This window comes from Rhamphochromis sp. 'chilingali' (assembly GCF_963969265.1).
Source record: "Rhamphochromis sp. 'chilingali' genome assembly, chromosome: 1".
Lineage (NCBI taxonomy): Eukaryota > Metazoa > Chordata > Actinopteri > Cichliformes > Cichlidae > Rhamphochromis > Rhamphochromis sp. 'chilingali'.
In genome coordinates, this window is record NC_137929.1 from 46,582,160 (window position 1) to 46,643,107 (window position 60,948).

The window sequence follows — 60,948 nt, forward strand, 5'->3', positions numbered from 1 at the left end:
CAACAGCATAGAAAAGTACTCCAGCAACCACCGACTGGTAAAACATCCTGAGTATGAGAGAAGAAGAGGCAGCTGTGCAGCAAAGACACAGAGTAACTCCAGCTTTGTGTCTTTTTCATTGTATTTGAAGTCCGGGACAAACTGTGTTCCGTTTCACCTCAATACGAAACGCGTAATATTTTCTCTGAATACGAGACGATTCTGTTTTTTACAGGACGGTTGACAACTCTAATAATTAACCTTATGAACAAAATAAAGTTCAACATCAGTAACATAGCACCCACCCAGCTGTATAGAAACTCCGTCATGCTAGCTAGCACGCAGTACGAAAAAGTCAGCATAACGAAAATAAACTCCACCTAAACTTGGTTCATATCTGACCCAGATAGACTGCAGGTTATAACTTCTTACCTGAAGTTCAGTTCACCTGACACTCTCGGACCAGCGGCCGCTTCGGGTCTCTCCTCTTGCCTCCCTTTTCCTTCATCCACCTGCTGGCTTCCACCACTTGCTAATGTTATTGAATCTGTGGAAGCTCCGCGATAGCCACCACACGAAGTAACGAATAATGAGCCTATCTAAATCCCAGTAACGAGTAATGCGTTCCTGGTTTTGGCATAATAACTAGTTACCGTGCTTGTTACCACAATAATAACGTAGTTACTGTAACGTGTTACTTAATAACGCGTTAGTCCCAACACTGATGAACATATGAACATTACCTCTGAAGTTACAGCGGTTTTACTAGAGACACAGTGTTTTGCATTTTGCATACTTTTAAAAAGTTTACATTTGTTCAGAAGCCTATTGAACAGCAGAAATTAGGCTTTCTTTTCGGAAGCAAGTAAAAGGAAAAAAACAGCGTCCGACAGCGCTGTAAACAACGGTAGACTTGTGCGTAACAAGCAAGCGAATAATGCAGAAAACAGATTTTTAGACTGAAACTGTTCTTGGAGTATACGGAGAGAGCAAGAGAGAGAGAGAGAGAGCTGTGAATGAAGTGTGATTTTATCGTGGTGGAAGCAAAACAGCAATAGTCAGAGGGAATCCATGACGATGTTTATGTGAAGCGTAGTTTGGATCTTCTTTTGCTGCTGGTTCAGTCAATATCGTTTGGAGAGAGATAAAACTAACAGCTTTAGAATCAGCGCAAAAAGGACGTAAACACAAAGCTCGGACCCGCCGAAACATCAGAATCAGCGAGCTGTCGGCTTTCAGCCCCGACCGTGTGCGTGCCATTGGGTGAGACATCTCACTGATTCTGATCCGTCGGCGGATCCGCACTTTGTGTTTACGTCTTTGTGTACTTGCTCTCATTTACTGTCAGTGCGCCCCAGGGCAGCTGTGGCTACAATGTAGCTGCCTTCACCAGTGTGTGAATGTGTGTGTGAATGGGTGAATGACTGAATGTAGTGTGAAGCGCTTTGGGGTCCTTAGGGACTAGAAAAGCGCTATACAAATGCAGGCCATTTACCATTTAACATTTTTACTGTTTTAGCTGTCTGGTGGTTGTTGAAATTTTGTGAGGTTTAAACTGAGATTCTGGCGTTTCCGGCAAAATAAATTTATATTAAAAAATCGATTCAGGATTTTAATGAATCGATATCACGTTATCCAAGCCAGAATCGATTTTAATCGATAAATCGATAATCAAAACACACCCCTAATTTTAGTAACAAAGAGGGCACTTATGATATTATTACTTATGACTTAGTATAATAATTATTTGGCAGAATGCATATTTACGGAGCCCCGCAAGGGACATGGGAGAAAAAAAAATTATGATGAACTTTTCCGACATCTCACAAAACTAACTCGGGATCTCGCAAAACAAACTCGGGATCTCACAAAAGTTGAATTCCAACAGCGGCGGCAGGTACTTATTTGTAATATTACTCTTTCTGGGTCACAAAATAAACTTTTAAGATATTTTGAGGCGTACATGCAGCTGTGTAAACGTCAAATATCTGCTCGGTTTACAAGACATCACATATTTGCAAAAGTGCTCCGACGTTTCCGTAGATGTCTGACACCCACCATCTCGAAGCTAACGGGAGGTCGAGACCTACTACAGCCGGGTGGAACGGTGCTCTCCTGGCACATCGTGCCTCTACCTCCCGGTCGGCTTCGAGCTGGCAGCCTCTGAAGAATGCGGCTAAAACCTTCGCGAGATGTCGCAAAACGCGCAAAACTTTTGCGAGATGTCGCAAAAGCCCATCTTAATTTTTTTTCTCCCGTTTTTGCTCGATGACAGCTCGTACTTTTCCTTTTTCTCCCTCCTCGCGCTCACAGACCCATAACGTGTATGGATGTCCCTTGCGGGTAGGGATGGGTATCGTTTAGGTTTTATCCGATACCAGTACCAAACCAGTACTTTTGAAACGGTGCCGGTGCTTAAACGGTGCTCGAACCGGTGCTTAAAGAATGGAGAACACACTCTTTGTCCAAAAACCTCTCATGTTTAGCTGTTTTTTTGTAAAAAGATAACAACGTTAGCCTTTTCTGCAGCTATAGGCAGTGTTGGGAAGGTTACTTTTAAAATCTATTCCATTACAGAATACAGAATACATGCCCCAAAATGTATTCTGTAACGTATTGCGTTACGTTACTCAATGAGAGTAACGTAACCGAATACTTTGGATTACTTAATATATTATCATGCTGTTTACAACTACATGAATGTACTATTGCTGTGATTTATTACTGTTACTGAAGGTCCGCGGCTCCGAACCGTAGTAAAGGGACCTCTGGCTAATACGTCGGGTTCGTGTCGGGCTCGTAGCTGAAAACTAGCTTTACTTTGTTGTCTGGGTCAACTTTTCTTGCAAGAGACAGAGAGAGGCGTTGAAAGGCTGCTCCAACGGAACTTATTGTTTTGGAGGAAAACACGAACACAGTGTACAGTCGAGTCTTAATAGCTTACTTACAACTAGGGATGGGTATCGTTTAGGTTTTATCCAATACCGGTGCCAAACCGGTACTTTTGAAATGGTGCCGGTGCTTAAACCGGTGCTTAAAGAATGGAGAACACAAAATTGGTCCAAAAACCTCTCATGTTCAACTGTTTTTTTGTAAAAAGATAACAATGTTAGCCTTTTCTGCAGCTATGCGGCATATATGGTATCACTCTTGGCTGGAAGCAGTGCTTAAACAATGGAAAATGAAGTGTTTTGAAAGACTGATGAGAGATCACATCACTTCTTCACTTCCTGCCACCATCGACTCACTTCAGTTTGCTTACCGGACTAATCGTTCCACAGACGATGCCATATCTCACCTGCTCCACACATCCCTGAGTCACCTGGACACTGGCAGAGGGAATTATGTTAGGATGCTGTTCGTGGACTACAGTTCAGCATTCAACACAATAATTCCCTCTAAGCTTTTCACCAAGTTGACGGATCTAGGACTCAGCTCATCACTGTGTCAGTGGATCCTCAACTTCCTCACAGACAGACCCCAATCAGTGAGGGTGGGAAAACAAGTCTCCCCCTCCATCTCACTCAGCACTGGAGTGCCTCAGGGCTGTGTTTTAAACCCCCTGCTGTACTCACTGTACACTTATGACTGTGTAGCCACATCCGACACCACCTCCATTGTCAAGTTTGCTGACGACACTGTTGTTGTGGGCCTTATCTCCGACAACATCGAGACGGCCTACCTGGAGGAGATTAGGAACCTGGAGACCTGGTGCCAGGAGAATAACCTCCTCCTAAACATCAGCAAGACTAAGGAGCTGATCGTGGACTTCACTACAAAGCAGGCGAGGAATTACAAACCCCTCATCATCAGTGGCACGCCAGTGGAGAGAGTGGACAGTTTCCGATACCTGGGTGTCCACATCACTCAGGACCTGTCATGGTCCTGTCACATCAACACCCTGGTTAAGAAAGCCCGTCAGCGTCTCTTCTTCCTCAGAAGACTTAGAGACTTCCATCTGCCACTGAAGGTGCTCAAGAACTTCTACTCCTGCACCATCGAGAGCGTCCTGACGGCAAACATCTGCACCTGGTTTGGGAACAGCACCAAGCAGGACAGACGAGATCTGCAAAGGGTGGTGCGCTCGGCAGAACGCATCATTCAATCAGAGCTCCCTGACCTGCTGTCCATCTACACCAAGCGGTGCAAGTCCAAAGCTAGGAAGATTATGATGGACCTCTCCCATCCCAACAATGGACTCTTCTCACTGTTGAGGTCTGGGAAGCGCTTCTGCTCCCTTAAGGCCAAAACAGAGAGAATGAGGAGGAGCTTCTTCCCCCAGGCTATTCGGGGCCTGAACCAGGTGTAGGACTGGACTCTCCCACACACGTCACTATAAGACTGGACTCTCACACACGTCACCACACATTTCCTATAATCCTATAATTCCTATAATTTATAATCCTTATCTTTATAATCTCTTCTGCTATTTGCACATTCTTTACTGTAAATTCCTAAGTTAATTTGTAAATTTTTGTAGTAAACTGTAAATTGTAAATATTGTAAAACTTTCTTCTGTCATTTAATGGTCGGGCATTGTACAGCTAAAAGCATTTCACCCCCATGTCATACTGTGTATGGTTGTGTGTGTGTGACAAATAAAATTTGAATTTGAATTTGAAAAAACACAAACTTTGTCCAAAAACCTCTCATGTTTAACTGTTTCCCACTTTTTCTTTGGTCATTTTAGCTTTTTTGGCCAGGGTGAAGGGAGTATCTGCCATCAAACAAGAAGACAGCCGCATGTAGCTATGATGATGTTTGCTAGTTCACCTTACATGCATTAATGTAATAATGTGGCCTGCTCAACGTAAATTACACACGAACAACATTAAGCTACTCACGCAGAGAAGAACGGCTGCTGCTGCCATCATCATCCGTCATCATTTCTGCTACACTGGCAGGGCTAGAGGCCAGGACTCTCCTCTTCCTGTTTTTGGGGGATGTTGCTAACTCCGGGTCCGATAACAGGCAACCCACCCGCAGTAGATGTGCTCGGTGTGAGGTCTCACAGCAAGCTATCAAATACGGCGCATTTCTCGGCTTTTAAAAAAAACGCTATGCGTCGCCAGGTGTTTCATCAGATTTGAGGAGTTACCTCCTTTGACAGTATCACAGTTTCAGCTTAAAGCACTTGTTGCAGGCTGCTGAGTTTGCATATTTTGCTGTGAAGTACAGCCAGACTTTTGACCGCTTCGCCTTGGACATTTTTAATCTGTAGCTCTGCTCTAACAGAACGTACGTACCTGGGCCCACCTACTATCCTCGGAAACGTAAAATGATTGGCTAGAATCTAAAGTGTATCACAGCTCAGGAAAAAAAGCACCGAAATAAAGCACCGAAATGTGCGCTGCTTTTGGTCTGGTTACTACTGTATATGTCAGAACCGGTGCCATCACGGCACCGGATACCGGTACCCATCCCTACTTACAACTGGGCTCCTCAGGCACTCTTCTTGGCTGCAGTGGTTATTATTATATTTACATGCTTCCAGCTCCCGTTTTTGCTCGATGACAGCTCGTACTTTTCCTTTTTCTCCCTCCTCGCGCTCACAGACCCATAACGTGTATGGCAGTCCATTCTCCCAGCAGCACGGACTACACTGCCTATGATGCTACATTCTTTAGAGCTATACCGGTAGCATTCTGCCTATTAGCTTAGCACAACAACAACAACAAAAAGGCGCTCTCTCACCCAGGAAACACGCAGAGAGAGCGTCACCCTGTAACCATGGCAACCGTAACGCTGCCACCTGACACAACAGAACATAGCTGTCAAACAAAACCCAAACAGGCCTGACCCGCCACAATATGAAACAGGGAAGTACCGCAGTGTAATCCATTTATTTCAACAAAGTAACTGTATTCTAAATACCACCTTTTTAAACGGTAACTGTAACTGTTAAGGTTCACATAATTGAGGAAGGAGAGTACAAACAACCAGGTCCAGAAGATCTTGGTCAAAGAATTGATTTTAATGAATACACGCGTGGGAAGACCACTCTGTACGCAGACAGGAATTAATCTTCGACTTAATCAAAGCATACACAGATTTTTATAGCATCAGGGTTTGAATTAATGACGCCCCTTCATACGTCACAGACAGAATATATACATACGTCAAATCAAAACCACAATGACTTTTAACACGGTTTAAAAGAACGTTGTCTTCTATCTCGTCTGGAACACGAGCCCCACGTCCTGCCAGACGCTGTTCCTCTTTCCAGAGACAAACATGACCAACTTCTCACCTATAAATGAGTCTAACTAATGTGTGTATGTGTATGTGTTGACCTTACATGCTCTCTCATCTCACCCGTTGCACTTCTGACCTTTTACCAGACCAGAGGCTCATCCTTATGTGTAATAACCTAACTGAAACTATATGTACTATGTTGAATAAATGTTTTAATCAAGAACTTCTACTAAAAGCTTAATAAAAGAATATAAAAGTATAACAGACAATTTGAATAACCTAGTAATTCAAATAGCCTCGTCTAACCTGCTCCTCAGAATAACTTAGACTCTGCTTTCACTTCTGCAAACTCTCTGCAACTTCCTGTCAACTCCTGCAACTTAGTCTTTCTGAAAGACACACACACTGTTTAAACCTCTGAATGCAATATCAATGCTGCAGATTATATTATTAATGCAATGGTAATGATGATGATTATTTAACAATAGCAGTAAAATAATTTCCCTGATCCACATAACGAAATACAGTTACTCATATTTTGTATTTTAAATACGTAACGGCGGTACATGTATTCCGTTACTCCCCAACACTGGCTATAGGGGATATATGGTATCACTCTTGGCTGGAAGCAGTGCTTAAACAATGGAAAAAACACAGACTTTGTCCAAAAACCTCTCATGTTCAGCTGTTTCCCTCTTTTTCTTTGGTAATTTTAGCCTTTTTGGCCAGGGTGAAGGTAGTATCTGCCATCAAACAAGAAGACAGCCGCATGTAACTACGACGGTGTTTGCTAGTTCACCTTACATGCATTAATGTAATAACGCGGTTAGCCTACTCAACATAAGTTACACACGAACAACATTAAGCGACTCACCCAGAGAAGAACGGCTGTGTCTGCCATCATCATCCGTCATCATTTCTGCTACACTGGCAGGGCTAGGGGCCAGGACTCTAATCTTCGGGTTCTTGGGGGGATGTTGCTAACTCCGGGTCAATAACAGGCAACCCACCCGCAGTAGATGTGCTAGGTGTTAGCTCTTGCAGCAAGCTATCAAATACGGTGCATTTCTCGGCTTTAAAAAACCCCCGCTATGCGTTGCCATGTGTTTCATCAGATTCGAGGTGTTACCTCCTTTGCACAGTATCACCTTAAAGCACTTGTTGCAGGCTGCTGAGTTTGCATATTTTGCTGTGGAGTACAGCCAGACTTTTGACCGCTTCGCCTTGGGCATTTTTAATCTGTAGCTCTGCTCTAAAAGAACGTACGTACCTGGGCCCACCTACTATCCTTGGAAAGGTAAAATGATTGGCTAGAATTCAAAGTGTGACATCTCAGGGAAAAAAAAGCACCGAAATAAAGCACCGAAATGTGCGCTGCTTTTCGGTCTTTTCAGTCTGGTTACTGCCGTTTATGTGCCATTATGGCACCGGATACCGCTACCCATCCCTACTTGCGGGGCTTGTCGCTACCCGATCCATACCGGAAACCTGATTGGTACCCCGCATGCGCAAATCTTACGTCACTTCCTCTCTTTGCCAACATTGCGACATTCAATATATTTGAATGATACGGTTAGTGCCCAGTTAGCTCCTAGCATTTCTTAACAGCTCTGCCTCCTTTTCGACTACCGGGACATTAAAACAATGGATAATCTGTATACAAACAAATTCACGCTTTTCTCCTCAGCAGAGAGCTTTCCCCGATTGAACAACAGCGCCGTAAAATAAGAAGAATGGCGCCTAATTACAGAGTTAATAATACAGACTTTGTAATATGTCACGTGAAGATTCATCAGCCAGATGAAGTGTTTACTAACAATTGACAGTGATAGCGGACATCATCATCACTATTCTAATCAATCCTCTCCACACAGACAAGCAGTGTTGGGAAGGTTACTTTTAAAATGTATTCCATTACAGAATACAGAATACATGCCCCAAAATGTATTCTGTAACGTATTCCACTACGTTACTCAATGACAGTAACGTATTCTGAATACTTTGGATTACTTAATATATTATCATGCTTTTTACAACTGCATGAATGTACTATTGCTGTGTGATTTATTACTATTACTGAAGGTCCACGGCTCCGAACCCGTAGTAAAGGGACCTCTGACTAATACGTCGGGTCCGTGTCGGGCTCGTAGCCGAAAAATAGCTTTACTTTGTTGTCTGGGTCAACTTTGCTTGCGAGAGACAGAGAGAGGCGTTGAAAGGCCAACGGAACTTGTTGTTTCGGAGGAAAACACGGGCTGGGCTCGTCAGGCACTCTTCTTGGCTGCAGTGGTTATTATTATATTTACATGCTTCCAGCTCCCGTTTCTGCTCAGTGACAGCTCGTACTTTTCCACTCGCCTTTTTCTCCCTCCTCGCGTTCACAGACACATAACGAGTATGGCAGTCCATTCTCCCAGCAGCACGGACTACACTGCCCATGAGGCCACATTCTTTAGAGCTATACCTGTAGCATTCTGCCTATTAGCTTAGCACAACAACAACAACAAAAAGGCGCTCTCTCACCCAGGAAACACGCAGAGAGAGAGCGTCACCCTGTAACCATGGCAACCGTAACGCTGCCACCTGGAACAACAGAACGTAGCTGTCAAACAAAACCCAAACAGTCCTGACCCGCGACAAAATGAAACAGGAAAGTACCGCAGTGTAATCCATTTATTTCAACAAAGTAACTGTATTCTAAATACCACCTTTTTAAACGGTAACTGTAACGGAATACAGTTACTCATATTTTGTATTTTAAATACGTAACGGCGGTACATGTATTCCGTTACTCCCCAATATATATATATATATATATATATATATTAGGGGTGCAACAATACACAAAATTCACGGTTCGATATTTTTTCGACACAAAAAAATTTTCATGCCTTTTTAATTTGTCATTTATTAAAATTATAAATATATATTTTAACTCAAAAGTAGAGTTTTTAAATTTAACCCTAACCCTTGTGCGCGTTTTTTATTTTGACAGCGAATGCGCACCTGCGGACCACTTATGTGCAGCCCTGGTTATTTAGCTCGTCATATTGCAGCCACAGAAATTATTTTGTCCATGAAACCATAAAGCTGCACTTTCTTTTTGCCTTATAGTCTGATTTGTCATAACTTTTCCGTTTTGTGGTAAGCTTTTCTTTGGCTGTCACTTCTTCACCCTGACCTGTCTTATTTGGCTCAGCAGAACTAAAATATATATCTGTCTGTGAAGGTTCTCAGTCATCCAGGTCATCTTAGTCAAATATAAATCCTGCTGCTTTTACACACGCACTCACATAAGCTCAGCGATTCTCTGCGCGATCAACCTCTCACATGTTTAAGCTGCGGGAGATTTCACTTGTCATGTTTGCATAGTAAGCTAACGATTAATAAGACGATGTCAGAGGAATTGGTGCACAAATTATCATCACTCACAGATCAGTGCTGTCGCTCTCTATCTGCAGTTCGCACGATTGCAAAGTGAAAGCAAAAAAACAAGCGCAAATTCAAACGCGATTTCAATATGTCACATATTGACAGTGGCTCACCGATGCCAATGACATAATTACCCAGCTACATTTCTGAAAGAATGCAAAAGCATTGACATATATTTTTCCTTCTTACAATAGCCCGACGGGCAGGGCTGAGATAGGTTTTGGTAGCCCGACTGAAAAAATCGCTAGCCCCAGGTACATGTATTCCGGCGGTACATGTATTCCGTTACTCCTCAACACTGCAGACAAGCATAAACACACTCGACTATCACTAAATCAAATTTAACACATGTTTGTAATGACGCTAATTCAGTTTACAATAGGGTTCATTCGCTTGGTCAGCAGGTGGCAGTATCCTCGTAAACTGCCATTAAACGAACAGAAGAAGAAGAAAACCCCTGCACATGCGCGATTGAATGTCGCAATGTTGGCAAAGAGAGGAAGTGACGTAAGATTTGCGCATGCGGGGTAACGATCGGGTTACGGATCGGGTAGTGACAGTATGGTCCGACTTTGCACATGCGCTTCCACTCCTGATCCATAACTATCTTTTTATTTTTCATTTTTGTCTACATTATATTGAAATGTTTGATTACTCGAAACATTTTAAGAGATATTTGTTATTCTTAACATCTTAACAGATACTCTGACCCGTAAAAATCGTAAAACGCTTCGATCGGAAGTAGACATCTTTCGCGCATGCGGGGTACTGATCAGGTTTCTGGTACGGATCGGGTAGTGACTTTTTTTTTTTCATTTACATTTTGCACACATTTACAATCTCTCATTGGGAGACAACATTGGTGCAACAACATCTTGAAATGTTGAGTAAGAAAACAAAAGAAATAGGAGAAGACTAACAGAAAAAAACAAAAAAACAATATAAATATGCGTGAAGGCCATTCTTATGACATTTAACAATATCCTTTCCGTGCACACTTTAACATACATGCGGCTTATTTGGTACACCAAACGAAACATATTCATTAAAAGGATAGATACTGGGTCCCATTTTCACATATCAAAGCAGCATCTTTACATGAATCCTTCAGTAATTCTAAAGATGACAAAAAAGACTTTAATTCAATCTTCAATGCACTTAGGGAAGGTCTTTTGTTTTGCCATTTACACTTATGAATGTGGTATTTGCCCATAATTATTACCATATTGTGGAGCATGGCAAGTTCCTCGCCATTATTGTATAAAACCTGTGTTAGAGTCAGTGGGGTCATCCCATCTATTCTTACACTCAACCAGTCTACCAAATCCTGCCGAAGTCAGTCGTTACTGAGCAGGAAAAAAAACAAATGATCAATACTTTCTTCATTTTGCAAACAAAATCCACATGGCTCCACCTCAAACCCAAACCTTTTTTAAGCATTTCAGCTGCTGGGTAATATCCATTAATTATTTTAAATTGCATTTCTTTGACTTTGGGGGGGATAGGCCATTTTAAAAAGTGTGTATGTTATTTTAACGTTACTCCCTTTTAATTTTGTGTTACTGTTAAAATCGTGAAATAATTCATTTTTAAATATATTGTTTATGATTTTATTATTACACTTTTTATTAGTTAAAGGAATCTGATTTAGCTGTAAAGAAGGTAAACTAATTTGTCCCTTAGAGTAATATAAATAGCCTTGTATCAAACTTAACAGAGGTAAGGGGATCGCCTTACAGACCTTGTTATATTCTCTAAGGGAACACTGAATGTTAAACTTTGCATTGAAAACACCCACTGGGAGAAACCGCCCCCTTTCATTAAGTAAATCTGTTATAAAGATTATGTTTTTTTCATACCACTCTTTAATGAACAATGACTTCCTATTAATTGTAATGGTCCTGTTATTCCACAAGGTGGAGCAATGTGGCGTGAAGTTATGGGCAAAAAACATTTTCTAATAAGACAAGACCTGCTTATGATATTCTGACAGTTTCACAGGCAACTTCAATATATCAAAATCACATTTGAGGAGAAAATCCAACCCTCCCACCTTTTTGAAAATATTTTTAGGGATATGGAACCATATGGAGTCAGGTTTCAAGAGGGAGGCTTTTATCCAGTTAATTTTAAATACTCCAACCATTGATTGAAAATCAATTGTCTTTATATCACCTTTGGTGTAATCTTTGAAGAGTTGTGATTTTTTTAATGTAATGTGTTTTATTGCGCCAAATGAATTGATAGATTATGGAGTTAATCTTTTTAATACTTTTTGAGGTAATGTATAATGAGTAAGGTGGATAAACCATCTTTGAGACACCCTCTGATTTGGATAATATATTGCGTCCAAAAATTGTGATATCTCTCATTAACCAATGATTTAGTGTTTTGGACATACCATCAATTTTGTCTTTTAGGTTATTTGACTTCATTTTTCACTGGAATTGTCCTCGTGTTATTTTCCAAACAATCATAAAGTGGCAAAAGTTCACACTTCTTTAGATTCAGACACAAGCCTGAAGCTTTAGAAAAAATTTAAATTACATTCCACGCTTTCTCGGGTATTAATTTATCCTTTAAAAATATTACTGTGTCATCTGCAAACTGACTTATTTTCAGTTCAGTACCAAAAATATTTATTCCTTCGATGCCTGAATGGTTCACAATGAGGTAGGCCATTAATTGAGTGCAAAGAATAAATAATTTTGGAGAAATTGGGCAACCCTGTCGAATTCCACGGAATACGTCTATCCTAGGTGTTATGCCTGGATTGAGCGAAACATAACTGTAAATCTGCTTGTAGAACAGTTTGATCACGTTGCAAAATTTGTTTCCAAATCCAAAAAGTTCTAAAGATCTAAATAGAAAATTATGGTCTATTGAATCAAATGCTTTAAAAAAGTCAATAAATAATAGTAAACTTTCTGAATTGATAAAGGATCGGTAGTCAATCATATCTAATATTAATCTTATGTTATTATGAATCTGCCTTCCTTTAATAAACACTGATTGACACTCATCAGTTAGTTTGGTTAAGATGCTCTTAATCCTATTTGCATATGCTAAGGCTATCATGTACACCTCATCTAGTTGATTTTGTAAAGATTGTAAGCATTCTGACTCTTCTGCAGTCATACAAGGCTTACCACATAATAAATGTATTTGTTCGATTAGATTTTTCTGTTTACATATGGGTAGGGCAGACACTTTCTTTCCCGTTTCTATAGCTAGTTGTTTGACACTATATTTAAACCATTCCCATTTACTGACATTAGTCATCATCATATTGTTAATTTCTAAATGAATTTTTTAAAACTTGTGTACAGAAATCTTCGTTTTGTAATAAACTATTGTTAAATTTTCATAAGTTCTCATATCTTTGTTGTTTACGTAGATATAATGAGAGACTTATCAGACAATAATCAGTAAGTGGGGTTGATTGGCTTTAACATTTAGTAACATATGATGATACTGTTTGGGAGACAAGCCAATAATCTAGTCTTGAACATACGTTCTTATTTGTTGGACTAAACCAACAAGTCCAACAAGTCACATGTATTTCTTCGTATTTGGGTTTGTCATCCTCCAATAATCCATCATATTAGTTGCTGTACAAAAGTCACAAATAATGCTAGCATGTTCTGGTTGTTTCCCTCTCTGTGGTTGCCTGTCAAGCCATGAGTTAGGTTCCAGGTTAAAATCGCCTCCAGTTATTACCTGGGTAGAACCATATGTATTACTCCAATTTGCAATTAATTTACTTAAGTTTAACATCATGTTTCTATTTAGAGACCTGTTATTGTATCCATACATGGTGATAAGAATAATTTTCTGTTCACAGACTTCTACCAACACCATGATAGAATGCCAATGTCCCATTCCATCGCTTTTATGATCAATAACCTTCCCTGCAAATTTGTTAAATAAAATCATCACTCCTGCTGAGTGAGTAGTGCCATGTGAATAAAGAATACTTTCTCCACATTGATGTTTCCAAAACATTTCCTCTTCCTTACTAGAATGTGTTTCTTGTAAAAACAGAATGTTTTCCTTAATTTCTTTGCAGAATAGAAACATGGCCTTACGTTTGACATTGGGTCTTGCGATTTCTTGTTGAAGTTCCATCTCTTCTATATCTTCCTCCTCACATGCTTCTTTCATAGCAGCAAGGTTGTAATTGTGATCGGAAAGGCTACCTGCTAGCTTGGGGTTAGCCATTTTTATCGCTCTATGTTTATCTTTGTGTCCGTCTAAGGGTCTTTCAAAGTAACTTCCAGGGGGTTTCGCTTGCCTTCTACTTCCTTTTGGAGTAACTGTTTGTCGATAAAGTACTTTTCATGACATCAAAATGACGTTTCCTAATCAGACCTGCAGATTGTACAACCGCTTATTCTGCCATTTTGGCCCCCCTCTTCAGATCGGGTAGTGACAGGGCTCCGTACTTATTTCAGGGAGAAACATCAATCATACCTTATTTCCCCCTTTTCCCATGCTTCCTCACAGTCACAACATAAATATTATTTTTATAATGTAAAATTAATCTGTGCAGAATTGGTGATGGGGTGTAAGACACATTTCACATAAACACGTGTATTAAAATTCAGGCTGTGTTATAGTGGTAAAAAAAAAAAAAAGATATAACTGATCATCATCAAGGACATTAATATAGGAATTGTTTTCCTATAGAAAGAGCGCCATCGTGTGAAAAATTAACTATAGTACACTTATCCTGCAGTCACCATAATCCATTATAGAGAAAGATGTAACGAAACTTTTCAAAATCTGTCTCACTGAAACTGAAGTATACATGGTTAATAATATGGTTGTAACAATAAAAATAACACACTCAATAACATATTTAAAACTTGCAGTTGTATTTTTCTAAAACGTAAATAAAAAATTGAAAGTGCTTATCCCTGATAATAATAATAATAATAATAATAATAATAATAATAATAATAATAATAATAATAATAATAATAATAATAATATGCACGGAATGCGTTAGTGGAATTACTACAGTATCTTGAAAGTTGTCGTTTCTGTTCGTACTTTTATTTTGAAGGCAGCCCATCGAAACGGAACACTTTGCGCTGGGTCACGTGGCTAGCGTTTCTTTTCCCTTAGCAAAGCTGTAGGTTGCAAGAAGTTCTTCGAGAGGATATATTTGAGAACATCAGAACAAAGGGATTACATACATATAAAGCACGGTATGTACACCGAGTTGTTGTTTTTAAAAAAACAAACAAAAAACAAAACCCTGTAAGCGATCAGCTTTTCCTTGTACCCGCTGTTTGTCGACCTGTGGTGGTAGTTTGTAAACGGGCCTGGAGGAGTGTTGCTTTAGTGGTGGATTTATGGTCTCGTCTCATATCTCACTGCTGCACAGATTTTGCTCAATCTGCCGGATTTAACTCAGTGGCCACAACACATTTTAAATGCATTCATAAAAGGCAGCATTTACAACAAATACTGACAACATGAGAAAAACAACCACTTGTCCTAAACTTATGATAAGCCCCCACTCCACTCCACAGACCTGGCTTGTATTAAAGTTTTCTCTCTTTTAGTGATGCACGTTAATCCCGCTCTTAAGACTCTTCCCAGACGTGATGGTATTGGTTACAGTGGTGGGATTTCCATCTCTTTTTGGAGAACCGGTGTCCTGGGAATCCATCCTACCTGACAAACCATCTTACCCGCTGTTTCTGCGCACACGAAATTAAGTGGCAAACCGTCCTACCTTTGTGAATATTATCTAGAAAAATTCAGCTCGGCTCACTAAAAAGATCCAGCTTTTTCGGCTCCCAACCAGCTCTTTCAGGTTGTTTTGTTGCTTTAATTAATTTATTATTAACAATAATATAAAATTATGCACAAAAGAATTACTAATGTAAAAAAATGGTTTTATTTATATGTTTATATATAAATATATACGGTGGCCCCTAGAGACAAAGCACGTACAAACTCCAAAACACATTTCTAGCATTAACTGAGCTTCCAAAACAGAGCTACCTAGATCACTTAAATAACACAATTGAAAGCATATGTGTATTGTCTGTGTATTTATACACAATTGTTACTTCCTGTTATTGTTACTTCCTGGCTTGTGTAGCCACTAGGTAACAAAAGCTCAACACTGCACCTAGCATTCTGCTGTCTTTTTTACGTGTTTTGGAGTTTGTACGTGCTTCAGAGTTTGTACGTGCTTTTTGGAGTTTGTACGTGCTTTGGAATTGGTATGTGCTTCGGGGTTTGTACGTGTTTTGGAGTTTGTACACGTTTTGGAGTTCGTACGTGTTTTGGAGTTCGTACGTGCTTTGTCTGTAGGAGCCACCATAAATATACTTTTATTTATTCACTCCACATAAAATGTAATAAATAAATAATATAATACAAAAACCAACTATTCACAGTTCAACTTTTAACTATTTAAATTTTCAGCTTTTTCCTTTTACAAATTTAAAGTGAAACAACACAAAACACTGCAAACCACAACACAATTAAATATAAATTATAATATGGAAAAAAAAAAGAAGATGCACATTCTCTGTCATATGGGCCTGCATGAATAAACTTTCTGAATCCTTTGTCATCTGCAACTGAAAATAGTTGTGGATGATTACTATACCTTTCTAATGTGATGTTGTCCCTGGCTCTCTGTCTCTCCCTCCTGCTCTGTTCCTGTGCTACTGAGAGTGGAACTACCTACACTCGTAAGAGCTGTTTCGTTCGCGACCGAAACATCACTAATTGGTGATCAGTGGCCTGGCATTAGACATTAAGATGGAACTATAGAAAAGATCGCCTGTCATTAACTTGCTCCCATACCATTGATGTGCAGTGAGCAAAAAGCACCTATCCACTGCTGCAGGTGCTTACTTAAAGGCAGTATAAAGACTGCTGCAATGTAGTCAAAGATGTAATCATGTTGTCTGCAGCTGAGCTGTTGGTTAGTTGTGTTGTTCTATATTATCACTTAAAAATCTATATTTTTTAAAACATTTATTTATTTCCTTCTTTTCTCCTATTACTTTATTCTTCTTTACATCTGGTAGGTGTGTGTATCTGTGCAATTCACTTTCTCTTAAATTACTTTTCAGCATAACATAGCTAACACAAGCAATACAACAAAAACAAAAAACAGTCACAGGGAGGGAAATCTGTTGTGTTCACTTTTGGCCTCCAAATATTGTCATTGTCTCTGATTTTGCCATTGATGTCATCATTGATGTCATCATTGATGAGTTTTGCACTAGATAACAATTTGTCCCTAAAATTAGAGAGCCATCGTAGCACGAACGGAGCAAACCGCAAATGTTCAGTAGTTCGTAGCTGCACTTTTACCAACTAGTTTTCTTTGGAGGTTTGCAAAGATTTTTGACCCAACTACTAAAATTGTCATGAATGAAAAGCAATAACGATTCTTTCTCTCACTGTTGCTGTGTTTGATGTAAGAATTGTTGGGACGCTTTTACTGCACTTTTCAGAACATAACCTGTTGCATATGTGAAAACTTAGTTTGTCAAAAGTACTTGCATAATGATCAGGTACAATGTCTGTACAGACAGCGTACAGATTGATTGAATTATTCCACAGTTCAAAATGATTTTACAGTGACACTAAAGTCACTTAAAGTGCAGAGGGCTAATGTAACCAGTTAAATTAAGCACAAGCGGACAACAGAGCATCAGTAATGGTACTCAACTTTAGTTCCTTATCTCCTGCAATTCAAAATGAGCGAAGGAGTCCAATCTTGTCCCCTGAGGAAACAGAAGATCTTCATGAGCTCCTCTATGCCAAAATCCTGCCGCTGAGCATGCTCTTTTGATTTATTGCGATCATGTTTAGGGGGTAGGAGGATGTGTTCATGACAATGGCAGTTTGCACCAGTTGAGGTCCATCTGTGTGCTGTCATTACCAGAAAGTCAACGGCAGATCCAGCTTCCTTCACCAACTTTCCAAGCCATACGTCGTCTCTTTTCTGAATGCTGCCTACTCAGCACACCACCACTGGACTTGGAGGTCATCATAATAAAACTACCAAACCTTCAAAGTTGTGTGCATACGCTTTATTGTGAATTGTGGAACTGAAGCCTCTGGCAAAACAGGCAAAGAGATGAAAACGTATCAGTTTTTTGGGTTGCAATTCAATATTGTGTATGCTCGTATTGGTGTTTCAGTCTTTATTTTATAACATAATGTTTCAGGAGAAAATTCGTGTTACAGATTGACTTTAGTTCGACCTTGTTGGGCACTAATCATGGGTCTTGTTAGAAACATCTAGATGTTGGACGACTAGCGTGTATGTTCCATGTCTATCCACAGATCAGGGACATGAAAAGGATAGAGGAGGATAAGATAAGCTGCTTTGGAAGATCTATTAACCTTATTCTTCTAAGATTAACACCTCCTTTCTATTTTGTTGTTGTTGTCTCCTGTGTCTCTATTGTTAAAATGCCTTGTTTTCTGTGTGTCTCTGTTTTTGATGCTTTTGTTTCCATGATAAGATATGATACTGACAGAATGAATCCGTATGAATGAAGGAATCTTTGGAAAGCAGAGTCTGCAAATTAAGAAGCGGCCTTCCGGATGATGGACCTCATCTTTCCAAGATTCTGAGGCCCAGTACAACTCATTAACCTTTTTTCTTTGTTTTCTTTATTTTGAACTTCCCAGCTTTCCATTGCCATCGAAGCGTTACACCCCTTCTCCTGCACCAGGGCCCCAACAGAGCCCCCTTCTGGGTGGGCTCCCAGGGAGCTTTTTACTGATCGGACAGCAAGCTGCATGCTTGCGGCTGGCTCAGCTGAACGCCCACCTTACTTTGACACAGATAAATAATGCTGTTGCTGTTGGTGGTCGAACCAACACACACGCCCCATTTATACCCACAACACCCCCCTGCCCGACAGCTGCAGCCATCAGTCTACTGAACCTTCTGAAGGTTGCTAACACCATGTCCCATCCCTTATATAACCCCTATGCCTCTGGGAATCAAAGTTCAGCCCAGGGGCGCTATGGACAGTCCAGTATGCAGGCAGAGAGAGACTCTCATAAGACATCTCCTCATCTTGGGCCTGGGTCCAGCTTTAGCTCTTCTGGAGTTTCATCTGCGACTCCTGCAAAATCTGGGGGAATAATGAGCTACAGGCCAGAAGGGAGTAAGACTTCAATGGAAGAGGACATAAAGAGGTCCATAGACATGCATATAAGCAGAGCCAGAGAGGAGGTGAGAAATCAGCCTGTAAAAAAGAACAGTCGTTTTACCAGCACTCAAAGAGATGAGTATGATTCTTCAGGCAAAGATGTGACTTCCTACATGTTGTCCTCAAACTCTCAAAGACCTCCTGATGTTGCAAGTAGCACTAGCTCCATGGACTGGTTGCCAAGATACAAACGGGAAACTGAGGATGATTCGTCTAAATACTGTTCATCATCTGCTTCATTGAGCTATCAAAGCACTGGCGACAGTAGGTTTAATGCCTCGAATGAAAGAGAGCGCAATGTGCAATCAATTCCAGGCTTAGGTGATTATGACTACCCAGTGCCAGACAAACCTGTGGGTTCTGCAGAGTCTACTCGTCCCAAGTACACTTCAGAAACAGCTGTGAACATCCTTATGCAGTTTGGACTTGAAAAAGAGGACCTGGAACATCTGATCTCATATCCCGAAGATCAGATGACTCCTGACAACCTGCCTTTTATCTTACGACAAATCCGCATGGAAAAGGCAAAGAGATCTGCAACAGCAGATCCATCAAAATCCTACTATGATCCTCATTCCACCACAAGTATGAGTGGAAGGGAAAGGTTGAGTACTTCAAGAGGGGAAGGGATGCGTCAGGATGAATTGTCACCTATTGTCCAATCAAGTAAAGTGATTGATTATGGACATACTGGAAAATATACTGGGAGCTTTGGGGATGAAATTGGAAGAAGCAGCAGTGGAGCCAGTAGTGGTGGAAGTGGAGGTACGCTGCTGATGGGCTCCTATGATAGTAGCGGTCACAGTCGAGAACCACTGCAAAAAAGTATGACAGAGGTGAAAAACAGCACCTTGGTTTCTTCCCGTGATCAAGGCAGCTCTTTTACCAGTCATGGCTCAATGCGAAGTAGTGGTCCAGCTCAACAACTGCCAACACAACCAAACCAGCCTTCTCAAGAAATCTTCAAAGGTTTCTCTCTGCCAAAGACAGACACAGACTTAAGACCTCTTAAAGCAGAAGTCACTAAAACCCTTCCGTTGAAAAATCCAGAGCCAGATCGCCAGTCAGCATCAAAAAGCCAACTAACTCCTAATATAGTTCGTAGTGTGCATCCAAGTCGACCTGGCCTTGTACTTATTGGCAGCAGCAGCAGCGACAGTCACATCAAAGAAAAGAGTAAGACTCACGGGCAAGTATCAAATGTTTCTGAGCAGATGAACAAACAGCAAATGCAGCAGAAGCAGGTACAACAGCAACAGGTGAAACAGACAATGCAACAACCACCACCAAAGCAGCAGATGCAGCAACAGTTGAAGCAACAACAGTCAAAGCAGCAGCAGACGCAGCAGCAGCAGACGGAGCAGCAGCAGATGCAGCAGCAGACGCAACAACTGAAGCAGCAGACGCAACAACTGAAGCAGACGCAGCAGCAGCAGACGCAACAGCAGCAACTGGAGCAGCAGCAGACGCAACAACAATTAAAGCAGCAGCAGCAGATACAACAGCAGCAACTGAAGCAGCAGCAGCAGACGGCCCAGGTACCTAACCTGCCAATTGGGTTGCAGCAGATGCAGAATCAGCCAGCTGTGCATATGGGACAAGCTTTGCAGTCTCAAGTTTTTTCGGCTGCAAAGCCAGTTCCACAGCCGTCCCTCATGCCAGGGCTCACGATGCCCGTTCCTCCGGGTCTCTCGCCGCTAATGCAGAACCTCGTGAATTTCATTCATATACCGCAGCCCGCTTCCACCAAGCAGCTTCCAGCAAAGGTAGAAGTGACAGGGAATATCCCAGTGCTGGCCCAGATGCAAGACTACACTGCCACTTCACCTAGGGTCTTTCCTCATACCTGCTCTCTATGTAACAAGGAATGTACTCTGATGAAGGTAAGTGGAAGATTGTTCGATGTTTTTGCTTTCTGTCGGTTTTTTATTTATTTGACATGCAATGTTTTTTGTTTTGTTTTTTATTTGATTTTGGATCGAATTATAGGACTTTGGTTTGGGAAAAACTTCATGTATGCTACTTTAAAGTTTATTTGTTTGTTTTGTTCACTATTCCTGCATGATGGTGACTATAGGAAGACTACCAACTTGGCTTGCAAACATTTGGACAAATTTTTCACATATTTCTGCAATTCAGTATTCTGTACCAGAATTTCTGAAGGATTACAGTGCAGACTAAACTTAACTATATGTCTATCAGATATTGTAATTGAAAAACACTACTAATAAGAGACCTTCAGAATCTTCAGTGGTCTGTACTTGCAATTGATAGATTTAATCTCTTTTAAATTGACATAAACTGATGCGAAGACATTCAAGGCTTTTGCTAACAATGGAACCAAGGCCTCAGATGACGTGATGAGGAGAAACCTGCAAACCTGACGAGCCTGTGCATCAGAAAATGTTGGAAGACGGCTGTTTTTTCATTTGTCTCTGTTCTTGGGCTGCTGTTCCACAGTGCACATTCAGCTTTGCTTTTTCTGGAACTGTTGCTGAATGTAAAAGTTCCCCTTTTTGTCTTTTGTCATTAGAGTTAAGAATAGTGTGTTTTGTCCTTTATTTCACATTAGTAGGCACCTTGTTTTTGTGTAATACTCGCTTCTTCTTTTTTTTTAACTCATACTTTCTTTTTAAGTTAGTGTTTCTGTGTCCCAAAAGGCAACATCATTTACTACCACAAACATAAGCACCCGCTGCGCCCAGTCATGAGCTACACAAGCACCAGATTTGATTTGATTTGTTGTTGAATCTCTCTTTATGGATCGGCCTTCCTTCGCTGCACCAAATTTCACATTTGAGCTCCTCGTCAAAGAAACAGCGCCTTCCTCTTCTGGTCTATTTCAACGTCATCTTCCTGTCGCTACTCCGACTGTGATCGTCATCGGCATTTTGTCCTAATCCAAACTTGGCCTCTCCTGAGACGACCTTCTTGGAGCTTCGGGAAAGTTTGATGCCATAAGAAGAGCCTGAGAGTCCAGAATCCAGAGCCTAATTGACCTTTTGTTTTGGTTGTTTGTAATCAGATGTTTGACTTGTGTTTTCTATATATACTAAATAATTTCACTTTTAAAATTTTATCCCAGGAAAGGTATAATGTGTCACGCTTATTTGTTCCTGGTTTTTGGCCTATGAAGGTTTAAATACAATCCAGGCTCCTGGCTAATGTTATAATGCTTCTGCGTTCAGTGAAGGACTAACTGTTAATATTTTAAGAATTTTTTTTAAGGCCACTGCAAAGTTTAGTGACCTTTTATCAGCAAGTGATGTCAATGACAAACGTTGCTCCTGATAATAATAAACCTTGTCTAAATGTTTGTTTTTTGTTGTGACCACTAGGATTGGGTCTCCCACCAGAATACCAGCCTTCACATCGAGAACTGCAAACTTCTGCGAAAGCGGTCAATCTTTCTTCTCTGTACTTCGTGATTATGAACTGATATCTTTGGGGCAGCACAACCATGGGTGTGCCAAAATGATGCCGGGGTTGTAATGCTAGGATAGCTCCCTAAGAACTGTTCATTTGTATTTTTTTAATTTAAAGCACCTTAATGATTTGCAGCATTTACCATGAGCCATTTTCCCTAACCTAAATTGTTATGAAGCTGAATAAATTCTACCTTGCAACATCTGACAAAAATGTATCTGTGTTTTTCCACAGATACCCAGAATGGAACGGTGAAATTGCATCACTGCCAGGGTAAATATCTTCATTTGAAGTCATCTGGCGAAAGCCTGCAGCATTGGAGGCTTTCATTTTCTTTGATTTAACATGTGCCTTTCTTTTTATATGCAATTGTTAGTGCATCAGGTGCCAAGCCCTCTCCCTCAACTTCTGCTGAGACTTCCCAGAAGAAAACCAGACATGAGAGTCGTTCCCGTTCCTGCAGCCCCCGGAGCCATCGTGACTCGGAGCGTAGCAGGGACAGGCAAAGTAGCCGTTCCCGCTCTCGCAGCCCCCGCACTCATCGTGACTCGGAGCGAAGAAGAAATAGGCCAAGTAGCCGCTCTCGCAGCCCCCGCACTAATTGTGACTCGGAGCGAAGAAGAGATAGTCGAAGTTGCCGTTCCCGCTTCCGCTTCCGCTCCGGCAGCTCACGTCGCCGCCATGAGTCGGAGCGTAGGAGGGACAGACGAATTAGTCATTCCCGTTCTCGATCATGCAGCCCCCGAAGGGAGAGACACAGAAGCCGATCACGATCTCCTTACAGCTCCAGACGTAATCGCAGGTCTGTCCAACATACATTTTGAGAACTAGGATCAATCAAGAAGATTTAGCTCTCCAGTGGAGAGGGCGAAATGTAATTTATTTAATAATGTAAACTTAAACACACTTAATTGGTGGACAGTATTTACCTTTTGTATCCATGGTGGTGTGTGCTTTGAGATGTTTTATTTTTATTTTTGAGTCATTAAGTTCTTTGATTAATACTTTTTTCAGGTCCCGGTCTCATTCTGACTCCTCATGGTATGACTGTCCTTCCTCTTCACGATATCGATCACGCTCAAGGAGCCGTGAGAGGCGATCCTTGCCGAAAAGAAGAGATGAGAAACGTTCACCACCGAGGAGAAGCTGGGAGAGGCGGTCGTTGGCAAAGAGGTCATCTCCTATGCGAAATAAGTCGAGCAGCTCGAAGATCTTGGCAAAGAAACTGCTGGAAACATCAGGTTGGAAAATTGCTTCATGGTATTTGGGGTTTTTTTGGGGGGGGGGGGGTTTGGTATGTACTCATTGGTTTTTCTAAAAGCAAAGTTATGTTCACTTGTCAACCCCCCTCATAACATTAACTATACTAATGCAAATTATAAATAAAGACCAGTACCACCAGAAAATGTCAGTATAGTTTTTTCTACGATTATAAAACTTTCAGAAGCAGTAGATGATTTTTGAGACTTGGGACCAACCAAAGTGTGAATCTCTTTTGTACCTGTGGTCTTTTAGCTCTCCAGTCCTTATCAAAACAGTCTGACCTGGAGACTGTCGTCAAAACTTTGGCTCCTGCCCTGCTGGCTGAGCTAGCCAAGATGAAGTCGTCCCCATCAACATCATCGTCCTCACGTTCTGCATCTCCAGAATCAGTTAAAGGGAGGCCTAGCACAGAGAAGACCAAGGTGACTTCACATGATGCCTTTTTTCATGAATGGACAGTTTTGGACAATTTATGTGGTCAGTGACAGGTGACAGTGACGTGATTGTTGATGCCACAAAAGCAAGATTAAATCCTTCAGCACAAATTTATACAAGCACAAACTTTGAGTCAAATTGTCATGATGAAATCTGCATTTGGTTTGTTCATATTTTTCTTCGCTGTGTTTCCACAGGCTGCTAAATCTTCCCCTCCAACCATGGTGAGGCTACAAGGGATTGTCAGTAGTCTCTCTCACAGTGAAGTGATTTCTGCTGTGGAGAAATTTGGAAAAACCAAGTCAGTTGTTTTGTTTAGGTCAAGATTACAGGTATGTACACTGAAATTTGCTCACTGTTATAGATGGATGAGTTCATTGACCTGCTTGTGAATCTAGAGAAAATGTGTCTCCTGGTTTGCTTCTGCAATCTAAGATAGATATTTATGCACCGTAGCTACAATTCTCTATAAATGTACTGTCCATTCATTAGTTATAGTCATGCATTCATCATGCGGTTTAAAGTCAGTTGGTTATCCTTACTTTTCTTCTGTGGTCTTGCAGCCCTCACATTCATGGCTACTTTGGATTATACTGAGCTTTTATATAGACATCGCAATGTCAGAAAGTTTCTGCTCAAGTCTAATCCTATGAAAGCATACACAATGTATTTTGTTTTTATTTTGCTGCTTTGCATTATGCATTTTTTTAATCTATATATACACATTGCACTAAAAACATCCTTGGAATCGCATTGGTTGCTTGCAAGTTGCCACCGTTGCTTGTAGTTTGCTTGGAAAACTCAAACTTGTCATCAAATACTTGTAAGCTACTGACAAGTGCTCATATATGATTTTTAGTGTGAATGTAGTAATGTAAAAGTTTTGGTAGTAATCCAAATTAATGTGTGTGTGTGTGTGTGTGTGTGTGTGTGTGTGTGTGTGTGTGTGTGTGTGTGTGTGTGTTTGTGCACACCCAGGCAGTTGTGTGTTTCGAGAAACAGGAAGATGCTGAGAAACTGAAGAGCTTAAAGAACTTTGACATAAAAGAAGTAACTGTCAGTGTTGTTAATGAAAAGGTAACTTTGTTTTCCCTTGAGAAATACAAATATTAACATCACTGCTCTTCTGTGGCAAAATGATCAGTAATCTGATTAATCCAAAATTATCTTTGTTTACAGGAAATTGCATCCAAGAAAACCACAAAAACTAAACTGGAAACTACAGCAAAAGTCTCGGTTTCCAAAGCGAAAAACATCTCAGCTGAGCAAAAAGCTAAAACTGTAAAAACTGGTGATAAGGCTGAAGAAGCAGCTTCAAGCCTCGAAAAATCTAAGAGTAAATCTACGAAGAGTCCCGAAAAGCAGCCTAACACCAGTGATTTGAAAGGAAAACGTAAACCCAAAGGGTCTCAAACCGGTGCTAAAGAAGCTGTGGTGGCACCTAAAAATACAGCCAATACTATGAAGGCTGTTGAACCAATTAAAGGTGCTGCAGTTGATGGTGAGCCAAAAGTCTTGACTTCCAAAGCAGAAACGGCCTCAACGACGCAGAAATCTAAATCAGCAGGAACTCTGAAAAAAGAAAAAGTGGATCCTTCTAAATCAACAACGTCAGAGGATAAGCCTGATGTAGAGACAAAACACAAGAAACCTGAAACAAAGATTCATGAATCTGCGATGGGGCCTAAAGGTGAAGCACGAAAATCATCAGCTTCTGAAAGGGAGGACCACACAGAAGTTGAAACTTCTACTGACGGCAAAGATAATCAGACGTCACCAACTATATCAAGTGAGAATCAACTACCAACTAGTGCAGCTGAGACCAAGCCAAATACATCGCCACCAAAACCCACTGATCCACCTCAGAAACCACAAACTGTCATCAAAAGTCCAGAAGATTCACTCAAAGCTTCAGAACAGACCGAACAGAGCTCAGATTCTGCTCTACAAGAAGAAACACAACAGCAGACTGCAGGAAAATCACCTGAGATTTCTGTGGAGGCAAAGCAAAGAGTTGAAAGTGTAGAAACGGTTACAAAGGACAAAGGTAAGTGGACAGAAAACACCTTCAAGTGTGGAGTATCTTTGACAGCAGGATGTTGGACGGAATCAAAAGCTAAAGACTGTGCTTCATGACGAGAACAGTTTTCAGATTTTTATTTAAATCAGCTGGGTAATTTGCATCCTATCTAAACTACCACTATTTAACTTAACTACATTTCCTTTATTCTAAGTCTCTGTGACTGCAAAGAAGATCTCAAAGGATCAGCCGGTCGCTCCTACCCACCCAACATTTGAGGAACTGATAGAAAAGCAACTATGTCCAGAAAAAATCCGTAAGAAATCCCCAAAGATCTGTATGAAAGATTTCCCAGTGTGAAGATATTTTCTATTTTATAATTACTTTCTGTTTTTCTTTTGCTCTGCACTTTACAGGTTGTCTCAAGACAGTCAGGCTTCCCCGTAAACAGGTAACATTAAAAAAACACTTAAATTATACCTGTAAGAAAAACATGCTTTGTCAAAGTGGTTAAGTTTTGATCTGAAATAGTTCAGTTTGTTTTAAAAGTTTATAGTTGGGTTATATCTCATTGTCAGGTGACACTCAAGTAGGTGTAAATGTAGAAAAATGTTAAAAATTCAGTAGGGATGTCGCAATAACAGAGATTTACATACACTAATAGAATTACACAAAGCATGGTTACCAATTTAGTACCAAAACAAAATAATTATCGTGTATCTCCAAAAGTTGATTCTGTTCATCTGGACGTAGCGTTTTGTGGGAGAAACGTTTCGTCACTCATCCAAGTGACTTTTTCAGTCTCAGCTGACTGCAGGTTTCCCCAAATCTTATAAACAGTACATTTGCATAATGACTGAAACCAGCCCACTGAAAGAACAATGGGCTGGGAAGTCAGTCCCTTAATTTTAATTATGCAAATTCTCATGACCATTGATCAACAACCACTGATCAAAACTCACTGATCAAAACCCATTGATCAATGGTCATGAGTACCATTCACAGAGAGTTGGAGAATGGCTGCAATCACAGCATTGTAAGATGGCGAAAAATTATCTTGTATACTAACACATATTAAAAGTCTGTACACCTCACCCCTGGCGTCGTTGCCCACCTCTCAATTTTAAATACACATAGACATTGAGGGCTAACAGGAGGGGCTATGCGCTTACCTGCTGCATCAACACTACAATGAGCGGGTGGAGGGAGGTTTGGAGTCTTCTCTCACCCCCGTTCTCTGCGACCTGCTGGAGCGGGGGGGCTAGGAGGAGGAATTGGCCGTCCGACTGTGGTCTGGAGTGTGGGGCCTCCCTGCTGCTGTGGAGTCGGGGCGGTCTGCCTCTCCCCACCGCAGGGAAAAGGGTAACACCACCTGGGTCTGGGTGCAGTTCCCCCCCACCAGGGGCAAGGGTACCTAGACCCGGTTTGTAGAGTACGCTTGGGGAGTGTGATCGTGTGTACAACGTCTCTTTATGTCTGTCTCCACGTTGGTTGAGTGTGGAGTAAGTGCATATGAGAGCATGAGGGTGGGAATGGATGTTTGTATCTGTGTGTGCCTGTATGTCTGTGTCTATATGTCAGGTCGGGTATCAGACACCACCTCTCTGGGGACATCTCAGGCCCTCCAAGGTTTGGAGGCTTATCTCCACCCACCACCACTTCCCCTGCCGGTGGCGGACTCCCTCAGACATCGGTGCGTTGGTGGTTCTTTGTGTCCGGGGATGGGCGTCCAGGTACACACCGGCTCACTCCTTGGCGGCCGCTTATTGGGGCCTGGAGCCTGGGGCTCGCTTGGGCCACTCCGGAGGTGGAGTGCCCCCGGCCCCTCGGCCTGGGGATCGGTCACTCAGGCACGGCTGGCTGCCGGCTGAGCTCACGGGCGCATCACTGCAACTCCCCCTGGCTTCTGCTCCGCGGCTGCTGAGTGAGCCCTCATCTGGGACTCTCCTCAGCTCTTACTGGGACAGTGGCGCGGCTGCCCCTCTGTTGGTCTTCCTTGGTCTCTTGTGTTCTGGGGGCCTCTGGATGTCTGGAGTTTTGATCTCCTCCATACCTGCTTCATGCCCTGGAGGACGGGGCAGTGGCCCCCCACACCCTCTAGCAGATCATTACATGAAGGAACCTTTAAAAAACAAGCGCGTCCATGCTCACAGGTGTACACACGGGTGATCACACCCACAAACTACACCCTTTTTGGCTCCTACCTCAAAGCACACTGTGTTCTGTTGATCTTATGTGCTGCACAATAATGTTTAATATTTAGTATTTACTGTCATATTCCCATATATCATTGTGATGTTGTTTATTCTATTAGTCTTGTTCTCTTCTGCTTGTTTTCTTTTTTCTTTCTCAACAGGTGATCCAGGTGATCGATAGATGCATTTTTTTTCCTCTCTCAGCTTATTCTGTTGGTTTTTGTTTTTTGCCCTTCTCCCCCGTCCCTCTTCTCAGCTGTTTCTCTTTCCCTCTTTCTTTCTCCCCTTCTTTCCCCCAGTCAAGTCTGTCCCGTATTCAGCAAATGAAAATAAAATAAACAATAAAAGGTGAATCAAATGGACCATTACGGCAAGGCTGGGATGGTCAATTTGGTAAAGTAAATCCGTTGGGCATCTTTCCTCGCCTTTAGACAATAATTCTGATGGCAAAAGAGCCAAACGGGACAGGCAAAAAAAAAAAAAAGTCTGTTATTAAAAAGCTAATTTGGAATGTTCAAATTATATGCACAATCATCCAGGACATGGTGGTTTTGAGTGCTTAAAAAAATAGGGGTTTAAGTAGGGGGCTTGAATACCTCAGCAAGTTGTTTTAAAACTAAAGAACCTTTTAAGAAGCATAAGAGATGAAAGTTCCTCACAAATTAATAGAAGCCCAGCTTTTCTTTTTAAGCAGTCTACTATCAAATCAAATCAAATCACTTTTATAATCACATCACATGTGCAGGCACACTGGCACAGCACATGCGAGTGAAATTCTTGTGTGCGAGCCCCACAAGCAACAGAGATGTGCAAACACAACAACACAAACGAGCAAAATACAAGAATGGCCAACCTGAAACTAATAAATATATGTACAATATATAATAGTGTATGCATTTCTGGATGTGTATACTAAATATTTTACTACAGAAACAGTTTTTCCTTCCTGAGTTTGAAAAGCGCAATAGTGCTGTTTACACATTTCCTTTTGTGAATCAGTTATCACTCTTTAAGGATCCACCTTAAATGAATGAAAAGTACTTTCATAGCTGACTCTTACTGCCTTTTTTTTATCAGTGAGTCAAGGTTGAGCTGTACTGTGTAAAAGAAAAAGAAAAAAAGAAGTCAAACCAAAATCCGCATCAGAAACATTTTGTACTCAGTATTTTATTCTGATGTACCTCATTGTGTTCATAGTTGTAGACAGTGCTCAAAGTGAGGCACAGTTTCTAACTGAATGTTTTGCCTTTTTGAGATTTCTGTCCGGAATTTCTTCAATTGTAAACTAATCTAAAACGCTGACTTTATTCTTTTCTTTTGCACAGATTGTTTCGCTTAATTACAAGGTGCTGTTAATAAGCAACCTGCCTAAGTATCGTGATGGCTGTTATGAAGAGGAGGACATCGCCGATCTGCTCACTCCACACAGATTTGAATATTACGACGATACGATCTACGTTATACCACAGGCGCGCATGGTAAGCACCAGGCCATGAATTTGCATTGGGCTGGATTATTACCTTCATTTTAATGGGATTCTAAATGTCTTTTCTAAGACGACCTAACTAACATTTAGTTATTACGTATTTTGTGAGCGCAGTGTGTCAGTGTTTGTTTTTCCTTCAGGCTTTTGCCCTCATGCCGACAGCAGTGGCAGCCAAAAACATCGTGCTAGCATCAGAAAATGATCGTAAATTTTTTCTCAATGGGTCTAAACTTCGACTGCAGGTTGTGAAGTACAAGAATTTAACGACCCCGGTGAGCACTGTAATACACTTTACTGTTGTGAGATATGTTATTAAAAATAATTGAAAATCTGTTTCTGCTTGTTGATGGAAACAGTATCCTTAAAAGCAAGCTGATGTTTTTAAATGTTCAATCTATTTAAAATGTGGTTGTAAGTAAAAAAAAAAAAAAAAGTAATATTTTGTAGAGGCTATAAGTAATAAAAAATACTCTTTGAACTGAAATCAATTTAACAGAATCCAACATTTATTTGATGTAATGACTTTTAACTATTTGTTTTTCTTTCAGCTTGAGTTTTATATATATCTGATGTATCGGCTGTGTTATGTTAAGAAGGTAACACGCACACATATCTCAGAAACACAGACTACACTAGAATACCTTATAAAGTATAGAGTATAAAGTTATAACTGGCAGCACTCACATCCAAGTCAAAACACCTTGAAAAATATGAGCATATATTAACACATGGCTAGGAAAGGTTTGGATAACTTTTTTCCTGCAATAAGTTAAATCCTCATTCAAAACTGCATTTTGTATTTTAAAAAAAATGTGGTTTTTTTGTGTGTGTGTGTGTTTTTTTTTTAATTTAATTTGAAACATGCAAAAAACTAAGAACCCAGGAAAGGGCCAAAAGTGGTTTTCTGTGTACACAGCTAAGTTTAAATATTTTCTCAAACAATGTTATCAACAAAAGCAAGAGCTGCAATTATAAATTATTTGGATAATGAAGATAGCTGCCAGGGTGCATACTGCTGTGTGACTATATGTGCAAACTTATGACCTTAATCTTGGAACTGTAGTTTAAGAAAGCATGAAATATTGTTAAACTAAATACTGTTTCTGGTTTGTTTTAATGTTCACCAGGGTTTCTCGAAACAGGAAGTGACAGATATTGGAGCACGGACAATCTACATCAGGAACATCTCACCAGGCGAGTCCCGGGATCTCAGAGAAGCTTTGGGAAAAATCGGTATTGTAAGAAACTACCTGCCTCTTCTCAACAAGGTATAAACACACTTATAAGCAGCAACAAGTGCATGTTTTAAAAGTCTGTGAAAGGCTGTATGAGCTACACTCAACAAAAATATAAACGCAACACCTTTGTTACTGCTCCCATTCCCCATGGGATGGACGTAGAGACCTAAAATTCATTCCAGATACACAATATAACCATCCCTCCCAAACAGTGGTCGCAAATCAGTCCAAATGTGTGGTAGTGGGCACATCTGCTATATTGAGATAATCCATCCCACCTCACAGGTGTGCCACATCAGGATGCTGATCTGACATCATGAGTAGTGCACAGGTGTACCTCAGACTGCCCACAACAAAAGGCCACCCTGGAATGTGCAGTTTTGTCTCACAGCAAAATGCCACAGATGCCACAAGCAATGAGGGAGCGTGCAATTGGCATGCTGACAGCAGGAATGTCAACCAGATCTGTCGCCCGTGCATTGAATGTTCATTTCTCAACCATAAGCCGTCTCCACAGGCGTTTCAGAGAATATGGCAGCGCATCCAACCGGCCTCACAACCGCAGACCTCGTGTAACCACACCAGCCCAGGACCTCCACATCCAGCAGGTTCACCTCCAAGATCGTCTGAGACCAGCCACCCAGACAGCTGCTGGAACAATTGGTTTGCACAACCAAACAATTTCTGCACAAACTGTCAGAAACCGTCTCAGGGACACTCAACTGCATGCCCGTCGTCCTCATCGGGGTCTTGACCTGACTCCAGCTCGTCGCCGTAACAGACTTGTGTGGGCAAATGCTCACAGTCGATGGCGTCTGGCACGTTGGAGAGGTGTGCGCTTCACGGATGAATCATGGTTCACATTGTTCAGGGCAGATGGCAGCTGAGAATGTCCCAGTTCTTGCATGGCCAGCATACTCACCGGACATGTCACCCATTGAGCATGTTCGGGATGTGCTTGACCGGCGTATACGACAGCGTGTACCAGTTCCCACGAATATCCAACAACCTCGCACAGCCATTGAAGTGGAGTGGACCAACATTCCACAGGCCACAATTGACAATCTGATAGACTCCATGCGACGATGTGTTGCACTGCATGAGGCAAATGGTGGTCACACCAGATACTGACCGGTTCTGGGTCCCCAGACCCCCAATAGCGCAAAAAACTGCACATTCCAGGGTGGCCTTTTGTTGTGGGCAGTCTGAGGTACACCTGTGCACTACTCATGATGTCAGATCAGCATCCTGATGTGGCATACCTGTGAGGTGGGATGGATTATCTCAATATAGCAGATGTGCCCACTACCACACATTTGGACTGATTTGTGACCACTGTTTGGGAGGGATGGTTATATTGTGTATCTGGAATGAATTTTAGGTCTCTACGTCCATCCCATGGGGAATGGGAGCAGTAACAAAGGTGTTGCGTTTATATTTTTGTTCAGTGTATGTGTTTATGTAAGTGCATTCTTAACTATCCCCCCAAAATTGACAGACACATTAAAACAAGATAATGTGACTGGTTTTGGATGCTACTTATCTTGATGAAAGCACAACTGCAAAACTATAAAGATAGTAAAGAGAGACTGCAGGTAATCTGTTCGCTGTAGCACATGATTCTTCATATGCTCATGCGCACTAGTGTTCATCACATTAGAGCATTAGTGCAGGGGTCACGTTGAGCATGGCTCCAGTGCTTCATTGATCCAGGATTTCTGACTTTTGAATCCAGTGAACTCCACAATAAAGCTGTGCTTAGCTCACTGTTTCCATGTGTTCCATTTTCTACCATTTAGAATGTGAAATTAAAATGTTTAGAGTAAATTTTATCTTTCTTGTGTTTCAGGTGTTAATTGAATTTGAGTCTGTGTGTGATGCTGATCGCCTTGGTGTTTGGTACAGCCTTCTAAAACAGGCCACTGGCCACAAATTGTCAAGGGTGGAAATACCACACAGTGGATTTACGTCACTGCGTAAGTGTGTTTTGAATGGGATTTTAAATAAATGTGATTTAAACGGGGGAAAAAAGGTGAAGTTGATGGAAGGTCATCTGGTAATACACTGAAAATGGTGGGTTGTTTTTTGGCTGTAAATCGTGTCTGGTAAGGGTAGCTGCTTTTGTCCTGCTGGCCTTCCTGTACTGTGGGATTGCTTTGGAGATCTACGTGGTCTTCTACAAGGCAAGCTTAAGAGTTATACTTTTTATACATTGGTCGTATTGTCCAAAGAGACTCTTGTCTTTGGACAATACGGCAAATATTGTCGTCTTAGTGGGTGATGCACAAAAGAAGCAAGTGAATTGAAGATTACAAGGAGTGGCAAAAGCATACTGATACTAGAGACAGATTAAATTCCAACTAATCAGGGGCGCTATAGAGCAAGACATGGTGTAACACACAACTTAGTAGAGCTGCAGAATTCTGAAAAATTCTCTTATAAATGTCACATTCCACTTTCTGAACTCCTAAAGTTTGCTTAGAGAACAAAATAAGGACTTATTGGGCCAAACCACAGACTACTGTGGGACTTTCTGGTGGAAAGAAGACACCTCGCGGCCTGCAAGAACCACGCGCCAACGTGATACAGATGAATCGAACAAAGTCTCATCCGACCTAACTGAAACGGCAGGCATGACTGCTGAAGAACTGAAAGCCAACACTAAACCCCCTGCGAGGAGAACTGTCTAAAGTCATAAAAGAGGAACTTAGAGATATTTTCGGAGTTCAGTTTTATCAATACTGAAATACAAGTAGTCATGTCCGAAATAACTAACACTGCCAGTAACCCCGGTTATTCTGAAGTTTCCTCAAAAATTTCAACAGTATGATTGAGCTCAGGGCTGTGGCTCCTCACTACCAGATATTGCAAAATCTATTTTGTCTCCAGTGCTGCACCAGCTGCTCCCATCTCCACCATCATGGAAACACATCACATCTATCACACAGAGTCTGGATAATAAGCTTTCCTTCACTTTCTGTTTGTGAAACAGTCATGGATATATTTTTCAGTTCTTCCCTGGACTCTGGATAAAGCGAAGTCCGAGAAATGTTGCAACATATGCAAAACTGCTGCTTTATCGTCATCCACAATAAATTATTGCAACACATTCCCTCAACTTTGATTCACTAACACTGTGATTCTCCTTCCCACAAATCCTTTGATGCTCATTTGCCTCGTTATCTCTCTGACCTCTTTTCTGGTCCCTCCAGAAGTCTTTGCTCCATCAGCGGTCAATTCCCTTCTGCTTATCTCTGCCCTAGACACATGAACCAGAGCCATTACTTAAACTCCACTTTTTCAGACTGGCATTTGGTCTAACTCTCTAATCATTTTTTTCCTGATGCCTATGATACCTTGGATATCTGTAAAGGTGCTTAAAGTTAAACTGAAAGTCAGTTAAAAACCTGACACACACACACACACACACACACACACACACACACACACACACACACACACACACACACAAATTAAACAAAACTTATTTTTGCTTGTGCAGCACCAAGATTGCCACACAAAGCTTTGCCAGACAGCGATGTCGCTGTTGACGGGGCAGCTGTCCCAACAGAAGATATGACCATCCCACAACCCAGCACTTCACCATATTGGATCACAATGACAACTAGTCCCTTTGTGTTCCCCACTGTCGCTCCTTGGTTCACAATCCCAGGTGAGAGAAACTAAAATTAACCTCCAGATATAAAGTGTTGACTGTTACTAACTGTGTGTGTTTTACACTTCTAGAGTATTTAACTGTCAGGGAACCTGATGACATTGAGGTGAGTGCATTTTATAAACCAAGGTTTCATGTGTTAAACAGGAATCCTTGAGTAAATACCAAGAGGCGTCCATTTTTCCAAATACCGACCTCAAAAGCCACATTTCTCTTTTTCTGCTAAACTTGGTTTCATTTTGTCTTCTCTATGTGGTCAGTTATAGTAATATATTTTTTTAAAAAGTGCTGCAAAGTTTCTCTTCACATAAACTTTGGTTCTTGAACCTTGTGTCTTGTAGAAAGCCCAATCTCAAGGTTCTACGTTCTCCACGATCATGTTGACTGGTTTGCCAGAAGGAAACTACAGACAGGAGGATGTCACCAAGCTGGTGTGGCGTTACTTCCCTGATCAGACTGTTCAGACTCTGTACTACAACATAATCGTTTTATCACTGCAGAGGAGGGTGAGGAGTAGACCCAGCAGGCTGATACAGAGAAATTTGCATTTGCAAATTTAATTCAATTTAATGATTAATATTGAATGTTTCCTCTGCGTCATTTTTTCCCCTTTCTTCCTCTCCAGGCCTTTGTGTTTTTTAACAGCTGGGATGCGTGCTGCGATTTCGCCAGAGATTACCTCAAAGATCCAGTTACAGTTGGAGAGTGGAGACTAGGAATCCACATTGTTTTAAAAGACATGCATCCTGGTTCAAGTGAGGTATGAAAATGGAGCAATCGGGGGCTGTTAAATCAGGGGCATGCTCCTGTTTCACTCAAACTATTCAGGTGCCAATCAAAAAAGATTTCTCCTCTAAGGAGTGAGCACAGCATCATCCTTCACTAGGGAATTGCCCAATTTAGTAGAAATGAAAAACAGGGAACATATGCATGAATTTCAAATCAAGTATTTATTATTATTTTGTCTGTATTTGTTCCTTCCTTTTTGCGACAGCAGCACAAAAGCTGCATGAACTTTATCCACTTTTCTGTTCATAGATGACAGCCCACGTCATTCCGCCACCACTTTAAAGTTTCCACAGAGCTTCTTGTGAAGTCAGTCCTGTGTAAACGTTAAAGACCCAGACATAGGTTATGGAGTGTTTCACTGACTATTAAGCAATGCCCTCACTTATTTATTTATTTTTTTCTAAGCTTTATTTTCATTTTTAAATTAGAAACGAACAAAAAAAACAAACAGACACACAAAGCAAGAAAGAAAAAACAAAAAACAAAAAACAAACAAACAGAAAACTCACAACTATGGGACAGAGCAAGTATCATCAAATAACCACAGCATGGCAGGCCATTGTGACCACAAAAGCACTCCCAGGTGCACACTCTTGTATCTATGCCTTTCAGGGATAACCTCAAACATCTGAAAAACCAAACACAGAAAATACAGGAATAGTAATAATAATAATAATAATAATAATGACAATATTGGTAAATACAGAAATTTAAAACAAACACACAAACAAACAAAGAATTCAAAAAAAAAAAATTGAGCAAAACAGAAAACACATCATGTGAACCCCTCCCACCATCCCCCCACCCCTTTACCCCTGTATGGCTCTCAACCTCATCACATTCGTGTATCCAGACAGCCCATATTTACACCTATCTATAGAAACTCTCATACACAGGAATGAACATCCCACAAGATAAAACTACAGCATTCAGGAAATCAAGTCAGAAGGGCCTAACCGGGGATCAACTCAAGGCAGACCCAGGGGGATTTGCATCATCTCTATGATCTGTTAGGTCCAAAGACGGTAGTACTGACAGGAAGGGGCCCCAAACTTTTTCGAAGGTTCCATATTTCCCTTTTACACTATGCAATATCTTCTCAGGTGTGCAGTAGGACGCTAGCTCATTAATCCAGTGTCTCAGTGTTGGAGAGTTTTCAGATTTCCAATGTAGCAGAATACATTTTTTCACTGCAGTACTCGCAAGTAAAATAAAATATTTCTTGTGATAATTCACATTTATAGAACCTGTGTCACCTAAAATCCATAGTTTTGGGTCCAGTTCGATTTGGATCCCCATTACCATTGAGATTATTTCAATCGCCCGTCTCCAGAACTCTTCTATCACTGGGCAATTCCACAGCATGTGGAGGAGGTCACCATCTGTCACCTTACATCTCAAACATTTGGGGGAGTAATTAATATCAATTTTATGTAACCTATAAGGGGTATAATATATCCTATGAAATATATTAAATTGCATTTGCCTGTGATTTGTAGAAATTAACATGGTCTGTGCCTGTTCCAATAAATGGTGCCATTCTACCTCTTCATAGACATAGCCCAGGTCTGTCTCCCATTTTCTTTTTAAAGATGCTTTATTATAGTCAGGTAACTTTTCATTGATAATAGTGTATATAGAAGATGCTATTCCTTTTATTGACTTCCATGGTTTGGTGCAAAGATGCGTTTCAAGAGGAGTTTCTTTGGGAATCTCGGGGAATAATCCTGGTAAATGGCCTGCATTTGTATAGTGCTTTTCTAGTCCATAGGACCCCAAAGCGCTTTACACTACATTCAGTCATCCACCCATTCACACACACATTCACACACTGCGATAGCGATAGCAAGCTACATTGTAGCCACAGCTGCCTTGGGGCGTACTGACAGAGGCGAGGCTGCCGGACACAGGCACCACCGGGCCCTCTGACCACCACCAGTAGGCAAACATGGGGTTAGTATCTTGCCCAAGAATATTTGGCATGCAGCCAGGATGCAGCCTGGGATCGAACCACCGACCTTCTGATTAGTGGCTGACCTGCTCTGCCACCTGAGCTACAGCCACCCACTTTGGATTTCTCTTTGACCCAATCTCTTATTTGTAGGAATTTGAAGAAATTTTGTCCTGGAAGTTTGAATTTTTCCTTTAGTTGTTGAAAGTCAATAAATGTATCATTATTGTATAAATCGGCAACAGTTCGAATATTTCTGTCCTTCCATCCCCGCAATATTGGGTCAGCAATATGATGAGAGAGATCAGGGTTGCCCCATAAGGGTGTCCTTCTAAGAAAAGAGATATTTACTTTCAGAAGTGAGTGGGATTCCTGCCAGGCACAGAAGGTGTTTAATATTATCAAATTGTTTGTGAGCTTGGATAGACATTTTTTTTGTACCTAATAATGGAACATCTTTTAATGGTATGGGGTTCACCTCATGTTGTTCTATTGGAACCCATCGAACCTCACTCCTCTCTGCATGTAGCCAGATCCAAATTGATCGGTACTGGGAGGCAAGATAATAGTTCCTAACGTTTGGTAAATTAAGTCCTCCCCTTGAATATGAGGCCTGTAGTGAGGAGAGTTTGACTCTTGGATTTTTCTTTTGCCATATGAAAGAAGTTATGAGTTTGTTAAGCTCTTTGAAGAAACTTTTAGGAACATTTGTAGGGAGACATTGAAATAAGTAGATAAACTTAGGCAAAATGTTCATTTTAACAACATTAATTCTCCCTATAAGAGATAATGGAAAATCCATCCATCTCTGAATATTAAGTTTGGTTTGCTCCAACAGTTTGATATGATTTAATTTGAATATTTGATCCTCGGATTTACCAATTTGTATACCCAAATACGTAAATCCATTATTACACCACTGTAATGGGTCAGTAAGAGCTGTAATACGGCTATCTTGTATATTTAATGACATAATCTCACTTTTGGTATAGTTTAACTTGTATCCTGAGGCTGCACTGTATTCTTTAAGACACTTCATTAAAGAGGGAATTGATTTAAGAGGGTCCGTTATATACAGTAGGAGGTCATCTGCGTATAGAGAAAGTTTATGTTCACTTGTGCCGAATTTGATTCCAGATATGGAGGCATTAGTACGGATGGCAACTGCTAGTGGTTCGATCGCAATCGCAAAGAGCAAGGGGGAACTTGGACAACCTTGTCTGCAACCTCCAGTTAAAGAGAAAGTGCCAGAAAGCACATTATTTGTTATGATATTGGCTCTGGGGGCATTAAAAAGTGTCCTAACATAGCGGGTGAACTTTTCTCCGAAGCCCATGGCTTCCATTGCCTGAAATAGAAAGTTTGGCTCAATCCTGTCAAATGCTTTATTAGCGTCCATGGAGATTATTAGCAGTGGGTTTTGGTTTTTTTGAGCAGTATTCAGTATATGGAGCAAACGCCGCACATTATCTGCTCCATGTCTGTTTTTAATGAAGCCTGTTTGGTCGGCATTTATTATCTTAGGCATAATGTCCTCCAATCTAAGTGCAATTATTTTAGATAATATTTTATAATCTGCATTTAAAAGCCTGAGGGGTCTGTAAGAGTCACATCTCTGTTTGTCCTTGCCTGGTTTTGGCAATAATGTGATTGTTGCAATTTCCAATGATTCTGGTAATTTATTATTTTCTAAAGCTTCTTTAATCATATTTGTAAGTGGTGTCAATAATTTATTAGAAAAACCCTTATATTAATCAACTGGAAATCCATCTGGTCCAGGGGTCTTATTATTTTGTAAACACTTGAGGGCTCGAAGAACCTCCATCTCAGATATATCTGCATCAAGCAGTTCTTTGTCCTCATTATGTAATTTAGGAAGGGTTATTCCATCTATAAATCTTTTTGCAGCAGTACTGTCGACCCCTTGCTCAGATTTATACAGATCTTCATAGAACCGTTTAAACTCTTACACTTTGCGACATATTGGTAGCCCAGGAAAGTTTAATGGGATTATGGTCTGAAAAAGTAGCTGCTAAGTAGGAGCAATCTATCACTGTTGCCATCATATTTTGTGGTACAAGAAACATATAAATTCTAGAGTATGTATTATGTACTGGTGAAAAAAAGGAGAAGTCCCTCTGGCCTGGATGGAGGTTTCGCCACAAATCAATTATACCTATATCCTTCATACCTTGGTTCAGTGCTGTTGCTGCCTTGGATAGTGAAGCTGTTTTGGGTGAGGACCGATCCAAAGAGGGGTTTAGGACCAAATTAAAGTCTCCACCCACAATATACTGGCCCTCAATTGTAGCCACTTTCATTATTAAGTTGTTAAAGAATAAAGGGTCGTCGTAGTTGGGCCCATATATATTTACCAAAGTTATCTTATTTCTATTTATTTCACAATCTACAAGTAAGAATCTGCCATTTTTGTCCTTTTCAACTGAATTTAGTTGAAAGTTCAGGTGTTTATTAATAAGCAGGGTAACGCCTCTTGCTTTGGAAGTATATGATGAGTAAAAAACATTGCCTACCCAATCTCTTCGTAATTTTAAATGTTCAGCGTCTGTGAGGTGGCTCTCCTGGATAAAAGCGACATCTACACTCTGCCTCTTTAAGTATGTCAGCCCTCACTTATTTTGAAACTTCAGTTGCTGCTAACCTTCTAGCTTCAGCGTTTCCCATCTCAAGTTTCCTTGCGGGCTAGCTATTCAGGCCCTTTGTGAGAACTCTCTCCACAGCTACATGTTAAGAGGAATTGAGGTCTGACGACTGTTGCGGAAAGTCACTGAGACTTAAAAAGCATCAAATAGTTCCTGCAAAACTTCAGTTATATGTTGTGTCGTTACTGTCCTGAAGTATGAATCCTTTGCCACAAAGATGCAAACCAGGATCGAGTTACTTCTCACTTACAGTGGAGTCCAATATTTATCTTATTAAATGGGGTCAATAAAACATTAAAAACACTCTAACCAGGAGGAGAGTTATTCAATAGTTATTTTACAAACAGAGGATAAGTAATTGATGTGAGCCGCTTTCATCTTCTACTCTTTTCACAGGAGAGCATGTACAGAAGCATGATGAAATGGAGCAGCACTGTAAGTCAGCAGTCACATAAATCTGTCCTGTAAAAGCAGCAGGCTCGGGTCTCCCTGATCTTAACACTGGTTGTTTTTCAGCATGTTCCACAGTCTGAGTCTCTGGAGGACCGGCTGCTGATTGTGGAGGTCTCCGAGGTGAATGTGGACCTTCTCGTGAAGATCATGAAAGTGGTGGCTCCCATTGCTGCTTTTGTCAGATTTTTGCCGCTTGCCAACAGGGTACGATTTCATAAACACCTGCAAATTTTTCACGTTTTACATCTGCAAGGCTTGTTATGGTGTCTGCTGCTCTTAAAATGCAGCTTTTTCTGAAAAGTCTTCAGAAGGTATTAAGTCTTAAATTTCACCCGCAAAGCTGGTACAGTTTGGTTCAATTTAAACTGCTTAATAAAATTAAGGGAACACTTGATCAATGTTCCCTCTAAGCTGCGCGCGTGCGCAATTGCGCACTTCTGGCACGGTCTCTGCGCACAGAACATCTGTGTTGAGCACAAAAAAAAAAAATCGAACCTGAATTGAAATTAAATTAAATTAAAACTTTAACAATTCTGTTTTGCAGTGTTAGTCAGTAAGTGACTGGCTGCCACCTTATCCCATAGTCCAGCCAATAATGCGATTCACATTCGTATATACGCAGCTAATCAACGTCGCTGACAGGCTATGACAGCGTCCTTATGTGCCAACACCGGTGTTTTAGCTAGCAAAGCGGCGTGGCTGATGTGGACTGAAGCCACGTTAATGACAACGTGTACAACCATTGGAGATGTGAGCAGGACAGACGGAACAATTGATGGAAAACGTGTGGACGTTACACCAGTTTTTAAATTGTGTTGATTGGCCACGTAAAACCAGAGTTATGATAAAATATATGCAATGTTTGGTTTTCTTCCTGAATACTATCATTGTTTATATTTACTGCGGGAAGAAACGGTAAAAACTGCGTTTTATAAGGAAAACGTTTGAAAGCACTCTCTGCCTGTGAGCAAAAACAAAACCAAAAAACCCCACCCTTTCCTATTGGTCAAAAAATTTACCATCTAGACCAATCAAAAAGTGATATAGCAACATGGCATTTAGTTGGTTAGGAAGGGGGATGTTTTGGAGTGGCACAAATAATTTGTGTGGCATCAAATTTGATGCAGAACAGCTGATTGTTCTGTAAATAGTTTGAAATGTTTGTTTAAAAAACGCCTTGGCTGCATTTTTATGTAAAGAGCTACAAAAAAACTTTGTTTGCATAACTCAGTAACTTTTTTTGAAGAAGTAACTATATAATTAATTGCCCAGCATTGGTCTTTATATACTGTATTTTGCAGTCAGAGAGTTACAGGACTCGCTCCCAGACCACAGACTCATAATACAAGTCAGAGCTTTATAATCTAAAAAAAAAAAGAAAGTTGTGTTTTCAAAATTGGAGTTCAAGTTATTTTTCCTTCCAATAGTGTTAACATACTACACAAGTCATGAACAAGATTTTTTTTCTAATTTTCATTGTAAGTGGGCTAAAGCAGTTAATTAAAAGTAGTCTAACATAAATGTAAATGCTGTAATTTGACTATTTTTAATAAACCATGTAACTTGGATGGATTCGTTGCTGGTGTGACCACAGTGCACACGTCTGCTGTTGCTCACAGTGGTCCAAGGGACCGTTCATGGAATTTGTGCGTTCGCTCAGACACATGAAAAATTAGAGGGAACATTGCACTTCATCATTGCAGAATAACAGTCAGTTAGAATTCAGAGAACTTCAGTTTGGCTTTAGCAGTCCTTCTCCTTGTACAAAGTAGAGGATACCTGCTGAATGGTCATTGCTCTTCTATGGCCCTGTCATGAACCAAGCAGCCAGGAACACACAGGCACAAATGTAATCTTCAAAAAATGGGTTTTATTATACCCCAAAAGGACAAGATGATTACAAAAATTCTAAATTTTTAGTGATCCGAGCTGAAAGAACCGGTTCTCTAAAAAGAGTTGGAAATCCCATCACTACAAACCATTATAACACACCATCTCCTAATATTTTCTCCACACTTTTGAGGCCGCACTGTTAGACACGGCAGATCTTCTTGTGACTGCCATTCAGGAGGAGCTGGACTGCCTATGCAACCTGAGTGAACTGCATGCACAATTCCACCAACAGTGAAAATCAGAAAAAATTCAATCAGGGAAGATAAAGAAAGCAATAAGTGGTTAACACGGAAAATGAAGACATTAAAAAAGTTTAACTGGTGTAACTTTCTTATACTGTGATGATCAAGTGGTTTTTAAACTGTGTTTTTAAGTTTGTCTTATTTTATTCTGTTTGCAGCTTTAAGCAAGACTTTTAACATTGAGAAACTTTTTAAATGAGTCTGAAGGAGACTTTGTTTTTTTAACACTAGTTCAGCAAGTTTTAATATTCAGACAGTCCCTGCGACAGGCAATCTGAATTTTACATGCCTTTGCAAGCACTGGTGAAATACACTAAGTTCTCAACCAAGTGATAATCTTATGACCTGTTCAGCCTTTCGTCCTGGCCCATCTAGCAGGGAAGATGCCTGCAGTTTGAGGCAGCACTAAGTTATTCTTTTATTGTTTCTTGCTCAGTGGTTTTATTCTTTAATCAAAAACTTTGCAAAAGTATAGAAATATGTTTGCGCTTATTTTCCATTTGCAAGTTTAAAACACCAAGATTTTTTTGTTCTTTTAACAAAAAGTTGTACTATCGTAGAGGGCAGTAAAGAAACTCGCCAGGACCTCTGTCCTGTTACTTTCACAAATTGGGCCTGTAGCGCACCCTTTGAGTACCACTGTGTTGCTCAAATATCCTCAGGAAGAAAACAATTGTACTGTCACTGATGTAATATCTTTCTGTTTTCTCAGATATGCATTGAGATGGCTGAACCTGGTGGATTAACACAGGTGATGGAGAGCAATGTCACCAAGGACTATTTATCTTCTTGGTAAGTGTGTCCCACAATCAGAAGTGAGACAAAGAGGAAATTGATTTTAGATTGTGTGTTTTTTTTCTTTAAAGTGTCTTCATGCTTGTCTGACCTTGTGCTTTTTTCTCTCCTCTTCATAGGAGTAAAGTCGGACGTATTGAGTCGTGAGTATCTTTCATTTTCAGGTTTAGTGGCAGAGTCAAAACAGTCATGATGACTGCTACACTCCTCAAGGTTGTGCTATAGTAAACAGTTCCCAAAGATGCAAAAAGAGAAGAGTGTGATTTAGACATAAGCAACTCTAGATTAGAAATTTGAAATGGAATTTCTTATTTCACATTAACATTTTGTGACAACAAACTTCTTTTCATAGTAACCTACTGGCATCTTTGCTTTTAAATTCAGTTTGAAGAGTCTGAAACAGCGTCTGCAAGACTCGGGTGAGAACACACTTAACCTCGAACTGGAAACAGAGAAGGCCGCAGAATCGACCGCTGTCCCGCAGCCAAGTGAGGAAGGCCAGAAAGCAGCAGTGAAGGAAGAGGGGCCACCACAAACTTTGGTCACTACTCCTGATGCAAACGCCGCCCCCACCGCTTCTAGCGCTGCTCCTTCAGCAACAAGCCCAGTCAAGTCTGAGGAAAAAGACTCAAAACTTCCTCACATCAACGAGGACGTTTTCATGGCCATTACAGCGGCGCTTCGTGAGCATAGACAGGGTCGAGAAAGTAGGGCACAGAGCAAGGAAAGAGAGGTAACACTTTAAATTTCACTGTGTTGTCCCAAAATATCTTAAGACACTAAAAGCCTTATGTTGGAGATTACATGTGAGCATTGTATAGTAGTACACTGTCGATTGTTGCGGTAAAGCTGCAGGCTGTATGAATAATTAATGCTGATAATAATAACAATAATGTATACTTTATTGATCCCCCTGGGGAAATTACTCTCTTTGCATTTGACCCGTTCACTCAGTGAAGCAGTGGGCAGCCACTAAGCAGGCGTACCATGTGTAGGGATGGTACCTTGCTCAGGGTTACCTCAGGGTAGCCGTTCAGTGGATTTGAACCCCCGACCTTCCAATCACGGGGAAAGTGGTTTCGATGTCTGTATTTCACATAAGTAGTAGACTGGCAGTTTACGTCTGTGACACCTGATCAGCTGAAGGCAGAGCAGAGAAGGAGATTACTCACTCCCCATTGTGACAGGCGGAGATACTGTCCACTATACTCATGAGGAAGATAACATTTTTAGATTTGCATTATTTCTGGAACAGATAAATTAAAGCGAAGGTCATCACTACATATAGTCTTATTTATTTTTTGCAAGCTTGTGCATGTCCAATTTTTGGCGTCACCACTCACTAAACACCTTTCAGGCTATATTTTAGGTGTTTGTCAAAACCAGCACAGAATAATACGAAATTAATTCAGTTAATTTTTTTTCTTATCTTATCTTCATTTCCAGAGCAAAATCAGCAGCCCTAGTAGGGCACAGGATGAAGACGCACCACACAGAAAGGTAAACGTTCATCAGACCCACGAGGATTTCTCTTGTGGGTGGTGGGGGTGGGCGGCTGGGCTAACTCAAACACTTAATCACACTGAGAAAATTGGTCATGTGGTTACTGGTCATATAGGAGGTTTTTGTGGACAGAGGGACATTCGTTGATAGTTAGACTCTGATTATAGTGTAAGCTGTTTCATGGCTCCACAGACTGTTTTTGGTTTTTCCATCTAGGTTCAAGTTGATAATTTAGAGAAGAAAGTTTCTTCAGAGAGCCGCCCTTTTGGTGAGCCGGATTTCAATGTAGACAACTTTGTCACTGTTGATGAAATTAACGATGATGCAGCAGACGCAGACCCCAATGGTGAAAGCGACTCTTCAACTAAGTCCACAAAGAATAAAGAAAGTCAAAGCTCAGCTGCATCTCCTGCTTCCAAACGAACCTCAGCAGGGTCCTCCAAAGACTCCAGCAGCTCAGCCTCTCCCTCATCCAAGCCCACGAAATTTTCTGAGAAAAGCAGTTCAACCTCCTCACTACGAAAAAGTAAAGACTCATTTGACTCCACCAAACCCGAATCCTCTGTGAGTGTCAGTAAGCCTGTTTCCTTTTCTGGTGAGAAAACGCAGCTAAGCAAACCTCCAGACAAATTGTCGCATTCTTCGTCCTCGGGTTATAGGACCCGTTCAAAAATGGCATCAACCGCTGATGCAGAGCTAACAGAGGAGAGTGCAGCAACAAAGTCTGACCTCAAAGTGTCAGCAAAGGAAAATCAAACTAAAGTGGAAACATCATCAGAGACACAACCACCTGCAGAGGGAGAGGGATTAGGGATGAAGAGCCAAACACAAACTCTGGAGACTGAATGTAAGGATGACGCACACAAAGAGTCAAAGAAAAGCAAAGGAGATGGGGGAAAAGACAATGCAGGGAAATATCCACAGGAGGAGGAGGATGATGGTGAAAGTTACCAGATCCTTGATTCGATCGACGAGCTAACAGATGAACAGATAGATGAAGACTCAAACCAAGAGACTAAAACAGAGTCATCAGGGCCTGAGCAAACCCAGAGTTTGCATGAGGGGGAAAGTCAGGTCTTGAACAGCATTGATGATAAAGGCTCAGAGGAGTCCAGTAAAACTGAAACGGATGCTCCTCTCTATGTGATAGACAACGTTAGTGAAGACCAAGCCAGTACAGTCCAAGCGGACAGTCATCTGGTCAAAGATGAAGTTGCCACAGCAAAGCAGCTGTCTGAGGAAAAGATTCAAGAACCAGATGCAGCTGATAAAAAAGAAGGGTTGGATCCAAGCATGAACCAAACTCCAAGGTCCAGTGGAGATGGAAAAGAAATGAATGAGGAGATGCTCTCAGAAAAATCAAGCAAAGCTTCAAAAGCATTTTGCCAAACTCCAAATAATGAAGAACAAGAAAACAAAGGCAGTTCAGCAGATGTTACTAAACAGAAAGCCTCTGAGAAGTTAGATTCAGTCAATGATTACACCAGAGGAGAAGATGACGAGAAGAAACTTAATACTTCGAAAGCAGTCACTGAAGGAACTGAAGAAGAGGAAGAAGCTTACCAGGTAATTGATTCTGTGGAAGAAGAGCCACCGACCACAGAGACCGAGGCAGAGGCTGAGAACAAGGAGGAAAAAACCAAGAAAGACGTTGAAGTGGCTAAACGAGCTGAAAGACCAACAAGGAGGGGTAGACCGAGAACAAGAACATCTAAAAGAGAGGAGAAAGAGACACAGGAGGAGATGATCTTTGAGGTAGTGGATTCTGTTGAAGATGAATTTGTTCAAGATGTCTCCACCACAGAGAGGCCTGGTAGAAGGAGGTCGGCCAGAGGAAACAAAGAAGATAAAAAGACGCCAACTTCCACAGTTGCATGTATAAAAGCCGTCAGGGAAGAGGAATCTACGTCTGAGATCCTAGACTCAGTGGAGGGTAAGGCTGCCATGAACGAACCAACCATCACAACAAGGTCAACCAGAGGAAGAAGAGAAACTAAAGAAGACGTCTCAAAAAAAGACAAGACACCAACGAGAAGGAGGCCGACACCTGCCAGAGATTCTCAGGAACCAATCAAGGAGGAACCTCAGCAGACTCAAGTGAAACAGAGCACACCAACAAAGAAGAGCGAGGGGAATGCCACCTTTACAATAGTAGACCCAGTGCAGGATGAAGTTATTAAGGATGAACGGGCCAAAACTCCGGAAAAAAGAAGAAGGGGAAGACCAAAGAAGGACACTAAAGTAACTAAAAAACAAGCTGCCATGAAGAATGCTGCATCTAGTAAAGTGGCTGATGAGGAGGAGGCCATTTATCAGATTGTTGACTCGGTTGAGGATGAGACGGCTGACAATGAGCCTTTGAAAGACCAGAATACAGAAGAGCCAACAGTGCCTAAAGACGATAAAGACTCAGCATCGCCAAAAAATGCAGATGATGAGGAGGTGGTCGATAAAGAGGAGTGTTTGGATCACACTGCTGAGGTTAGTGATGCTCTATCTACTGAAGACGAGTCTGGTACAGCAACGAAGGAAGAGAAGCCAAAAACAGATACTAAAGAGGCCACTGGGTCCCAAAGTGAGGCTGCTGCACCAGAAGAAAAAACAAATCTGGAGGAAGACACCCTGGAGCTGGTCACTCTGGATGAGGTGGGAGCAGATGATGCTGGGGAGGAAAAAGCAGTGGAGGGTCAGGACTGGAGCAGGGAGATCACCAAGGGAGAACCTGCAGAGCTCATCACTCTGGATGAGATTGTTGAAATAGATGAGGAGGAGGGGGAAAAGGCAGAGGAAAGCACAGTGGAGCCCCGCCCACCAACACAGGAGAGCCAATCGGTGGAGGCCGCAGACATAGCGGTAATGTTGAGATTTATTTGAGCATCTTTGTTTCCTCTTTAGTAAAAACAGAAAACTCGATGGTCGTGATTTTGTGTCTTTGTTTTTAGACTTTTGCGACAGCAGCTGAGGTAGAAGAGGAAGCAGAGAAGACATCAGGATCTGCTAAACGCAAACATGATGAAACAGGTCAGTTTCATTCTCCATCCATCCATTTTTTTAACTACTTGTTCGAGTTCGGGTCGTGGGGGCAGTCGGAAGTTCAGACTTCCCTGATAGCCTCATTGCTGGATCTGCCCAGGGGCCTCCTCCCAATAGGACACAAATGACCTTGAACAAGAAAGCCTGTTCTGCTGTTCAGTACAGTACAGTAAACCACAGCACCTAGGAGTTGCCCAGGAGGCATCCTAGTCACATACTCAAACCACCTGAACAGAGTTTGATTTGCACGGTCAGATTTTGTGGAGGAGAAGCGAATGTGTACAGCATAGTTTTTGTTGGCAGGGCTCTAGAGTGCGTCACAAATGTGACCAAATTTTTCAATGGTGCGACTAAAATAAACCTTAGGTCACACCGGTGCAACCAGCTGTTCGAGTAAAAAAAAAAAAGAAAAAAAAGTCTCTGCAACTCTGAAAGTCCAGATATTCCTGTAGTCTTTAGTACATGTTTGAAAGTGCAGGTGGATAGAGAGAGTTGAGTATCTTGAATTAAGCGATATTGATTCATTAAATCCTGAATAGAGTTTTAAATATAAATGTATTTTGCCAGAAACACCAGAATCTCAGGTCAAAGCTCACAAAACTATTTCAACAACCACCAAACAGCAAATGAGAGAGCAGGTAAACAGATTCCACACAAAGACGTAAACACAGAGCGGACCCGACACATCAGAATCAGCTTTCTCTTTCTCGGCTTTCTCACCCAACGGCCTGTACACGGACACACCGTCGGGGCTGAAAGCCGACAGCTCACTGATTCTGATGCGTTGGTGGGTCCGCGCTTTGTGTTTACGTCTTTTTTTTTTTTTCTTGATTCTGAGTAGCAGGTTTTGTCTCTCTCAGACCAAAATTCACTGATCCAGCAGCAAAAGAAGCAGCAAACTGCGCTTCACATTTGATAAACATCGTCATGAATTCCCTCTGACATTAGGGCTGTTCGATATAACGATATATATCGGATCCATCTTCATCTTCAACCGCTTATCCGAGGCCGGGTCGCGGGGGCAGCAGCCTAAGCAAAGAGGCCCAGACCTCCCTCTCCCCAGCCACCTCCTCCAGCTTGTCCGGGGGAATACCAAGGCGTTCCCAGGCCAGCCGAGAGATATAATCTCTCCAGCGTGTCCTGGGTCTTCCCCGGGGCCTCCTCCCGGTGGGACATGCCTGGAACACCTCACCCAGGAGGCGCCCAGGGGGCATCCTTGTCAGATGCCCGAACCACCTCAGCTGACTCCTTTCGATGTGGAGCAGCAGCGGCTCTACTCTGAGCCCCTCCCGGATGGCCGAACTTCTCACCCTATCTCTAAGGGAGAGGCCAGCCACCCTTCGGAGGAAGCTCATTTCCGCCGCTTGTATCCGCGATCTCGTTCTTTCGGTCACTACCCACAGCTCGTGGCCATAGGTGAGGGTAGGGACGTAGATCGACTGGTAAATTGAGAGCTTCGCTTTTACACTCAGCTCCCTCTTCACCACGACGGACCGGTGCAGCGTCCGCATTACAGCAGCTGCAGCCCCAATCCGTCTGTCAATCTCCGGCTCCCTTCTCCCATCACTCGCGAACAAGACCCCGAGATACTTGAACTCCTCCACTTGGGGCAGGAACTCATCCCCGACCCGGAGAGGGCACTCCACCCTTTTCCGGCTGAGAACCATGGCCTCAGATTTGGAGGTGCTGATCCTCATTCCCGCTGCTTCACACTCGGCTGCGAACCGTTCCAGTGCGAGCTGGAGGCCCTCACCTGATGAAGCCAACAGAACCACATCATCCGCAAAAATCAGAGATGAGATTCTGAGGCCACCAAAGCGAAAGCCCTCCGCCACTTGGCTGCGCCTAGAAATCCTGTCCATAAAAATTATGAACAGAACCGGAGACAAAGGGCATCCCTGGCGGAGCCCATCACCCACCGGGAACGAGTCCGACTTATTGCCGGCAATGCGAACCAAGCTCCTGCAACGGTTGTATAGGGATCGAATGGCCCGTAGCAATGGGCCAGACACCCCATACTCCCGCAGCACCTCCCACAGGACACCCCGAGGGACACGGTCGAATGCCTTCTCCAAGTCCACAAAACACATGTAGACTGGTTGGGCAAACTCCCATGCGCCCTCAAGTACCCTCGAGAGGATAAAGAGCTGGTCCAGTGTTCCGCGACCAGGACGAAAACCGCATTGTTCCTCCTGTATCCGAGGTTCGACTAGCGGACGAACTCTCCTTTCCAGCACCCTGGCATAGACTTTCCCAGGAAGGCTGAGGAGTGTGATCCCCCTGTAGTTGGAACACACCCTCCGGTCCCCCTTCTTAAAGATGGGGACCACCACCCCGGTCTGCCAGTCCACAGGTACTGCCCCTGATCTCCACGCAACATTGCAAAGGCGTGTCAACCAGGACAGCCCTACAACGTCCAGAGCCTTCAGGAACTCGGGGCGGACCTCGTCAACACCAGGGGCTCTGCCACCAAGGAGTTGTTTAACTGCCTCAGTGACCTCGCCCCCGGAAATTGGCGGGTCATTCCCCTCATCCCCAGACTCTGCTTCCTCCTCGGAAGACGTGTCAGTGGGATTAAGGAGGTCCTCGAAGTATTCCTTCCACCGCCTGACAATTTTCTCAGTCGACGTCAACAGCGCTCCACCAGCACTATACACAGTGCAGGTAGAGCACCGCTTTCCCCTCCTGAGACGCCTGACGGTTTGCCAGAATCTCTTCGAGGCAGTCCGAAAGTCTTTTTCCATGGCCTCTCCGAACTCCTCCCACACCCGAGTTTTTGCTTCAGCCACTGCCCGAGCCGCATTCCGCTTGGCCTGTCGATACCTGTCAGCTGCCTCCGGAGTCCCACAGGCTAACCAAGCCAGATAGGACTCCTTCTTCAGCCTGGTGGCTCCCTTCACCTCTGGTGTCCACCATTTGGTTCGGGGATTACCACCACGGCAGGCACCAACCACCCTGCGGCCGCAGCTCAATGCAGCAGCTTCGGCAATGGAGACGCTGAACATGGTCCATTCGGACTCAATGTCCCCAGTCTCCCTCGGAATGCTGTTGAAGCTCTGCCGGAGGTGTGCGTTGAAGATCTCACGGACTGGGGCCTCTGCTAGACGTTCCCAGCACACCCTCACTACGCGTTTAGGTGTACCAGGTCTGTCCAGTGTCCTCCCCCGCCACCTGATCCAACTCACCACCAGGTGGTGATCAGTTGACAGCTCAGCCCCTCTCTTTACCCGAGTGTCCAGAACATATGGTCGCAGGTCTGGTGATACGATTACAAAATCGATCATCGACCTACGGCCTAGAGCGTCCTGGTGCCACGTGCACTTATGGACACTCTTATGTTCGAACAGGGTGTTCGTTATGGCCAAACTGTGATTAGCACAGAAGTCCAATAACAAAGCACCGCTCGGGTTCAGATCAGGGAGGCCGTTCCTCCCAATCACGCCCCTCCAGGTCTCGCTGTCGTTACCCACGTGAGCATTGAAGTCTCCCAGCAGGACAACAGAGTCTCCAGGTGGAGCACCTTCCAGCACCGGATATCGGATGACGATATAAAAACATCTATCGTTTCATTTTACGCTATCGTTTGTTTCGTGGTATCGCAAAATAAACTGTTTACAGTAATATTTTTTAATATTTCTCTTATATTTAATATAACCACACTACGTATGGACAAGCGCCTGTTTTTATGCGTTGTCGTTAGCAACAACGACGGTAACACCATCGCGTGTCCGCTTGTTTATGTTCCACATAAACCTTTCACAATAAAGCTCAAGATCCTGTTGAGACTTTTCAAAATAAACTGAATCACGTGAAAGAGCAGAGTATTTACGGATGAGAATTAAAAAAGAGCCGCCAGGTGCTAAAAAATAAACCTTAGACTCAAACGTTAGAACAGGCTTTTCCCCGCAGCACGCCGTGTAATAAATACTCACAAAGAAAACGGCGGCCGTTACAACTTATGTCTAAAAATGTATAGTTTCATGCATCAGTTAAAACACTCGACTCCAGCTACATGACGCGCAGCTGGAAACGCTTCACGCAAGTCGAGCTGCCCGAGATTCACAGAATTTACAGAAAATGTAACATTTTTGTGATTTATATCGTTATCGGACGATAGAATTCTTATATCGGGATATGAGATTTTGGTCATATCGCACAGCCCTATCTGACATTGGCTGTTTTGCTTCCACCACGATAAAAATCACACTTCATGCACAGCTGTCTCTCTCACTCTCTCACTTTCCCGTCTCAAATCTCTGTTTTGTGCATTATTCATTTGCTCATTACCCACCAGTCTACCGTTGTTTACAGCGCTGTCGGTCGCCGTCTATTTTATTTTTTTTATACCTCAAATGACCTCGAACAAGAAAGCCTGTTCTGCTGTTCAGTACTGAAGAAATGTAAACTTTATAAAATTATGCAAAATCGCAGAATAGTTTTAAGGTTATCTGCTGTAAAAAGCCAGGCCAGGAAAATTTCCTTCATGTCATAGAAATCAGTGATGATACCCAGCCCTAGTGAGTAGCCTAGGCCCAATAGAAGTGGATGTAGCTGTGGGTAATGAGAAAAGATGAAAAGAACTATTGATAACTTTTTTGTTAAGTCCTGATCCGTCTGAAATTCATAGCCAGTGCTCTGACACAGAGCCATCAACCTCTGAACGCTGAAAAAGCACAATGTATCCAGAAAACACATATGTCGTGATGAATGCACTGCGCAAGTGTCCCCTCTCACCACTGCCTTTCAGTGGCAGGCAGCAGCAAACAGGTCATCAGAGGAGGCTGATGTGATGATTAAGTTTAATATTGTCTACAATATTGCCAAAGAGTGCCAAAGCACTTTAAGCACAAACACAAGATTGTTAGTTAATCATTTACAAATCAATATTGTCTTTATGGACATCAATTTCCCCCCCAAAACTATACTTCAGCAATGAGCAGGGCAGTGTTGGAAGGAAATTGAATGCAAAACAATAACCAATATGCACATACAGGTAGAAATCTACAGGACTACATTTCCAAAATAAGAAATCCTTGGCTAAAGGCCACACTAGGTGTTTGGAAAATGGTGGCAAAAGAAATAAGCTGCAGAAGAATATAAAAATATTAAAATGGTGTGCATATGATTCGGAATTTACACCAAATCATGTAGACCCTAGTTTTAAAAACTGGATAGGTAAAGTAATTACATTGATATGCGGTATTGTAAAGGAAGATGAAATTGTGAGTTTCCAAACTTTAAAGCAAACATTTCATTTAGAAAACCAAAACAACTATAGATACTTACAGTTAAGAAACTTTTATACTCGAAACATTAAAAACCAAATACCTACTACAGCGAGGCCATTTATCCAACTCTTTTTAAATGCTCATAAGTCAGAAATTAGGAAAGGTGTAATCTCACAAATATACAAAAGTCTTCATGATCTCAGCAATTATTCAACCAAGTATATAAAAGAAAGATGGGAGAAAGAGGGAGGTCTGGTGATTACAGAAGAGGAATGGCAAAACATTTGTTCTTTTCATTGGAGAAGAACAAAATCACATATTTGGAAGTTCTGCTAGAAAAGTTTTGCTTGTTTTTTCATTACCCCAGCTTTAAAGGCGCATTATGATGATGGAAGTTGTGAATGTTGGAGGAACTGTGGCTACGAAACCTCACACCACTACCATATAATTTGGGATTGTAAGAATATTAAGAATTACTGGATAGAAGTCCATAAAGTGATGCAAAACATATTTAGTACATATTTACACTTTGATTTCAAATCCATATTTTTAGAATACATACCCTCAGACATAAAGGGTATGGATAAATACTTACTTTGTGTGCTGCTAGCTGCAAATAAAAAGGCACTGACCAAAAGGATCCACCAACATTAAACAGCTATATTGATGTAACTTTGGAGATTCATAATATGGAAAAGATTACTTATTTTAGTGAATTTTGAGTATGAGAAATATGTAAAACACTGGGGAAAATGGCTCCACTGTGTGAGTTCCATAAGGCCATCATTGATCATCAATATCATTGATATTCATCACTGAAGGACTGGCTGTCTAAATATTTGTTTATTTTGTTTGTTTTTTATAATAACGTACTAATCAGCTACTTAGTGTGTTGGCTTTTCAGTTGCCATCTCTCTGGATGTATATAGTTACAAACTGTATCTAGTGGCATTTGATTAAAGCATTTATTCAATACATTCCGTATATAGTTTCAGTTAGGTTGTTACACATATGAGAGTGGCTTCTGTCTGGTAAGAGGTCATGAGTTTAGTTGGCGAGGGGAGACAGAGTGCATTTGAGGTCGAGACACACACACACACACACACACACACACACACACACACACACACACACACACATAGTAGGTAGACTCATTTCTAGGTAAAAGTTCAGGCCTAGTTTGCAAAAAAAGTGTACATGTCAAACTGCAGTGTTAAGTGAGGCGCTTGAAAAATTTGAGTGTGCCTAACTAAGGTAGTCATCTACCCTGCTGAAAATTGTCTCATTCAACTAGTTCAACTTCAACAAAAGCATTTAGATTAAACTTAATCCTATATCATCTCTTAGGAGAAACAGGAAACTTTATGCTTGACAGAAATAGTTTTATTTAAATGGAGATTTTCCCACATCGCCCTGTTAGAAGACAGCATTTAACTTGGGTATATTTCAACAAGAAATGAAAGTTGTTACTGTCAATACTGCCTGTGACCTCTCATTTCTTGTTTTAGAGGAGAGTTTCAATTTTGTGATGGTGGACGAGGTGGGAGAGACTGTGGAGAAGGAGGCGGTAATTACCAGGACAAGAGGTCGACCCAGGAAGAGAACCAGGCAGACCCCGGGTCAGTGTTGGGAAGGTTATTTTTAAAATGTATTCCACTACAGATTACATAATACATGCACCAAAATGTAGTTTGTAACGTATTCTGAATACTTTGGATTACTTAATATACTGTCATTGCTTTTCACAACTACATGAATGTAGCAATCACATCCTGCAAATTCCTGTTTGTTTTTGGCTTGTAAGCCCAAATCTGTCTGAATAGACAATATATTTACTGTAGGGGAGAAAAGACTTATGTTAACATAAGATAAGATGTTTGCTCGGTGGCGAGTAGCCTTCAGTAATAGTAATAAGTCACGTAGATACTGAAGTGGCACATAACCCAGGAAGCTACCACAACTAAAGCAAGGTAGTTGCAGCAGGCTAACGTTAGTTTTTAAAAAAGAACTTCCAGATGTTTCTTTAGGTTGGAGCCTTTAGACCAGGAGTGTCAAACTCAATTGCACAGGAGACCAAATATCAAGGCACACTTTAGGTCGCGGGCCAAACAAGATAAACATTTACTGAACACTAAAACAATGTTTTTTAAACATGAATATGAATTAAAAACAGACAGGAATATTATTCCAGATTAAATAAACTTAAAAAAAAAAACAACTTTAATTTTAAATATTTTGCTCTCCATAAAAATATATCCTGTCAAAATTCTGCAAGTTAGAAATATGAACATGCTGCCAAAACCCCAGAAAAAAATAAATGAAAGCATTCACAAGGTTGGAGCCGCATGTAGACGGAGCTGGGCACTGCTTCAGGAGTGGAACTAATAACCCGAGGGCCATTCAGTGTTTAGTTGATGGTGTGTCGTACTTTTCCTTGAGAACTCTCCCATTAGAATGCAGCTCCATCTGAATCTGCACAGGTGCAGTTTCCACGTCAATTGTAAGTGGGTTGTGAAGCAGCTCGAAATTCTTCAAAGTCACCAAAGCACCGTGCGTGCTCAGTGCGCTCAGTTTATCAGCAAAGTGCGCTGACTTGGTTCAACATTACTTGGCAACAGAGAAAGTGAGGCAGGTTGCACTGGTGCATTTGTGACAGCTTCACTTGAAATGCCTTCACCACATCATACATGCCATGTCCATGAACTGACAGGTTTCCTTGCTGAGCTCAAAAACTCTATTGAGAACTTTTATCCCAACTCAGTCAGCAGACCTCTGTATGATGAGGAATGTCGGCAAACTCTGAATCTATTTCCCACATAAAAGACTGAAATTGACGGTGATTTAAACTTTTAGCTCAGATAAAATTTACGGTTTGCGTTACGGTGATCATTACATGCTCCATTTTTAGGACTTTACCACACAGCCTTTCCTGGTGTGTGATGCAGTGATATGCTGTTAACTCACCGGTACAGTTCTCCTCCTGCATCTTTACTCACATCCTGCTGACTAGTCCGCTTTTTTTCACCGTACAACACCGGCGCTCCATCTGTTGTGAGTCCAACAAGTTTGTCCCAGAGCAGTTTCATGTCGGTTACACTTTGACATACGTTTCTGCTCAGGCTCACATTTGCCAAAATCTGCGTTTTGTCTGGACACAAGACGCTGCACACCTTCATCATGAAGCTCTTCAGAGTGCAAGGCTGATGTGGCTTTCTCCTCTGATGCAATAAAACTTGCTTTCACAACAGCTTCACTTTGTGATTTTGCTCTGGTGAAAAAAGTCTGCTGACATGTCAGATTCTTCTTTAGCTCTTCTACTTTCTGTAGTTTCTGCTCAGCATTTAGGTTTTTCAGCTTATCCTGACGTTTTGTCTCGTCTTAAATTAAATTCCTTAATTACAGCCACATTAGCTCCACTAATAAGACACACGGGTTTACCAGCATGTCTGTGAACATATATTCAGTCTCCCGCTGCCGGCGCTGAAAGGCTCTGCTTTCAGAATCAACTTTCCATCTCTTGTGCTGTCTCCGGGTCGTGTAACTGACGCACATACACAGGACACTTACATTAGACCCTCTCATTGTGTGTTTTGTTTGGGTTTCCAGCAATGTACCAAAAGTAGAGAGGGCCTAACATATGAAACAGAAAAATACGGCAGTTTAATCCATTTATTTCAATAAATTATCACCTATTTAAGCGGTAACTATAATGGAATACAGTTACTCATATTTTGTATTTTAAATATGTAACATCCGTACATATATTCTCCAGTGGCTGGCATCTGGGATAAAGTCGTGTCAGAGCTCTGAGACATGAAGCTTAATTAATCTGTTGTTTCCTCCCACAGTGAGAAAATCTGCTAGAGGGAAACCAGAGAGCACAAAAGATGAGACGGAAGAGGAGGAAACAACAGAACCACTGCTTCCAGCTTCTGTTAATCCCACTTTATCACAGGACCGAGACTCATCTGTGCCGCCAGGTGACGGCCAGGCGGAGAGCCAGAGGACCGAAGAGGAAGCAGAGACCCAGCCTGATGCTGCACCTGCCCCTGCTGGACAGCAGCCAGAGTCTACGTGTCCTGATAAGGAGACAGAGGAGGGAGAGGAGAAGGATGGATGGAGCACGGTTGGCATTAAAGGTACAAAGAGCTGCTTTAAATCAACAAAATGCATCACTCTGACAGCGAAAACACAGTAAACTGAATATTAAAAGAAAAATTGTATAGCCTGCTTCTGTTAGCCTACTAATAGCTTTGAGATGCATTTCCACTACCTTGTGGTGGTGGTAATATGTTTTGTGGTTGGTGCTAAAGGCCCCAGTGTGTGCCAAGAATATATCCCACACCATCATCCGCCTGAAATTTTGATACAAAGCAGGATGGATCCAAGCTTTCTGACCCTGCCATCCTAATGTCACAGCAGAAATGGAGACTTTTTTTTCTTTTACAGCGTTGCTGATCCTGTGTGAATTGGTCCCTCAGTTTTACGTTCTTAGCTTAGAGAAGTGGAACCCAGTGTGGTCTTCTGCTGTTGCAGCTCATCTGCTTCAATGTTGGATGTGCTGTGTGTTCAGAGATACTCCTCTGCATACCTTGGTTGTAATAAGTGTTTATTTGAGTTATTACATTCTCATCTGAACTCAAAAGTGCATTTTCTTCCAGTGAACTGCTGCTCATTTTGTCTTTCAGACGATTTTGTGTAAACCCTAGAGATGCTTCTTTGGGAAAATCCCATCAGTGAAATGCTAAGATTAGCAAACATGCCACATTTAAGTCCACGAAATTACTTTTCTTCTTCATTCTGATGCTCAGTTTGAATTTCAGCAGGTCATCTGACCATGTCTACATACCTAGATCACTGAGTTGCTGCCATGTGATTGGCCGATTAGAGATTTACATTAATGAGCAGTCAAACAAGTGTACCTAATAAAGTGGCTGACAAACATTTCACCTTTTCAAATAAATCAAAAATCATTTGTTTAATTACTTAAGTTATATTTTAATATTTTACAAACCCGGTGGCTCCTGCAGCAGATTTGTTGATGATTAATGTGTCGCTCTTTCCATTTTCAGTTGTGGGCAAACGCAGGAGGGAGCTTGTTGGACCTGAGGCAAAGCGATCTCGCTCTCAGTCTCCGTGTGTTGTAGCAGACTTCAGACTGCCTCAGTTCAACCCCAATAGCCCCCTCGGTGAGACACACACATAAACACACACGCACGCGATTCAAATGCTGTGTTAACACTTGTCTAATTTTCCTGTTTCTACTCCTCTGCAGGTCAGGAGTTTGTGATCCCAAAATCAGGATTTTTCTGTAACATCTGCTCTGTTTTCTACCTGAATGAGAAGACCGCCAAGGAACTCCACTGCTGCAGCCAGAAACACTACAACAACCTGCAGGTACGCATGCGCACACACCATTCAGTACACAAAATCACACTCTTGGCCTAACGATGTTTGGTTTCTCACTTTTCTGTTTTTTTTGTAGAAATATTATGAGAAACGTCGACAAAGAGCTTCAAAAACGTCATCTCAGATGTCTCAAGGCTCCGTTTCTGACTGATGGACCTGATCTACTGATTATTTTAACACATCACTGTGGAGAACAAGCCAATGTTTTTGATCCTACTAGTTCAGAAACTAAACTAATCACCGTGTGGTACCTTTTGTTGTAAATGATATGTCTTCATTCATAAATTGTCTCCCAGCCTTTCAGTTAATGTTTTGTTTTTGTTTGTACAGGCTGGTGAAGAGCACAGTTTTAAAATGTTGTTATTATTTTATCTTTTATGTGAAAATGTTATTGAAAAATTAATAAATATACTTAACAGGTCATCAGGAGGTACCTGACAGGTGTTAATAGTTTATTAAATCTTTTTTTTTTTTTGGTCATTTACATCTTTGGCTTCAGTTTCTTTAGAAGAAAAGGGTCCATCAACCTGAGTGTGTCTCACACTTTCCAGACTCACTGGCTCAAGTTTGAAGCTGAACAAACCACCAAATTCGGTCAGAAGCTGTGAGGTTCAAAATGAGAAAGCTGAACTCTTGATAAGAGAGGTTTAAGGCTTAAGAGAATTTTAAGTGTCTGTGTCGTTGTTTTCACTCTTTAACCCAGCATTTTAACATTGAGACAGTAATATTATACATACCACATTTCATTACAAGGCAAATCAGTGTGCTTAACGGAGAAGAACACAAAATCTTGGTTTACGATGCCAAATGGAAAACGGCAAAATCTAATTTCAAAAAAACAATGTCACCTTACTGCCACTAGAGGTCAGTAAATAAAGCCCAGAGTTTGTTTGAGGCTGGTTGAAGGCACTGAGATGTAAATACACTGTGCGGAGGTGGAGCAGTGCCTTGTGAGAACAACACATCTGCTTAACCTCCTCTCATAGTAGGTGTGGGGCTGGAGATGAGAATGGGAAAGCACTCAGACAACTGGACACAAAGACCCCAAAACACAAACAGGACAAGTAGACCATCAGTGGTACATTTATTTAAAATAAATCAGTCCCCTCATCAGAGTATATGATTCTTTCTCACGCACCTTTGTTTTGTGTCACCCTGTTTTTTCATCTTTGATGACACAGAATTCCTGACTATCTTTCTGGTGTGCTATAATTTTATTATTTTTATATAACCGTTATTAGTTCCACACGTGGGAAATTTGTTTAGTTACAGCCTGTTAGGTTCAAAATTATTGGGGATGGAGACAAGAGAAAAACCACAATAACAACACTGGTCCGGTCGGGTTGAGTCAAACGATGATTTTAATGATCACACGCGTGGGAGATGGACACTGATGCAGACAGTCTCAGATCTCAAAATGGTGGAGCATTGCTCAAACTCTTATAGCCTCTGGTGCCTCCACCTTATCATAAAAGCCTAAACATTCACATGCTTTCTCTCACACAGCGCCTAAGCTACGACCTTGGCTCCCTGTTTATCTGCTCCTGCTGAGATGGGGCAGAAAACTCCAGTATGTTCTGTTCTCTTCTAATCAGACAAATAAGGCGATGACTTTCTGCAAACAGTATTTCTTATAACTCAGCAGTATAATGCATCATAAAACAATATCATTCATTCACAATAAATCAGCAGTCTACTTTAATGCAAATCAGTTTAACAAATGCAATAGTTATCACCTTCTTCTAATTCAGGAGAATAATGCAAACTAAAACTACATAATAATTCACAATCTTTAATTAGGGGTCTAACATGGCATAAAATAATATTATAATCTAACAAGCCAAAACTGGACAGTGCAATGTTACAGCAGCGAAAATTTAGAAAAAATACTGGAATATATGATAATAAGAATAAGATACTGTACACAATAAAACAGAATAAAATACAATTTAGTCAGAAAAAGAGAATTGCACATGTGTGGATTTGTGTGTTTGGTCAGCTGCAAAATCTTTGTTGTGGAGTCTGACAGCTGTAGGAAGGAAAGACCGGCAAAATCTCTCCATCCCACATCATGGGTGCCAGAGCCTGCCACTGAAGGAGCTGCTCAGTGCTGTCAGAGTCTCCTGCATGGGCTGGGAGATGCTGTCCAACAGGGATGACAGCTTAGCCTCCATTCTCCTGTCACTCACTGTTAGAGAATTGTAGATCAATATGGTTGTCATTGTGCAAGATGATTAGATCTTTAGCAAGAATGCTCACCTCTTTTCTACACACTGGTTCGTTAAAAGGTTACGCCATACATGGGGTGACTAGGGACATCAGTGAAAGGTCACAGTGATATGTGGTGTAGCAGAAAATGTCACACACATCACAGGCGTACATGTTCACATGTGAGTGTCTTAACTGTCATATGATAAATGAAATGTTTGTGT

At 41.6% G+C, this 60,948-nt stretch overlaps 1 protein-coding gene across 2 annotated transcripts; it reads left to right on the top strand.

Moving 5' to 3' along the window:
* The first annotated feature begins 14,704 nt into the window (after nt 1-14,704).
* On the top strand, nt 14,705-58,937 carry LOC308395109 (uncharacterized protein). 2 transcript variants are annotated; one of them, XM_080879782.1, is made up of 34 exons: nt 14,705-14,819; nt 18,289-20,701; nt 22,157-22,218; nt 22,479-22,517; nt 22,621-23,046; nt 23,259-23,485; nt 23,760-23,929; nt 24,140-24,274; nt 24,921-25,019; nt 25,122-25,989; nt 26,177-26,278; nt 26,379-26,413; nt 29,483-29,635; nt 29,784-29,915; nt 30,192-30,239; nt 30,771-30,911; nt 32,731-32,857; nt 34,384-34,554; nt 34,629-34,663; nt 34,899-35,063; nt 35,183-35,317; nt 40,357-40,395; nt 40,477-40,617; nt 43,261-43,340; nt 43,463-43,486; nt 43,728-44,076; nt 44,790-44,843; nt 45,063-47,699; nt 47,789-47,867; nt 54,616-54,726; nt 56,956-57,246; nt 58,180-58,296; nt 58,383-58,504; nt 58,593-58,937. In XM_080879782.1, the coding sequence occupies exons 2-34, from the start codon at nt 18,569-18,571 to the stop codon at nt 58,665-58,667; spliced, it is 9,522 nt and encodes a 3,173-aa protein (XP_080735908.1). In that variant the 5' UTR covers nt 14,705-14,819; nt 18,289-18,568; the 3' UTR covers nt 58,668-58,937. The 2 variants fall into 2 exon arrangements, with proteins under 2 accessions (XP_080735908.1, XP_080735909.1); XM_080879783.1 differs by lacking the exon at nt 30,192-30,239.
* The last annotated feature ends 2,011 nt before the right edge of the window (nt 58,938-60,948 follow it).

Coding starts and splice junctions, on each gene's coding strand:
- LOC308395109 (XM_080879782.1), top strand. CDS start 18,569: ATGTCCCATCCCTTATATAACCCCTATGCCTCTGGGAATCAAAGTTCA. Junction 32,858..34,383: donor CAGTGGATTTACGTCACTGC/GTAAGTGTGTTT, acceptor TTGCTTGTGCAG/CACCAAGATTGCCACACAAA. Junction 40,618..43,260: donor TTTTGCCGCTTGCCAACAGG/GTACGATTTCAT, acceptor CTGTTTTCTCAG/ATATGCATTGAGATGGCTGA.